Below are 72,089 nucleotides of genomic sequence, written 5' to 3'. Positions count from 1 at the left end.
CCTTCTCTTTGTATCAAGCAAGGTGGTATTTGCTTGGTTTGGTGGATTTCTTTGGAGGCTTGACAACTGTGAAACTATCCTCCTTCATCCTTAATCAAATATTCAAGCTTTGAGTAGGTATAAAGTCTAACTCTCCTCCATGTTTCGTATTCCATTGATTCTTGCATATATGTTACATGCATATTAGTTTTTCATCAATTTCTTAACCATATTCTTTCACTTTTATTAATCATAATATAGCAATATTCAATGAATCTAGTTGATCCAAAGTACCAAATCCAATCCAAATGACAATAATAATGTGTACTAAATAAAAATTCATAATATATCCCAATCATAATAATAATCATAATCATAAATGAATAAAAATCCTATGAGTCCATTCACTGCTGCTTCATCACTGACTAATTGCCTCACCACTGTCATCTGTATGTCTCTCACAAACAAAGTGAATGGAAGAAAGTGACTAAAAAACACAAAATAAGCAAGAATGATTTATCCTACAAATAATCAATTATTTATCCCTTTTCTTTTCTAACAAGGATTTTTTATTTATTCAATCTTAAGATTGATCAGATCTTAATTGAAGAAAAGGAAATCTCAATACCGACTCTAGTGACAAATCTCTAAAGCTATTTAGTCTAGGTTGTCCTATCTCTTTCCCAATTGATAGACTATATAAGTCTTGGAAAGTCTTAAGCTAACCGATAAACACACAGTCTTGACAATTTTCTTTCTATCTAAGGATACCAATCAATAGACAATACCTAATCCATGTGCGTGCTTAAGTCATAGATACTCCCTCTGGTCAACCCATAATCTTATAAATCTATGTTCTGTAATCTTTATTGATACCTAATCACTTAGAACTTTCTCGAACATCAACCTAGCCTACTTTATCTTTATCTGGGTTCATCGATCATCTTTATATACCTAATACTTATTTTTAACTCTAAGACTTGGCATCTCAACAGGCCTTAATTCTTAATAAAAAAATCATTAGAAATCCATACGTGTATGATCATTCATAATTAGGTCATGGTGTACATTTTCCTTTATGTTTGGTCATGCACTCAATCATCTGCGGGCATACTTCATCAAAATGCATGCATGCTCAGGTTCAAAGCTTAACAAACATACATGCTTTATTCTTCTATGTATAAGCATAACCGCTGCAAGTGTACACCCATGTATCCTATAGTTACTATTCATTTCCTTCTTCGAAAACTCTAAGGCTCTAGCTTAATTCACCACTATTCACAATAGTACACCTATGTATGTACAGGTGTACATGACATTATATGTTCATTCATTGGTGATTAATTTCTTGAGAAAAGATGTAAGAATATATGCTTAATAACATATAGGTGTTCAACCCTTTAAATTATACTACTCATTTGTCAATGTATAGTCATGTGACACTTATAGATACGTCTCAAAGGCAATATAGTCATTTTTTGTATGATCAAATGCATGTATGATTGATTGAATGTGAAATAAAAATTAAAATGTGGATTTTCAGTGACGCACAACCATGCATAGAGAAGCTGTGCTTGTGTGTTGGTTGTCAGGTTAGCTAGATAAGATGAGTGTTGCATAATATTTGAATTAAATGATATACGACTTTGTGTGGTGAAGCACACACCCATGTATGGAATTGTGCAAAAAGATTATTCCTTACTTAGTTTCCACACAAGCAGAGTTTGGAACCAGCTCTTCTTTTTTTCTTGGTTACCAAGAATCTTAACTTTCAGTAGGACTTTTCACTCTAGTGGTTAGATGACTCACCTTTCTCATGGATTATCTTTTTTCTGTTTCAATCGAATATGAGGCAAAATTAGGGTTTATGAATTTAATTTAGATTTATATTTCTTCTAGAAATCCTTCATCTAACATTTAGTCTTTAAATAAGACTTCTCTATATAACTTAACGTACAACCATACATCCCCTAACTTTGTTCGAGTGACATTTCAAATGGTCTATCCATGTGCCAACTAATGTATGGCATGCATTTGCCATGCATGGTTGTACCTTATGCCAAATCAAAATTCTAGTTTCAATTCCAGCCTTATTTCGATTTGAATATGTAAGCAAGTCTAAAAAAAGGATAAAAATGCCCTTGAAATATATTTGAGAGTGTTCTAATCTCAAAGTCAACCCTAAAGTACAACTAAACACAAACGATTAGTGGACATCGACTAAGTAACTCTTCAACCTGAAACTAAATGTTCAGTGTAACCCAATCTAAGGCCTAAACGTTTAGTTAAGTGAGTACACATCTTCAATTCTATAGTTCATAAAGAAGAAAGTTATTTGGTGGTTATAGTTATATCAAAAGAGGAACCCAACGATATTCAATGGTATAATGCCTTTGTAAAGGTCATCTACCAAGATTTCATTCATTTAGGAATAACTCCCTCTTATTTAAATTCAAATCATATATTAAGGTCCTAAATTAAAATAATTTCAAATTTATTTTCTCTCTTAAAAAATTAAACATAAAAAGGAAGCAAATAGAAGAAATATAAGGGGTAAAAAGAGATAACACTTCATATTGTAAGGAATTTGTGGCCTTCGAGTAGTAGAACAATAATTGAAAATTTTAATAATAAACAATCATATCATAGACATGTTATTTACACTCATAGGGTGTTTATTGAATATACTTGTGTAGACGACTCCTTTGAATTTTATTGATGACAATAAGGTATGAAATTGCTCCTAGAACCAATTGAAGGCCTGAACCCCAGTATCCATATAAAGCATGAACTGGAACAGAGGCTAAAACCATACTCAAAGTCTGCTAGAACTTGAGGATGATTTATATGATTTGCATGAAACTCATGGTAAGGTGAGAAAATCATGCAATAGGCAACTAAGGTTTTTCCTTTGTTTTAAGCACACAAAGTGTGTGCTCTTTTCTTCCTTGAGAATTTTACACTATATGCACTTGAAAAGGTGCTCTTTTCTTCCTTGAGAAAATCATGCAATAGGCCCTACTTATGAATTTCACTTGAAATTCACAAGTATATATATTATTATATATATGTTTTAAATTTTATTTATTTTATTATTAAACTTCTTGTCCACATGGAATTATGAATTGAGCTTGGATTTATCCAAATAAATCCAATCCAACTTTATACTTTCTCACATATAACCTTAGCCACTCAAGCTTATTTCGCTTTAGTCCTTAAGTATTATAAAATATACTTGTGCATCTAAAGACTTTTCTAAGACTCCAAAACTTCAATCTGAAATGCAATCGGATTCAACTTAAAAAAATCCTATGCCTCTAGAGTTCAATCAATACATTTTGTGTGTGACCTATAGACTCTCTGCTAAGTCAATAATGATAAAATTTGTGTAAGGCTTTCAACCTAGTATCCATCCGAACATAAAGCAAAATTGGTCTCAAGCAAGATATCATGGCCACCCGACTAGTAGAGGTTCAACATATGACTTTTTAACCTACCACTGATACAATTACTGTACAATTTAATCATTTTATTATAGATATCTCATCAAAGCTAAGGTACAAATAAAATGTCTCCCTTAAGACTCCTCAAAATACATATATTGATTTTTGTCAATAAATGAACAATATTGAATTAAGAATCAACTCAGTTCTATTGTGGTCACAGATTTAATTGGTTATTAACATTTGTCAATAGGCTCTAACTAAGATATCAACTTCTGTGCTCAAGAGTAATGAATATTTTATTAATCCACTATACTCTTTATATAGATCATGATATGACTAATCACCACCTTTCTAATAATCCTTAAATCAAACTAAGTTAGGTTGGTGTCAAATCAAACCAAGCCAATCCTTGTATAAGACAGTCTGGTAACCTCAAGTCTAAGGATTATATGTATCTTCGTTCACTAAGAGGATATGTTTTATAGACATTAGAGCAACCATCCATATAGAATCCTATTGGTCAATCAGTCTGGTGAATACATCTATAATGTGCACTAATTTGTTACGCCAAGTCATCAGCAAACAACTTTAACATAAGAAAACTGTCATCATTTATCAATAATATCATTCAACACTATGATAACTCTATAACTGTTACATATGCCCATGGTCATAGTGATATTAGAGTTACAAATGTTTTAAGAACATCTATCTATTATGCAATTAGAATTCTAACGATCAGATGCCATGTATCGATCCCCTCGTCATGATTAAACTATTATTAAAACATTTGTCTAAGAATATATTAATATGTATAACAGACAAAGATAGCCATAGGAAATTACAAATATGACCATTATTAATGAACTTGTATCATTATGAGATTGGCTCTATGACACCAACTCTAACAATATAAAATGCAATATATAATATCATTGATTATTCTTATACTATACACAAAGTGATAACCCCATGGATGTAGCTATTTCAATCATTAGCCAAACAAAGTAAAAATTCACTTGGTTTGTCTTTTCTTTTAATTATCTCAATCTATTCTCTCATACACTTGTAGCAGACTGTAACACCCCCCTTCAGAAACACTACCCTCTAGAGAAAAGCATTACCATAATTGGTCATAAGAGCTTCAATTTAAATGAATAGATATAATAAAACAAAATCTAATGAAGTAAAACTTACTGAAGAAAAGATGAAATAGCTCTTTGTAAAAATAATGTGGAAAACATGCAAAGGATGTCATGATTACTATATATATAAAACAAGATATTTACAAACAGTTTTTTAACAATCCAATCCATGTTTCCTTGAAAACATAAATACATGAAACATAAAAATGACATAAATATCATTGCTACTCACGTTTATCATGACCTTGTATCACATCAATCACTCAATTCTTTCTCCTACAAGACAAACAAAATAGGACATGGTAGGTGATAAACACTTAATAAGTAGGAATACGGAATAAACTTTACTAAATTCCTATTTTTCCCTCAAACTTAGTTCACACTATACTGGTCATAAGGAGTAATTATTTACCCTATCTGGATGGCATGAACTCTTACTTGACTATCTAAATCTCAAGATCTAATGGGTCCTTTAAAACTGCCTTACCACGAGTCCTCATATAACATAGCCATTAATCCCTCAGGATTTTATTTATACTTGGCACATTACAAGCGAAAGCCCACTTACTTTCAACTAAACTGTAACTATCTTACCAATCAGACTGAGTTAAAATAAGGATTTTACACCTTGGCCTCATAAGTATCGTAATTATATAGTCCAGTCCTTATACCACTATTGGACTATGGTTTATCTTAAGCCTACTATGACTTTTCACACCTTACTATGGGTGATTAGGTTATACTATGAACCAATTATCTAACTATGGGCGATGCCAAAAGTATCTCTCAAATGCCCCCTTGTAATAACCCTTAAGTCATACTGCTAATTATGGTATGGTCATACTATACATGCACGATAACCCGAGCTACCTAACTATGAGCATGTAACCCTTTTACCTTTGATGTTCTACATCTTAGACATTTGAGGTAGTATCCAATTTTATAAACCCATTATTATAGCATTAGAGTTCTCAAGATTCATGACTTAACTCATTATTTTGAATATTGCATTGCCCACAATTGTTCATATTTGACAACCAATCATTCATTACTTAGGGGTGATGAATAAGCATGCATGGTCTAGTGAACGTACATTCATCTCTCCTTCAATTAACGACCATTCTAATTCTCCATAGTCGTTCATAAGTCCTAAGGGTTACTCTAGTCATTCTACGTTATGCACAGTTGTTCATGTTTGTCAAATAGTCATTTGTGACAAAGATGAATGATGAGCAGTGCGTATGCATGTTTGTCAAACCTCATTCAAAAAATTACAAAACATGAATGAGTGTTCACTATCGCACGAATAAGCATTCCCAACGTGGAAAAATTTCATTCCAAGCATGGACAGCCATCCGTCTTAAATTAATGACTATTCATTATGTTAAAAACCTAGAAGGATAAAACTCAAACCCTAATCACACCTTTAAGTATTCACAACACACATACCATTAACCTCATCAAATCACCACCAAAATCATTTGAAGAACTTAATAAATGTACATGTGGCTTGTTGCAATTGCTGCAATGAAAAAGGTTAATCACAAAATCATAATCATACATATATTATCCACACTATCTAACCATAACTCATCATCATATGTCAAAATTAATGTGAGAATGAAAAAGCATCACCCTAAGTAACACAAAACATCATATAAACAGGCATACAAACTTTCTAGATAAGCAAAGAAACAATTCCTACTTGATCAACTAGGAGAAAATTGATTGCATGTCTCTCTCTACCATTTTCTCTAAATAACACTCAATGAAAAATGTCACCTATGGCCAGAAATTGCAAAGTCAATCTCTCGCTCTTTCAAGCGCTCCCTTAAATTGGATGAGATTGTGTTCGTGCATTTTGGTGTAAATCCTTAATATCATGGTAACGCGTTGTATTTAAACATAATTTCTGTAACTGAATGAACAAGCATTCATCTTATGAAATGGTCATTCATTATGTTTAAATTTGTGGATGTGGCTCTAATCCGTCTTACTGATGTGGAAGTTTATGAACGATCATCTATAGGCTCATGGATGGTTGTTGACAGACTAAAATTAAATATTCTTATTTAATTTTCGCTTATTTTGGTCCAGAGTCAACATAGGTCAACTTAGAACACATAAAATCACTATCTTACCCTTATTCTTACTTGTGGGTGTCACACAAACTTACTCGAGTCTTCTCATATTTTAATCACTGCTAGTCCAAACTCATCTTGTGTAAGGTTTCGGTTGCATGTATCGGTTGGTGATGAGAAATCTCATCAATATCAAATAATTTCTCTTCTCTTGGATATGTTAACTCTAGGTGGCCATGGTCACCGGGTAATCTTCTGAGATCCGCACAAAGCTCTTGTCAGGTCTTGATAAGTGTTAAAATCAGTTTTAAAGGAGCTATGGGCAGCATATTTAGTCATGTAAATTCAATTTATGGGCAGTATATTTAGGTGGCCATTTACACTTATGGTGAAGATAAAGTCGGGTGATGGGTCCAGGTTGAGATTTGATAAAGAGTGGGTGGGCATCATTACGTTGGAATATCTTCTTGTGGCTGTAAGATTAGGTAAATTGTCTCAGCCCCGTAGGTACAACTATATTGAAGAGGCATAATTATTTGTTTTGTTATGTAATTGTAAGGGTTGGACAATAGTATATGTTGAGCAAACTGACGAAAAGATTAGATTGCTCAGCAATTGGCGGACAACTGGGACCGCCATCAATTTGTTCTTGTGAACACTTTGCCTGTATCACGCTTCCATCGATTGCTATTATATTATGTATGTCCTATTTTACTTTTCACCAATTTTGATGTTCCTCGCTCTGTAGCATCACCCTTTCATTTTGATCCAAATGACCGCGCATGTGGGGCTTGGTCCGAACTGCTAGGAATTAGATAACATTAAAACATAATCTCTCTTTCTTTCATTAATTATTTGTTTTATGGATGTGGATCAAAGGGTTTAAGGATAGATTCAAATTAAGTTAAATTAAATTTAAATAAGAATTAATTTGAATTCAATTTAAATATAAAATAATTAATTTGAGTTCAAGTTTGGTTCATCTAAATCATCGAATAAAAAAAATTTCAAAAAAGAAGAAAAAGATTTGTTAATAAGGTAGTGTGTCAATATCAATGCGACAATAGAGTTCGAGTGACTTTGAGTTGAAAAATTTTAAACTTAAACTCATATCTTTTGAGTTGACTATAAATCTAAACCCAAGCATCTTAGAATACATCCCTAGGTGTAAGTTAAAGTGTCTTTCTTTTATGGCTTCATAATATGCTTATGTTATACGGACTCAATGTGTTTGTACGGAACATTGTTTTGAAGACGTGAAAATAGAAGCAATTGAATTGAGGCTTAAATTTAAGTCTTATTTAAAAGAGCAAAAAGTAAAAATATTTATAGGGAAAAGAAGAAGTAAACAAGCGAAATTTTAATGGAATTGGTATTTGACATTTTTCAACGACTAAAATATGTAAATAGAGTTTTGAGTGCATACATAAACATCATCAGATTTTTCTATTTAGACTTTACATAAAAAAATATTTTTTGGGTTTTTATTTTAACAAATGTGGTCAATTCTTCTTAGTATACAAAGTATTTTTTATCAGGATAATTTGTAGGGTAATTTTTTATTTTTATAACAAGAAATCACGTTACAGTTAAATTGTTATATTGGGTCAGAATTATATATATTAAACATAATAAATCTCTAATCTAATAATCGATCTCACAATTAATAAATCAGATATGTCTAAATTTAATTTTGATATATTAATACAAAAAACTTAAACTCATACTTTTTATATATAAAATATTTTTTTTATTACTCAAATTATCGTTACGGGTGTTGGCAGGACAGTTTGGAAATCAGTTAGGGAAGAATAATTGAAATGTAAGTCTTAAAAGAAAACGTCTAAATTTCAACAACCCACCTGGCAAGACAAAGAGCTGAGCATAACTTTTTGACTTTGTGTGTTGTAGATAGCCCACATCATGTATCTGCCGGAATCTGGAGTGAATGACTATGAATGTGATTTCATTTGGTTTGCCATTTGGCAAGCCAAACCCACTTTATCTTTATGCATTTCCCAAGCTAATCAAATTATTTGCTTTTCGTGGTACTGACTACATAAAATGCAAGTGTTGAAAAGAGTTCAAGTGAAAACAACTATCAAGTAATCTTGTTGTGTCAATATGAGAGTTAATTCTTCTTTTCCTTTTTTTTTTTTCGAGAAATAACCAATTTTACGCGTTGTATGAAATAACCAACTCTTTTAAGTACTAAACTTTATAAACAAACAATTTAATTAAATATAATTTCGCTCTCATCTCTAACCATAACAAAAACCCTAAAATTTATCAACCTAAATTGTCATTTCTTCTAATTCGAAAACTTATATAAAAAACACGAATTCAAGCTTAAAAAAAAAAAAAAAACATTAAATTCACATGTTGGAAAAACATGTCAAATTCAATTATGTAAATTCTAGTGAATTGAACAGTAAATAAAATGCATACTCAAATTTCTATTTTATTCGACACATAATGAAAATGATCTACAAGGTATTAGTTATTTCCATAACACAATTTGCCTCTTATGTACTTTGCTTGGATTTTGTAATTTGGGAGTCTATTTTCTGTAGTTGGTATTTGGGAGGCTTCTATAATTTGTTTGCATATTATTCTCTGGCTTTTGCGTTAACTTTTAGGGGGCGTTTGGTTTGGGTAATGTTTGATTACTAAAATAGAAAGATTACCTTGAAGATAGATTACTTATAAGATTACTGGGTATAAATGATTACTATATTTGATAAAATTTGATAGGTATAAATAATTATTGTGTTTGGTTAAAAGTAATAAAAGATTACTAGTAAATTATTTTACTTAAATGCCCTTGAATATAATTATTTTTAAATATTTTTTATATTATTTGTCATATTAATTAAAAATAAATTTATTTTTATCTCAAAAAATTAATAAATAATAATTTTTCTATAATAAACTCAAGATTACCGCAGTAATCTTTAAATACCTAAGGTGAATGTGGTAATCAGATTACCACCTATATTACCTGCCACGTCAGCATTGGTAATAGAAAATTACTGTAATCTTTTATTACTGACAAACCAAATAAGGGAATAAAAGATAGATTACCAAGGTAATAATAAATTCTCCCAACCAAATGCACCCTTAGAGGGAATGCAGTTTTGGACATTATATATATATAAGTCCTACTGCCAAGCCAATTTCCCTCCAATTGCCTATTGATAGTTAATGCAATCAAGTCGGGTTTACCTATCATAGGTGGATCTAAACCTAATATCTTCCACTCACACATGATGAGAGATCTGAACCAAATACTTAGACACAAACGTCTCATACAATAGCATATTCAATAGTTGCAAATGTGTCATGCAACCTTACGAGCAACCTATACTTGGAAGCTTAGCATATTCAATACTTGCAAATGTGTCATGCGACTTTACAAGCAATCTGTACTTTGAAGCGTATTACGATGTATCTGTGAGAAATAACATAGTCGTTTCAATTAGAATAAAAATATAATAAATTGTTAGTCTTTTGTACCTTAGACTTACTTGATAACACCAACTCTCTTTAATCCTTTAAATATTATTGTGTTATTTCCTATGTATCTATAATAAAGTCATATCTCTCATATAAGCGATAAGATCGACCGGCTAATGTATACAGGTAATATATAAGTCTTCATTTTCTATTCGAAAATCTCAATTTAAACATAGCTACTTTCTAGTCATGTTTTATAGACTGAATGATGTGTGGTCATAGGTGTCAAGCTAAGATGCAAACACTAAGAATAAATATCAAATAACACTAAAAAATCTAAGGGTACCAATTGAGGTAAACTTTATAAAGTTTCACATAGTGAGAATATTCACTCACTACTTCTATTGGTTGACTTATGCAAACGTGGTGTGAAGCATCTGCTATAGTGTATATGTAACATCCTTCCCCAGAAGTGTTATCTTCCGAAGGAAAAATGTTACGAATTAGTATCTAAAGCGTTTATTTTAAAACAAATTTTAAAATGAACTTATCGCTAAAAGCATTTTGAAATTATTTTGAGAAAATTAAAAATCTAGAAGCGAACAAAAGATGTATATATCTCATATAAAAACTCATCTGAAAATATTTGAGATCATAAAGTAATCATATACATGCCCCTAGATATAATTATACAACTATATGAATAGGGCCAAAAATCAACAATATCATATGCATGTAACAAAAACCATAGATAACCTACCCCACCCTAGATTTATCTTTATTGACCTGACCCTGCCTCGCAGGTACCTCGATCACTTGTACCTATAAAACGGAAAAAATTAAGTAAACTATCTCCCTTCTTGTTTTAAATCACCTTCAAGACTCAATCTCATATCATAACCTCCTCAAGGAATCGAGGGGATAATCTAATTCATCTTTTACTATTTGGGTCACACTTTGTCCCATTTGATATCCATTTGATACTTTTGGAAGCTGATTACAGGGATTTGACACTTTTTCTAAACTCGAGCTCTCTTCTTTTCTCTTACTACACCATTTCTGAATCTGAATTATATTCTACTATGAGTATGCTCTATTGTGAGCAGACCCTACTGCGAGTCTATATTTTACTACGGACGTGTCCTACTGCAGACATGTCTTACTACAAGTGGTATAGTGTAAAGTACCCCCTCATAGTTTGTAGCATGCATGTGTGTGTTATCTCTTATTAATCTTGCTTCCATCTAAAACTATCCATAACCACCAGACCATACTTTTGGGACGACCCTTGACTCTTGAGCCCCAAATTCCTTTTCTTGTTTTTCTTTCTTTTCTTTTTATTTTTCTTTTCTTTTCTTTTTCTTTCCTTTCCTTTCTTTCTTTTCTTCTCTTTTTCTCCTCATTTTCTTCTTTTCTTTTTTTTCCAAAAATTGTAAACTACTGTCCATTGGACTGTTTATTTGGGTAGGACAGTCTTTTTATTCATGCAATTTAACAATCCAAACAGTCTCTATTTCAAACAAGTTATATATCATTAAAAAGAGGATTCAAAGAGCTTTCCAAAACCCTATAATTGCACTAATAATTCATCAGATAAGGCAGTCAAAACGTGAGACGAAATCAGTAGCAAAAAATTATATTTACTATTTATTAGTAAGATAGTCTTTTTGTTCATGCAACTTAACAGTCTAAACGATCTCTAATTCATATAAACTATATATCACTAAAAAAAGGATTCAAGGAGCTTTCCAACAAGCTACAATAGCACTCATGATTCGTCAGATAAGGTAGTCAAAACATGGGATGAAATCAATGGTAAAACTCTAAATATTATCCAACTCTCTATCACAAACAAAATCACACACATAGATACCCCAAATGGCAAAACAACATTTCTCAACTTCAAAATCATCATTTATAACATAGAGTCAAAGAATCAAAAGCATAAAACATGAAACATACAAAAAATAATTCCACTTACCTTGTTTAAGCCAATCTTTGTTAAATTGGTTTCCTCCTTTTTGTCTTCCTTCTTTGATCAAAAAAAGTACCTTAAATCAACACCAAAACACACTAACATCTTCATATAACATGCAGCTAATATATATAAACATAGGTAAAAGGAAATGAAAGAGATCTTTTGGTTACCAAGACTCCCAAAGTGTTTCCTCTTTTTTTCTTTTCTTACTTTTCTTTCAAAACCCTTCAAATCATTTACTTTCCTTCCAAAATCAAAGAAAAAGCATGAAGAAGGTTTCTTTCTTCTGGAAAAGACAGGAGAAGATGATGGAAAAAGGCGTAAGTTCTCCTTTTTTTGACTTTTCTCTCTTTATATATGTCCATACATTTTAATATATATATGTATATATATATATATATATATATATATATATATATATATACCTTTGTTTCTTTTGTAATTGTTTTGTGTGTATATATATATATATATATACCTTTGTTTCTTTTGTAATTGTTTTGTGTATATATATATATATATACATATATACATTTGAACATACATATTTAAAACTAGAAATGTCTCAAAATAGGGTCAAAAGACATAAATATTCCTGAAATGTACTTAAGGGTATTATAGTATATTCTCCATAAATGTCATTATATTAACACTATACAGATATTAGTTTTGTCGCTACACTTAGCACCTAACTTGAGTTCTTAAACATCTCTAAACTTGTAGGTATTTATTAAGTATTCATATATGGTATTCACTAGTTATTTGGATGTGGAGAATCGAACCAGTCATTGTCAAATACATCTATCCACGACTTCATTTTGATTAATCATCTTTCTATCAAGAAATATGTCTCTCATTTGCATGCTCTCTTAGCGCCACCTTTCTCAACAAATATGTCTCATCTTTACACATTCTTTCAATACCAAAAGTGATTGCTCATATGAGTAAGCCAATTTCAAACTTGTGTAATATTATAATCTTGTTAAGCTTTCAAACAAAACGATGTGTATACAGTGAAAACCCAAAAACTTTGGCATGTAAGTTCAACACAAATGAACTTGAATTCATGATTTTTGACATTGTGTCACTAGTACAATATATAAGCTCAACAACTTATCAATCACAATCTATGCAATCCAAAGAATTTAACATATACAAGATAAACATCTTTTGGAATAAGGTAGGTCAAAGGATTAGTGACCATATGATACGTAGCAATATATTGTACACTCATTTCCTCCATGAAAATGATGTCTTTTACAAAATTGTGTTTAGTGTCAATATGTTTGATTCTTTTATAAAATTTGGGATCTTTTGTACAAGCTATATCAGCTTCTTGCTCCAATAATATTGTCCTATGTACCCAAATTTATAAAGAATCTTCTTAATCAAATAGTTCGTTGCACAATCACTAGATAGGCTATAAACTCAGCCTTCATTATGGATTAGACTATACATTTCTATTTCTTACTACTTCAAGATATAGTGCCCTATCGAAGTAAGAATGCATAATAAGAGATTGATTTGCGTTTGTCTAAATCATCCCCCCGACTGGCATCTTAATAACCAATCAGATACAAATTCAATCCTTGATAATACAAACAATAATCCACAGTGCCTTTTAGATATCTCAATATCCTGTTGACAACCTTCTAATGTTTTTTTTTAGGATTTGACTAATATCGACTAACCAGCCCAACAATAGAGGCAAATGTCTGGGCTTATATACATCATAGCATACATAAGACATCCAATGACATTTGAATAAGGAACTTTTGGCATCTCTATTCTTTCATCTTAAGTTTTAAGACACATTTCAATACTCATAATTCACCATTGACATATAGTATCAACGAGTTTGCAATTTATCATATTGTGATAGAATCTTTTGAATATAATGCTCTTGTGAAAGAGTCAAAAGTTTCTTTGAACGATCCATTTTATTTCCTAATATGTAATCTACCTCATCCTTATTCTTTATGTCAAACAAAATTCATAGATAACTAACCTTTAATGTCATCATATACTTCAAATCATTTCTAGTTATTAACACATCATCTACGTATAGAGATAGAATTGTTGATTTTTCATTTAAGTATTTCACATAAACTTGTCATTTGACTATTTCACATAAACATAGTGGTCTTGATCAATCATTTTAAAGTCATAAGATATTATAGCCTTATGAAACTTCAACTACCACTATTAGATGATTGTTTTAGGTCATATAATGATTTTTGAAACTTGAACACTTTGCGCTTCTAACCCATAATAACGAAACCTATTGGTTGATTCATATAGATTTCTTTGTCAAACTTTCCACTAAGAAAAGTTATCTTGAAATTCATCCAATGCAACTTTAAATCTAGATATGCCATTATAGCTAGAATCAAACTAACTAAAGTAAATTTTACAAATGGCAAAAATGTCTCTTCATAATTTATACCTTCTTATTAAGTATAATTTTCACCACAAGGCAAGCTTTGTATCTATATGGTGAGTCATCCGCATTACGTTTAATTTTGAGAATCCACTTGATTCCCAATGGGTTTTTAACCTGATCGTAAGTCAATCAAACTTTGGACTTGGTTTATTTTCATGAATTTCATCTCTTCTTCCAATGCATCTTACCATTTTTTTATGAGGACATAAGAGGGCTTCTTTTATACTTTTAGGTTCTTTATCACCTTAAGGAGTGGTAATGAAAACCTTGTTTTGAATTTCAAAATGTCACTTATATGCCTTTGGACGACTATTCTTACACAATTGAGGATCATTGCTCCTACTATACAAAATAAGTTGAAGCTCTATCTCATTTGCTCTCACTTTGTTGAGATGGATGAGGCAAAAATTGAAGATCATTACTCTCACTATCCAAAATTGATTGAAGCTCAATCTTATTTGCTTTCACTATCTAGAACAAGTAAAGGTACTACTTTTTAAGACTCAACTAATGAACGATAAGATATACCTATTGCCTTTTTTTTTTTTTTTTTTTGTATTCATCTAATACAAATAAAGACCTTTATCAATATCACCCCTATTAGAAAAAATATCCTCTATGAATATAACATCTTTTGATACAATTTCAGTTAATCTTCTAGTAGAAACCTCTCAATAAACTCATACCTTTTATAATGTTCAAAGTTTAGAGTACCTTGTAAAGATACATTTCTTTCCTTTTGGTCCTAGTTTTTTAAATTTATGGGAAGAGTCATAGATAAACACTACTAACTTCTATGGTTGCAATTAATTTAAGTTAGGTTTTTTATCTATCCATAACTCATTGGAAGTGGAAGTAACTAATTTATAAGGCACTCATTTAGGTATATAAGCAACAATTAATACCATATCACCACAAAAATGCATTAGAAGATTTGCTTGTGCCATTATTGACCTAACCATTTATAATGGAGTTCGATTTCTCCTCTCCGCTACACGATTTAGTTACAGAGTTCTTAGAATTGTTAGTAGCCTTATGATTCCTTCTCATTACATAATTCCTTGAATTTTTCAGACATATACTCATGACTTCAGTCAATTTTTAAGGTTTTTATCCTTTTGTCTATTTGATTCTTAACTTATTTATATAAAGTCTAAAACAATCTATTTCTTCTTACATATAAAAGATCAAGTAGATATAACTAAACCAAGTAAACTCATCTATAAAAGTAATAAAATATGAGATAACATATCTAACTTTACATTAATAAGATCACAAATGTCTGAGTATATAAGTTTCAAAGGAAGTTTAACTCTTAGAGCTTTTTCAAATGGTTTTTATCCTTTTGTCTATTTGATTCTTAACTTATTTATATAAAGTCTAAAACAATCTATTTCTTCTAGTAGTTTTTCTAGCCAGGCAATAGTCACATGTATATAGCTCAAGTTATGTGAAAGTTCCTAATGAACCTTCACATGGCAATCTATTCATTCTATCTTAGCCAGAGTTTCATAATGTAGCATGACATGTATTTGCATCTAAATTATACTATTGGAAGTAGCAACTAATGAAAAACTAGCATTATCATTATCATAATAAAAGGTGTCCAACACCATAAAACATTCAATAATTAACCAAACCCAGAGAAATCAATACCATTATACATTTTAACAGAGTTCCCAGAGAAATTCAAATTATATCCTAGTTTAAGTAGAATAAGAACTAAGACCAAAGTTTGTCGAATGTCTAGAGCATATAGGACTTCATATAGGTACAGGATTCGACCACCTCTCAAAACTAATTTGCATGTATCTATCCCCCTTACTTCAATACTTCTGTTGTTGCTAATATAAATCCATAACATCTCCTTTAGAATTCGACAAAATTCTAAGAAGGCTCCTCTTTCATAAGTTGCATAGTTTATAGTTCCTGAATTTATAGTCCATATAAGATGAGATTCAATTAATAGTATAATACTACAAATAAAAGTTTCATAACTCTTGATCATGCCTTCACAAGCAAAATGACCATTATTGCTATAATTGTAACATGTCAACTTAATTTTATCACTTTTTCCAACACGTTTGCTTGTCTTTTATTTTAATCGTTTGTTCTTGTTCTTTGAGCCTTGTACAATCTCCTCCCCCTTCTTAGACTTATAACACTTGCATTTGAAGTTAGAGAACCTTTTGCAGCTTGATTGAAAAACCCTTGTAAAATGGAAAAATGAACCTAGATAAGGGTAAATAAAATCTTTAACAAAACTAATGCATATAATTAAGTAATGTCTAGATGCTCAAATAAGATAGTACAGTTTAGAGTGGTTCAAAGTTTTCTCTTACAAGCCTCCTACGTCCACTTCTCAAAGCAAATCATCTTAGAGTTTCACTATCAATTTAAGATTCTTTACATTTAGTGTCATCTGGATTTTGCCCACAAGCAATAGTTAATAAGAGATTTCACCCACAAGATTTTGAGTTTAGTTTTTGAGTGTATAATTGCTTCTCAAAAACTAGAAATACAATTTATGTACACTAAATCTCTCAAGGATATGAGTATAAGCTTAGTAAGAGAATGTATATAAGAGCAGTGAGAAGAATTGGCTTAAGATTAACAAATGAGCTTTTTTTTATCCTTTTCACTTGAAACTTGCTTAATTTATAGGAAAAATATGGCTTTAGTCACAATAGTTCCGTTGGAATTGAGATTATAATTATTGACATTTGAATGTTATAGACTTCTCTCTAGAATGGTTGATACCACCAATTTTGGCTTAAGGTCAACCTCAATAAGTGTTTCCAACAATCAACTTTAATTGTTGCTACCACTTGATACTAATCAATACACTTCTATATACTAATCATTCATCCCTTTAATCTTTTAGTTTCCAGAAATATAGAATTGTGAATAAGATGCATAGCGACTTAGTAAGCAACCTTCATACTGAGTAAATTTTTCATTACGGATAATCTAGATGCATGTATGAATGGTCTGTACAAAAATGTTGACTTTGTTTGCTTGTGCTTGACTTTTTCCATGTTGACTTGATAAGAATGAGTCTTGTACTGAGCATTCTTTTCATTTCGTGCATATAATAAGTATGCAATGAACGATGCAAAATTAGTACCAATTGTTCCAACCCAATTGGAATTATTCCAAAAGTCTAGAAGTGCTAACAATCTTACGAACGAGCGATGAACAACTTGCTTATCGATTGAAAATTTGACTTGTATTGATCATTCATCCTTAACTACTAATAGTTCCTCATTCAATTCCTTCATTTTCACATTTTGTCCAATTTATGATTTGTCTAATTTATGATGCTTTAACACATTCTATGGACTCGTTAACATTTTTAACTTACGTTTTTATCATCATCAAAATACCTAGGTGTTCAATAATCTCTCATTTTTTTATTGATGACAAAAATTAAGTTAAGATAAAAGAGTTTATCAAAATTATTTCTAAGTCAAATTTGAAAAATGCTTTATCAATTTTGAAGAAGCTATATGTATCTCCCTCTTTCTAAAAGCTTATGAGCTTCCTCTTTCTTTTATACTTAATTACCAATATGAATTTTTAACAAAAAAATTTTGACTCAGTTCCCTTTGTTTTACCTCATTCTCTCCCTTTTTGTTAACAATCAAAAAAACAATATCCATTAAAAAGTCATCAAAATTTTCATTATCAAAGCATCAAAATATCAACAAATATCCATCAAATATATGCAACACTCAAGGTATCAAGGTTTAACATTCATGAAAGTTTAAACTAAAATCTAATATCCACAAATGTAAACAAAAAGGCTAAACCAAGCACAACATCCATCAAAGTTAGACAAAATTTGACTACAAGTATGTTAGTCATGAAAAGGAAAATGATGAAGTGTGATGAAAACAAGATTAATGATATTTCTCCATCCATTCCCAAAGCTCTTGTTGAAGACGAATTTGTTCTTCTATGATCTGGTCCTACTTTATAAAATCTAATTTTACCTTTGGTAGATTTCCTCTTGTTGTTGAAGAGACATTGAGTGATAAACATCCATAGCAATAACTATACTACATATACCATTCAACCTCTTTTCTTATCTATAAAGCCTTGTATGAATCTCTTTCATGCTAAGATGAAGTGCCTAAAATCCCTTACTTGTAAGGCTCATCATGTTTGAAAGTTGGCTTTGAATAGTACCTTCTAAATCATCATCTAATCTCTACATCTTTTCGGGTTTGAAATTAGGTTTTAGATCTTTACATGTTGAAACTTGAGAAACCTCAACTTAGTTTTCATATTCTTATGTTGGAGGAGGTTCTTTAAAAAAATTAATGCACACAATAAAATAGATAATCAATCAATGACTAAATGCTCAAATAACATAATAGAGTTTATAAAGTCTCAGTTTAGAGTGGTTCAGAGCTTTCTCTTGAAAGCCTCTTATGTCCACTTCTCCAAGTAAATCATCTTAGAGTTCACTATCAATTTGAGATTCTTTACACTTAGTTTCACTAGATTTCACCCACAAGGTTTTTAGTACATTTTTTGAGTGTATAATTGCCTCTTAAAGGATAGAAATACAAAATCTCTTAAGATAGGAGTTTGAGCTTAGTGAGAGAATGTATATAAGAGAATTGAGAAGAATTTGCTTAGGATTAGCACAATGAGCTTTTCTGACCCTTCTTCACTTGAAACTTGCTCAATTTATAGGAAAAATATGGCTTTGGTCGCAATAGTGTCGTTGGAATTGACATTATAGTTGTTGACATTTAAAAGAGATATTTTTTTCTAAAAACTACTGGTGAACAGTCTAGACTTCTCTCTAAAGTAGTCAATATCGCTAATTTTAGCTAAAGGTCACCTCAGTCAAAATTCCCAATAGTCGACTTTAAATACTTCCACCACCTAGTTCTGATCGATATGTTTTTATGTACCAATCATTCGTCTATTTCATCTTTTAGTTTTTGGAAATACATAACCATGAATGAGATGTGTAACGACTTAGTAAGTGACCTTCATACTAAATAACTTTTTCATTACAAATGGTTTAGACACTTATATGAACAATTTGTACAAAAATGTTGACTTTGTTTGCTTGGCTTTTGACGTTGACTATGTTGACTTGATGAGATCGAGTCCTGTACTAAACATTCTTTACATTCCATGCATACAATTGGCACCAAACAAATGATACAAAATTAGTATCGGTCATTCCATCCCAATTGGAATTGTTCCAAAATTCCAAAAGCATTACTAACCTTATGAATAAGTGATGAAAGAGTTGTTATCGATTAAAAATTTGCCTTGTATCAATCCTTCATCCTTGACTACTGATCATTTCTTATTCAATTCTTGTATTTTTCACATTTTGTCCAATTTGTAGTACTTTAACACATTTTATGGACTCATCAACAATTTTAAAATATGTTTTTATTATCACCAAAACACCTAAGGGTCCAACATCGACTCTGTAACGTATGCATGAGCACCTAGTCCAACTGCCTCAAAGCACTCATTCTAGCTAAATGTGGCAAGTAATATCAACAAAAGAAAATCTTTATTTTTTCATTGTGGGTCATATTTACTCTCATATACTCCCAATTATTGAGAAGAGATCATATTACTACATGAACATGTTGTTCATCTATTAGATTTTGCTTAGTTGACTTTAACTCTATAATCATATTTGGCATGTACCTCAGATGATGTTTCATTGACTTGTTAGAGACCTTCTTATGTTTGTCAAATTTGATGGTCAACTACCTCAGTTTAGGGATTGCAGTTCCACCAAACTTTTCTTTCAAAACCATCATTATATAATGTACAGTTGGGTATTATCGATACTCTTATGACCATTATTCATGAGGTTGATTAAGATACCACATACGACCTATTACTCTTTGAGGACGTAATGTATCTTTAAATGTCAGTTGCTATAATTGTCTTTATTCAGTTTCTCACCCTTATTCAAATTAGCTATTATATTATTTGATGTCAAGATTAATTAGACTATAGAGATGTATCAGACACAATATTAACTATTACAATTAAATACATATCAATTGTCATAATCATGCATCAAAATTTAAAATATCTCACATAAGGTATATAATCAAAAATTCACTATGTTCCTAATTATTTTCTATGGATCAAATATTTGATATTTTAAAATTCAATCCAATTGCGTCAATATTAATTATAGATGAGAATTTCATTAAATCATATCAATCTTATAATTCTCACATTTAACATTTATAATATATGATACAACAAATACATCACTACTATGACTAGGACTATGTCATTATCCCTTATAATTTTTTGAGTCACTTTATCCATGATAAAGTACTTATATTGTTTGTGATAGGCCACATATCCCACACTTCATTGATTTGGGAAAAACGATAAAATAATGGATTTTCTTACATTCATTACTATGCGTCGCTTTTGAACAAGTTGTAATGCATCCACATATCCTAAAAATTCTTCTTACTTTTATCTCGAACAAGATATTTATTATAGGAGTCTAATGGTTAGACATAGACATAAGTGTACCATGTATCATCTTTTTTCCAATTAAAAGTATGTAACTTGTTTTTAAGTCTAAAAATTTATTTTATATGTCGCCTAACATATACCATTAGACAATCAAATGGTCACATCTTATACTTCATGTAATAGTCTTTAGTCATCAAATTTGCATGATTGCAAAGCATGTGTTTTGAAACATTGTTATAGTTTTGCATGAGCCAGAATAAGGAATTACACATATCTATGTGTCGTAAGACCTATTGAATTTCTTTCAAATGTTGATTCAAGCATCAATAAGCTATCACACATTGGTTTGAGAGTTTCATATGCTCTCATACACTAGAAACAAAGTCTAATGCACTTGCACGCACCGAAATAATGTCACATGCACCTTCACATATCAGGGTAATGTCCTTACTCACCTTCACATACTAGAACAACACCACACACGCCAAAACTATTTCTCACACACTGCTAATATCAAGAAAAAAAGTCTCACTTGCCTTCACACTCTTCCACACACCAATAGGGATTGGTTGTTGATCGATATTGACCAAGGCTAATGCTACTCAATCAACCCGTTAGACATTGACTGGTTCGAGTCGTTTTGATTGACTCATTGATCAAACAAGTTAGACAATTGGGTCTCAACTCGATTGTGTAAGGAACCCTAATTCTCAGTTGTCATCAATTCACCATCTTCTAGCTATCGATTGGGTACGAAATTATAGGGTTTTAAAGCTCTCTCACTAATGGTCATCCCTGTACCAATGACTAACGTCAATTTCATTGGAATTTAGCAAAATGACGACTTGAACACCACAACATGGATATTGATTTTAGCCTCTGATTTCGATGATTTAGGGTAGTTTTTATACAATTTTCAATTCAAAACATGTAAAATATATCCAAGCTTCATTCTACCATGTTTCTAATCATCATTTTCATGAAATTCAACTTAAAATAATTCAAACACAAAATTCAAATTTTCAAGCAATTTAACAAAAAAAAATTCATGGTTCATAAAATCTAGAAACTATACAAACACAAGATTATTGGCATGACCATCACATCAACCTAGCTCTAATACCAATGTTGGAAAGCCATGCCAAATCCAATTTTGTAAATTTCAGTAAATTGAACAGTAAATAAAATGCATACTCGGATTTCAATTTTGTTTGACGCGTATTAAAAACAATCCATAGCATATTAATTATTTCCACAACATAATTTAACTTTTATGTACTTTGCTTAGATTTTGTAATTTGGGAGACTATTTTCTATATTTGGTATTTGGGAGGCTTTTAGAATTTCTTTACATATTGCTCTCTAGCTTTTAGAACTTCCAAAGGGATTGTAGTTTTGGACATTATATATAAAAGTCAAATTGTCAAGCGAACTACCCATTGGTAGTTAATGCAATCGAGTCAGGTCGGTCATCAGTGAACCCAAACTCAATGCCATACAAGAAGATCAATATTTACATTTTTCATGTATTAATTTGATGGATTGTTGTGTTGTTAGAAATATACTTTCTTACTTACCAAAAACAAAAACAAAAAAGAAATATTAACAAGATTATTGGATTTTGATCAACGCATTTTCCAAAATCTTAGTGTACACTAAACATTCAGCATGAAATGCAAAACATTAATTTAAGGGGTAAGTGTAATTTTTAAAACTATGGGGGCTTAAGATGTTTTTAGTAGCGTTTTCAAGGGTACATGTTCAAAATTTAGAAGCTAAATATTTTCATGAAGTTCACCATTGACTCTAAACTTTATAACAGAAAACTTAAACATCGATTTGGGGAGGTAAGTGTAAGATTTAATAATAGAAATGCTAAATTTCAAAATTTTCACTAAAGTTTTAGAGTTGTATCTACAAAAAATTAAATAGCTAAAAATTATCCAAAAGTTTAGAATGCATACTAAAGTTTGTACTAGAACGCTAAATTTCTATATCAAAGTTAGTGGGGTTTATGTATGATTGTATGGGGTAAATATAAGATTTATAACTTTGGGGCTGAATAAAGTTTTGCAAAGTTTAGTTTTTTTTTTTTTTCTCTTACTACGCTAATAGTGTGAAGTCTCAAATATTATTTTGAGTCTAACTATATAAAGGGTTAGTTTACTATAACACCTCATCCCAAAAATCTTATCGCTTAGGGTAAACTGCTACTAAATTAATATCACACATGTATAACCATCTCAATGTACATCAAGTAATCTAAGTCAACATACACAAAATCAGATATCTGAATAACATCGAATATTATTAATCATATAATATCCAACAAGTCTAAATAATTAATCAAATCCCAAGCATTAAAAATCATATCCAATGATAAATCAAATATTTACTAAATGGAATCCTTAATCTCTTAAATCAAGTCATAAATCAAAATCATAACATGAAACCCTATGAGTCCACCAGCCACATGTCATTCCATCACTAACCAACCGTCTTGCCATCATCACTTCTATGTATGTCACCTATAAAATAAAAATGAAAGGAATGAGTAAAAAAACACTCAATAAATAGGAATGGTCTATTATACAAGCTACATCCTATCAATCAAATCTATCATTTTCCTTCTCTAACCCAGGTTATCTATATTCTAATCTAAGGTTGTCAAATCTCAAATGAATAAAGGGAATATTCGAACCCACTCTAATGACCAATCTCTAAGGTTCTCTAGTCTTGATTATCCCATCTTTTTACTAATCAACAAACTTGTTCTCCTAGCATATCAATCTTTCAACCCTAATCATCAAACTCTCTAGGTCATGGTAAGTCCTAACCAATCGACAAGCACGTTGTCATGATAATTTCTCTTGCTATCTAAAGACACTAATCAATGGACTATACCACTATCTACAAGTATGCCTAGGTCACAAGTACTCCCTCAGGTCAGTTGATAATCTCACATTCTATATCTTGTAGGTATTGACCCATCTCAATTCTTTGGAGATAATTAAATCCCTATCAATACCTAATCACTCGGAGCTCTCTTAGACATCAATCTTACTCCATTCTATCTCTATCTAGGTTTCTTAATCATATCTAGGTATCCACTCATGTCCCTACCTCTCGAACACGTCTAGACATCTCAGTGGTCCTTAAATCATAATAAAAATCAATCAAATTCTTATTTTTGTATGACTTGTACCATACCAAGTCATTGGCTTACCTTTTCTTTTATGTACGATTGTATGCTTGGTAATGTATAGGTGTACATGGTGTAATAGATGTACAATCACCCTATGAAGTCATGGGCATACATATTAATTTAGCATGTATAGTCACTCCCAACATCTCACAGGCATACATGCATGAAGAGGCACTTACGTGTATGGATTTTGTGGTCTTTAATAGCAAAATAAAAAATTAAAATTTTAATTGATAACACAAACACTATGTAAAACCCCCTTTTGTATCATTCTTATAGTGTGATTAATTCACAAACATGAAAAACAAATATAAGGTGTTTATTCAATATACTTGTGTTGGCGACTCCTTCGTTTTTCTTTGATAGTGAGAGGTTGCAAAGTCTTACTTTCAGAACCAAGTGTAAGCCTACTCTTTGTATCCACACGAAGTAGTAACAGTTAAGGCTTACTAGAACCCAAGGACAACTTTATGGTGAGAAGGAAGGGAAATGATGCATAAATGGTACAAAGAAACTATGGGAGAAGTAGAACTTTGTAGGTCTAGCGTAAACTGGGAACAGAAAAATGGTATCATTTGCACTACTAATAATGCAGTGGTTCGTGGAGGAGCTGAAATGGTTGTGAGGAATTGTCAATTCATTATGTCACGACCTAAACATTTTATTCATCTATCAACAAACTTTTCGAAAAAAGGCAACAACTTCTTGCCACCTTGAAAGAAAAGTCAAAAGTGGCAAAAGTGAGAAAGGCAAAGACGATTGGTGGTGTCGTCTATTTCTGATGAATTGACTTAATTATCAATGAAAAGCCAAGTGTAACTAAATTTTTGAAAATTTGGTCAATCTTTTGTGAAAGAAAAGTAGGACTCAATTTTTCACCATAGATTGATTAAATTTTTTATTTTAAAAAGTTCATAGCACGAGAAGCTGAAAACATGGATCAATTATTTTTGCTAAACTTCAATATATGTGTGTGTGTGTGTGTGTATAGGCGTATTTTTATCAAGCTATAATTTGTTGGTTATACAAATGTTTAATTCTTAAGGAGTTAGTTATTTTCATATATGTCTCTCAAAATATAGTCATCTCAATTAATAAACCAAATACTTATTAAATTTAAGAATGATAAATCCTAATATTTTTAGCAGCCAAAAGACTATATCCCATCTAAAGTTCGTTGAAATGAAAAATTATCACCCTTTTAGTTTTGAAAAGCCAAATTTTCACCCATCATCTGTGAAGTTTTACACCTTTGTAGGCAACAAAATCATCATTTAAAAATTTTACAAACAAACGCATACCATAAAACCCTTGCTTAGGATTTCACTCGTAGGACATTGATTCACAACATATATTCAAACATCCATAGGTTTTTAGAATTTTATCCCTATATTTGGAGACTTATTCATCTTTCACAGTCACTAAAAGACATCAAAGTCACTCTCGATCCAAAGATAAGATCGCACCCTAGTATCCACACGAAGTACAAATTAATAGGAGGTTAGAAACATCCACCATAATCTACTAGAATGTGATGCATAGGTGGGGTTATTTTATGCATGGGAGTGCATGTGAGTATATGAACGGTGATTGTGAAAATCAGGTGAATATTTATAAATGCCATATACAGTCGTTCATCAATGATACATACTCGTACATCGTACTTCCAATTTTATGTAATCTCTAATATAAAATCATCTAATTATATGTTAACTTGTTTGTTTATTTGTACTTATTAGTCACTAATTGTGTATGCATGAAATATTAGTGTTAGAAGTATCATTTCAATTACTCAATACCAAAATAAAACACCAAATTAAATATTAAAATTGTTTCCTCTCAACCAGGCTTCTGTACTACTTTATAGAAAATAGAGATTCTCCCAAATAAGTGAGAGGAGAGACTAAAAATCTTCACAAGCGAGAACCACATTTCCTTTAATTCACCTTCATCTCAAACAAAATAAAACTCAACAACAAAGCCAATAATTGCTTCAATAGCAACAACCACATTTGCCTGTCATTCCTCTTAATTAAAACCCTCCCTTACATCACTTGCACTTCTTCTTCACTTCAGTTGAACATGTCATTAGTTCCTCTAAAGTCTAAACTCGCACAAACCACTCTCCCATGATACCAACACAAAATTAATAAAAATGAAAACGTTAGGGACGAATTCAATGGGCCATAAGCAGCTCTTTATCCCATGAATGGTATGTGGCAAGGATGGCAACCTCAAGCTGCAAAACCATCTACCTACACGTGTTATCCACGATATTGTCAATGCCAAGCCACGAAATCCCAAAAATAAAAAGAATAATCAATAGTGATGTTGGTGCTAAGAGTGTGAAGAAGAATAGGGCGGGGGGATTGGTAAGAGTTATTTACCTAGGTGTAAGGAGAGGTTTTGCTCATCATCACTGCAGTAAGGATGGGGCAAAAGCAGGAATGACTTTCTTTAAAAATATTCAGAAATGACAAATCCTCTTCATCTCTGAACGAAAACGATTCGTTTTTGTCTCGACGAAAACGTATCATCTTCGTTGACGATGATACCTAGGCAGGGAAGATGTTGCACAATCGAAAAGAGGAGACACCAAAAAGGAAGAGACGTCGCCTAGAAATCGTTGATAGTTATCGAAAAATTCAATCTAAAAGTTTAGAAACCTTAGGGGGGAAAATGTTATTTTTGAAAACATAGGTTAGAGAAAAATTGTTAGTTGTTAGGGTTTGGGAGTAAAAAATAAATTAAATTTAAGTTTATTTTTAATATACAAATAAAATAATGATTTTATCTTTTAATCTATTAATCTGATATTTTTTTAATAGTTTATAGATAGGTAAATAGGTTTTTTAAAGTTAACGATGAAAATTCACAGAAAACGCATAACTTGGGTAGGAAATAGTCCTTTGGCCTATTATAACGTTAGTACTGATCCCCTAAAAACGTGTCAACTTGCGCGCACCTTAATCGCAGCGCATCAGCCGCGCATTATATCCTCAGTCCTCACCTCCACTCTATTTACCTGTTGAACTTGTCTTTAATTATTATTTATGTCTACTTACCATTATTATTAATATTGAAAAATGGATTAATATTTACTAATTTCCCTTATATTTATTATCATTATTATATATCACATTTAAAAAACAATGAAATTCTCTCGCTTCATGCTTTTCTCTTTCGAACGAACCAAGCCAAGCCTCTCTCTCTCAATTCAGATCCTCCTTTCAGCTCTCTTTTCTCTTCAATTCCCACCAATCTCTTCTTATTAATCTCCCAAACTTCTCTTCTTTTATTTCTTCTTTCCAGATCATCACTACTCAAACATCAGGTCTCTCTCTTAAAATCAATCTTCTTCATGGGTTGTCGCCGCAATTTTATTATTATTTCTTTCTTCGTTTTTCTCTTCTGGGTATCTTGTTAGTTTCGTTTTGAGTTTGATGTGTTGGTTGGGTGGGTGTGTGATAATGTGAACGTAAATCTTGTGATTCGTAAGTTTCATGTGTGCTATTTTTGTAACGTGGGGGATTTTGATGAACATGCAGGAAGTGGTGTGGACACGTGTGTTGTTGTGTTGAGAGAAATGGCGAACAATCTGGTGGTGAAAGTGAAGCGAGAAACAATTGTAGCATGCATGACTTGTCCTTTGTGTAATAAGCTTCTCAGAGATGCCACCACCATCACCGAGTGCCTTCATTCCTGTAAGTCTCATTCGAAATCTGCTTCTTTTTAATTTGTTTCTGTTTCTTAACTATCCGTTTTCTGATTGTAATTTTCGGCTTTCGAATTCTCTAATTTTTTCTTCTCTTTCTTCGTTTTCTCTCCGCTTTGCATCTTTTACGATCTGGGTTCGGCTTCTTTTGAGTTTCTTCTAATCTGGGTTTCGTTTCATCTGTTTGGTCTTTCAAAGAAAATTCTAATGCTAGTTGACACTGAAACAATCTCACCTTTGGGAAAAAAAGTATCCAAAATTGGAGAGTTGTCTTATTTTTACATATTACTTTGTGATTTTGGATATATGGCTCACCATGATTTTGCCCATTTGGTCATGGATGTAAACGAAGCAACAGCTATGGCGAGCTTTGAACTTTAATTGAACGAGTCGTGAATGCAGCCAAACTTTCGATAGTCTAGATGATGTGTGTTTGAGTTCTCGAGTCTGTGTTTCATGTTACATAATTTTGACATTTTTTCTTTTGTATGGATATCTGCTGTATATTTGACATGCATAATTTTTTCTGAGTTCTCCTTGAGGTATTGAGTTAATTGAGATTTGCTGAAAAATTTAATTTTTAGAACTCTTTTTGCAGTTTGCAGAAAGTGCATAAATAAGAAATTTGTGGATGAGGAGATGGAATGCTGTCCAGTATGCGAAATCCCTTTGGGTGCTGTTCCTTCTGAAAAATTGAGGTAAGATCCTTCTGCCGACCCAATAGGTTTTGCTTCTTTGATATTCTCTCACAATGGACTTTTTTTTTTTCATGGAGGTCATTTGTTTCATGTATAGCACGAGTGTCGCTGACTTTTGAAAGGAATTTTTCTCTTTGATTTGATCAGCTGTTCTGAAATTTTGATTGGTGTTGTTTTACTGATTTCTGAGTGAAGAGAAATAGCAATTGTTGGATTTTAACTGAGTCATTATCTTGTTGGAATGGTGGCAGAGATCTATTCATATGTATGTGTAAACACAACGATGTCCTCTGCTTTATTCATTTGCATTAGTTTAATTATACAGTTGATGATGTTGAATTTCTCTCTTACATGCCCTCTGGATGTGTTTCAGCATGTGCTTTTGTGTGCCAATGGTTGGGGGAGGGATTATTAAGCTGCACGACACTGAGATGCACATTGCCATAAAGTACCTATGGTCATTGGCCCTCTAGAAATTCTTATATCTATATACCTTTCAAATGAAACAATAATAATGTTTATTTAGCATGCATACACCTCGATTTTGTAGACTAAACTTTCATTTGATTAAAGCTATAGTTATTAACTTCTGAGATTCCCTTGTGCATTGATGTACATCTATTGTTTTCATAAACAGGCAAGACCATAGTTTGCAAGATGTGAGGGCCAAGATCTTTCCTCTCAAAAGAAGAAAAGTCAGCACACCTGAAGCTGTGCCCTCAGTTTCTTTACCAGTTAGAAGAAAGGAAAGGTCACTCTCATCATTGGTTGTCAGTGCACCCAGAGTATCAGCACAGACTACTATGACCAGGAGAAGAACAAATACTGTTGCAAGAAAGGCTGCTGCTTTACGGGGTTCAAGTATTTCCATGGAGAAACCCTTTAAAAAGGAGGAAGATTCCATGGAGGATAATCAGGATTGGTCAAGCTCGCCTGAAACTCTTAATAAGCTATCTCAGAATGGAAGACAGGTAAAGAGCACAATATGTATATTTGGTCTTACATTCTGCAATATGGTTTTCTAATTGTGAGATTTTTTTCAACTTAGTAATATTTTTTATGCTTACAAATTTAATTGATTCAGAGTTCTTCCTCTGCTCATCCTGGCCAATCCGTACCTGATAAAGAAACAGAATACGATGCTGAACAATGTGACGCAAAATCTGATCTCTGGAAACCTTTAAACTTTTTGGTGGAAGTTGCAAGTAGAACCAGGTCATTCAAGTGTAATTCACAAGGATCCGATGCTAAATTAGAATCTGCAGATGTTCATGACAAAGAAATTCAAGGGCATAAAACCAAAAATAAGGAAGACAAACTGAAATCAAAAATTGAGGATAAAACAAATAGCACTGATCCTACCTCCTCAGAAACTGGAAATCCTAAAAAGTTGCGAAGAATCCGTCGAAAAACAGCAGTTGCTTTTGGGGATTCAAATATTTCACCCCAATCTGTGTTGGAAGCCAATGGTGCAAAGTATGAGAGAAGAAGTGGTCCAATTTGGTTCTCTCTAGTAGCTTCTGAAGTCCAGTGAGGATCAATTTAACTTTAAAACTTGAAAATTTGATATTAAATATAGTTAATATCTTCGGCAACTATTCACATTACCGACTTAATGTTAATCCTTTCAGGGGAGGAGGCCTGCCCTTGCCACAAATTCCAGCTAGTTATTTAAGAATAAGGTGAGTTAGTTTCTTTTCACTTCATTGCATGCTTATAGGTGCCATGCATTATGCTTGCTGAATTAAAGAATTCTTATCAGTTCAAGTTCATCCCCTTTATTTTCAATCTTAAGAATACATGTTTAACTAAAAAAATTAAGCATGAGTTGGATGTAATTTTTTCTTAGGCATATGCATTTTTCTGTTCTGAATGCTCTTGAATTTCATCATGTTTAGCTAAGTGGTTCTTCCCCTTTCTAAACATAAAATATTGTGGACATATCATGCATGGAAAGGTATTAGCTACTCCCCTACATTTTTTATTACCAGGATTATAGCTAAACAAAGTAAATAACTGTAACTAAACTTAACTGGGGAAAATCAACAACCAAAGGATCAGAACGTGACTTTTTTTACAAGACATTTATTGCTATGTTCATGCTCCAATGTGCGTCTGCATTGTCAAAATTCAGATATCCAAGAGGAAAGGATTGACTTATAGGTTTCCTGCAAAAGTGGAGCAGGATCGATGGTCTAACAGAGTGATTTTGGAGTATTTCATGATCAACACATACAAAGTTAAATAAAGCAGAACTTTATTTGATATGATTTGGGTATTTGATCGGCCACTAGTAACTGCACAAAATTTGGATAATTATTAGCAGGTTAGCAAATGCCTGTGGTTGAAATTTAGAGACAATTAGACCATATCCTTGATATTGTTTAGTTTAGAGCTTTGGGAACAAGGAAAAGGCTCAATGTGTTTGAGATAAGAGAGTCAACTATTGAAAGTTGCATTACTGCCTTTCGTCTTTAGTTTGCAATGAGATGGGTTTGGCTGGGATGAGATGAACTTGAAGCATTTAATTTTCAAAGGTAGCCTGCAATCAACCATACACATATCTAATAATTTGTTTTATAAATTTGGATCATTCAGTAAGTACATTTCTTATTCCAGAACAAGTAGGACTATTGATGGGCTTATCTTATGAATCCTATCAAATAGTCATGTATGTCTCCTGCAGTAGTGGCAGGAACTCCGTAATTCCAGTCCAAGTTTGAAGAGAAGCCTTCTTTACAGTACTTGACACTGTGAAGCCACAACTTTTTAGGTTGTTATATGACAATTTTTTTCAGTTGAAATCACTGTGGTTTGGTGGTTTGTAATTGCTTTTTTAGAAGTTGCCAAAGTAATGGCCAACTGGAGATGAGATGCTAGTAGTAGTTTTTCAGAGTCTGATCACAAATCCTGTTTGATGAGCATGGTTTCACTGAAGTCACTTAGCAGCTATTGATCATCTTAATTTCATTGCTGAAAGAAGTATAATATTGTCAAATCATCTCCCATATTACTATGCCACTCTGCTGTATATTGAGATGGTTTAGTGCATGTCTTGTATGAATGTAACAATCCAAAATCTATAACCCCAACATTTTTCTTCATTTAACATAAAGCCCTCAATTTGACTTCGTTGGTCTTTCAATTATGTCTATTATCACTAGCTGAATCATCTGAGCCTTTCAACTTAGATAAGTCATACAGTGGATTATTTCACTATTGTATTAATGAGTCCTGCACTGAAAGTCATATTTCTGGTTGGCCGTGTGAGATGGCAGCCATTTTTGCAACAAGATTTGAGTCAGATCATAAATTTCTGATACTAAAACATTTTATTTTAGGAAACATTTATGTATCATTTTTTTTTCTGTGGCAGGGATGGAAAAGTACCAGTTTCTTTTATCCAGAAGTACTTGATGAAGAAACTAAATCTCATTAATGAATCTGAGGTGAGTGAATCTGTCCATGACTTCTCAGTAAAAGGATTCCAATGTTTTCTTCAGCCTTCAGCTCCATTCGAACTTGGACATTGCCAAAGATGTCTTGATCTCATGTGCATATAACTAAGTCTTGAAAGCATTTTTTTCATGTCAAAGGTTCATCCTCTATATGTTTTTTTCATTGAAACTAAATCATTTTCAAGGGGTGGGGGGGGGGGGGGGGAGGTTGGGGTGTGGGCGCGGGGGAGGGGAGAGGGGAGGGGTGTTCATTTAGCCTTTCAATTTTTCTTTACTTGTCAAAGTTTGAATTTATATATTTTCTAGTCAATACTGATATGAGTCAGTATTACTTATGTTAATTAATTCATATTTGAAATGGATAATATCCACTCCCGTTCTGTATGGATAAAGCATCAGAGAACTGTAGCAATGAGTTGGGACATTCTGGTAAAGCGTAAATTCAGAAACAATCAAGAAGTGAATTTTGCTGCACTTGGTTTTTTGCTTATGAATGTTACTGAAATGAAAGCGAATGTTTGAGTTAAAATTCAGTGCAAGTTGCTCAATATTTTTTGCAGGTTGAAATCAAATGCATGGGACAATCATTGATCCCCACTTTGGAACTGTATAATTTAGTTGATTTGTGGCTGCAAACAGCATCAACACCAGAAAAAGTAGCAGCAAAAATAGGTTCCTCTGCGAAAGATTTTGTAATGGTACTCACATATGCTCGAAAGGTCCACAGTGGCTTCCATTAAGGCCTAATTTCATTGTGGCCAGTACATCTTTATGATCTTATATTATTATTTGCATTTATCATTTATATTACCAGGAATTGTTCCTTACAATAATTGTATTGCAGTCACTTACAAGCTGCAACAATGAAGGTGAACATATGTCTACTGAAAAGAGCCTCTTGCTTCTTAGCGATATAATTCCGACAGTCTTTTGTTTTCATGGATTTTTTTATCTCCTTAATTAATGAATTGTTTTCGGGACAAGTTTAGGGGTAAATGATGCACATACGTACATACTTTTTATATACAATTTGAGTATACATATAATGTATTATTATGTAATTGATATTTAAGTACACATATGATGTATCATTATGTAGTTTGACGGTTTTGAATTAAAGTTAACTCACTTCCCATTATTAAACTGCGATTTCAGGGCAATCCATCACCAAAATATATTCACCATTACGCTGAGGTGAATATATATGAGAGTGATTTTACAAAATCTTGCAGTATTTATATGCTTCAGGCATCAAACTTGAAGAAGTCTTAAATAATTTATCCACTCATCTTATTCACATAACTTTTGGAACAATAATTAAAAAGAAAAGAAAAAAAGAAAGAGAGAAGAAAAGAATTATGGTATATAAATGATTAAATAATTTTAAATTAAAAATAAAATAATATTTTATTATATGATAATATATCATATGTATTTAAAAATAAATACATATAATATTACTCTTACGGACAAGATAGATTACACCTCTCCAATCTGCAAAATTCTAAGGTAACAGCCTAGAATATACCAATAACACTACTCTTCTGTTGGCATGTCAGCACGTTACTATCCCGTTAATATTCATCCTTAGTACACAAAATATTACCGGGATTATAATTGTCAAAATGATCAAAAAAGGTTTTTCCTGTCCTTCTCCCTTGTTAATGAGCACTACATAGCAACGACCCACCCTTTTCTCAACCATCCTATCAACAAAATGTTACCAGAATATGGCTGAATTATATTTCCTTTGCTATTTTCTTGCACAACATTTGCCTGCCTTCCCATGATGTGAGAGTTGATGCTTTATCGATTACATCGGGAAATCACAACATCACTATTGGTCAAACCTATTTTCACTGGAGATAGATTGAATGTCCAGAATATAAGAAAGATGATGAAGATAGCTAAATAGCTTGTCCATCAATTCATTCAATTAAGAAACCCAAGAAAGTTGTGAAGCTGAAATTGCCAACAAATGTAATTTCAGTAATATGACAAGATGTGAAGCACATGCCAGACTAAGTCATGCCCAACAATTCAGTCATGCTTATCCCAGATTATCGTAGAATACATATCCAGTTCATTGTTGCACAATAAAAATGAAGATCAATCAGAATTCCAGCTGCATGGAAATTTGGCTACAAAGTGCCAATGATCTATGATTATTAATAAGAAATCTCTCACCGCTATGCTGTAATAATATATTTTTCCCAGCAGACATTTTACTAAGATGCCATTTACGTACATCACAGAAACATATCCAGTAACATACACAACAGCTTAATTTTGATTTTAAGTATGCAAAGCATATTTGTGAAATAAAACATAAAATGTGGTCACTTGAACTATAAGCATGAACAACTGGGTATTATATGAGAACAGCGCATAGTCATCAACATTCAGAAGCTAGTTGCCAACCTTCATTATTCCCTTTTAAGGACCTTACGGGATCCCACAATTACACACCCAACAAAGCATGACACCAACAAAAAAGTATCCTAGAAGGGATCAATGCATTTATCAGCTTTTAAGTGTTAAATCTTCTAAAAGGACTTAGGGCACTGGCCATAGCATTTCACTGTGACACCAATAATTCTTGCATTTTCAATCACACTTTTCTTTCACAAAAGCTTATTCATTTGCTAAATTACACTAGAGAAAAGTTTTTCTTATGCTCACTCCACATGAAATGTCCTAACAAATGACATTGGGAACATTCGGAAAATCTCATTATCCAACCTATACAGGTGAATCCAAGCCTAACTTTCAGTTAGCAGCCATAGCCATATTCCACAATAGCAAAAGGTTTGGTAACATCAACATAGTTTAACTCTACTGATAGCAAAAATATAACTTAAATGGAATCAACAAAAAGAAAGCATAATTCAACTAATACAGGATTGACTCAGGCATATCAAAATTTCTGCTGAAAATATTCTTGATCCTAAAATGGACAAATCAATATACAAACACAATAAGGGACACACTTGCATCAAAAATAAAAATTCACATTAAAAGTGAATTGCCTCACTTGAATCACTATGACATCTAATTATTCAATTTTTCATTTATAAAGAGAAACCTACATAAACATTTACAACCAAAAATTTAATGTAACCAAATAAATAGAACTTCAAAAAAGAATTTAGAAAAGAAAAAAAAAAAAGCTCTAACCAACCACCTCGAATTGATCAAAATGAACTAAACACGGCTGTAGCCAACTCTGATGGGGGGGCTCCCCACGACAGAAAACAAACCATTATCAGCACCGTCACCTTCATCGTAATACAAATCGTCAATCCCTCGAAATGCCGCGTGTAGACACACCAGAAACGCCCCAATCAAGAGCGAAACCAAAACATTCAACCACACGTGCGTGAAAACCAAGGACAAAATGGTCACCACAGAAAGAACTCCCAGCACCAGGCGATCGTCCACCTGACGGTTGAAAATGACCAACGGCTCATCCCGGGAGAAGTAAAGAAAAAACCACGCAACGAAGACGATTAAAAAGATGATCATCGAAATGGGGTGCCATAAGAGACTGACGAAGAGAATTACGAGAACAACCATGGTGTAATTAACACGGAAGTAGGAAAGGTTTCGTTTGAGGCGGATGGTGGCTTCGCCGACGGAGTAGGGGCGGCTGAGGGAGTGGAGTTCCAAGAATTGCGGCCATGGGCGGCGGGTGGTGGCTCGAGCGCGTGCGAGGAAGGCGGCGGTGGAGGAGGGTGGGGAGGAGGTGGAAGGGAGGGAACCGTAGTGAGGTGGGGATTGGGTGGTCATTTCAAGAGAAGAATGGAAGAATTGGAGGAATTAGAAACCCTAATTTGAAGAAGAAGAAGAAGATTGAATGTTAGAAGTCATGGGAGAGTGTGAACTGGGAAATGTGACTGAGACTGAAAGCTGTAAAGCTGTGAGGATTTGCTCTGATAGTTGCTGAAGGGGCATTGCCAAAAATAGGGCTGTGTCCGAACCAATCTGATTTGATATTGGAAGTCTACTTAGTTTGATTCGATTCATTTGAAATAAGTTTACATGTGAAAAATAAATTTGAATTTTAAATCAAACCAAACACAAGTATGAAAGTTATTTAGTTACTTCAGTTTGAATTTAATTATAGTATTTGCCAAATTAACTTGATTGTGTCAATAAACTTTAAAACAATATAATAAATATAAATTTATAAACAAATAAAATTTATATATAAATAAAAATAATATTATTATATGATTGAATAATATTTTATTATTAATTTAATAATATTTAATTATACCATAAAATATCATTATTTATATATAAATTTATATTTATTATATATATATATATATATATATATATATATATATATATATATATATATATATTGCAAAAGTTATGTTTCAAAGTTTAGGTTAATTCTATCAATTCTTTTAATTGCAAAAAATTGTAGAAATCTAAATCCAAACAATATCTTAACCTAATCTCTAGCAACAATTTGGAAAAGACCAAAGGGCTATTTTTTATCTAAATTTTGATACGTTTTCAGAGTCTTATTTATAAGTTAATTATCATTAAAAATTTTTATTAGAAACAAAAATAAAATTATCATTTTACTAAAAATATTATAAACATATAAAATTTTTATATTTTTCTCCTTAATTTTTAAAAAGTAACAATTTCATCCCTACTTTTGTAATAGCTAATTTGAACATAAAGGAGGGGGGAGGTGAATAGGTTCCAAAAAGAAATTTTTTTTGAGCAACTAAAATTATGCAGAGCAATAATAAATAGCAAAGTAGCAATAAATATTTGAGTAAAACTCTACAGAACACTGCAGCAATAAATAATAATAACAAAGTAATCAATGCAAAACAACTTAAGCGAATCAACAAACAAACAACAAGAGTTAAAGAGTTGAGTTTTAGAAAAGTTCAATTTTAGAGTGGTTCAAAATTTTCTCTTACAACTCTCTTACGTCTACTTTTCTAAACAAACTGTCTTAGAGTTCTAGTATCTCTTAAAAATTTTCTATATATAATATATTCGATATTGTGCCAAAAATGTTTGATTACAAAGAGGTAAATGTATTGAATGTCTCTATAAGGCATAAATACAAGCTGATTGCACTGGGACTTTCAATGAATAAAATAAAAGCTTGGTGAGAGTTACAGAGAAACAAAATCTTCTAGTTTTTTTTCTTTCCTTTTTCATGTGCAAAAAAAATGTCAAACCTTTTGTTCTTCAATCGAATCTCAATTTATTGAGCTAGGTTACTTTTCATTGGGATTGAATTGTCATCGAAAACCAACTAAAAAATTCGATGAAGAAGGCCTCGATCAAAGTTGCAACGGATAGTGTAAAATGCACTTAGCACGGGCTGCAGATCTATGTCACGAGCAACTTGCTTCGTTTCTATGTTTAGTATAAAAAATCCAAAAGCTTAAACAAGCATATGTCAACTTGCATACAACTAAAGTACAGGTTTGATTTTACACAAAATAAAGAGGTGTAGACTGGACTAGAGTGCGACACAACTGAATGGTTTTGAAAAATTGCATGGTCGAGAGGATTTTACACGTGTCACAATTTGACTTAATTACGTGTCATGGTTGGGAGTTTTTTGGAAACTGCATGGTAGGGACAAATTTAGATGTGCCACACCTAGACTGGCATTTTATGTCACGACTGGGACAATTTTTAGTGTTACGGCTGGAACACATTTGGCATGGTTGTGACAAGTTCTTAAGGCAGCAACCAATCATAGCTAGACACATGACGAGCTGGAGAGCAACAGTAAAACATGTGGCTTGGACACGTGTCATGGCATGGCTGGAGAGGAAAGTGTCACGACTGGGATACTTTTTAAGTGTCACAGCTGAGACATTTAAGGGCTTAGACAATAATGCGCGACTTGGACACATGGCAGGAATGCATGGCTTATACACACATGCTTGGACACATGACAGTAATGCAAAATCTTAGACAAACTTGCTTAGAGACGTGACAACGATGCATGAGGAGAAAGTGTCACGGCTTGGACATTTAAGGGCAGCCTATGACTTGGACACATGGCATGAGGACAGGATATTTGAGTGACAGACTGGACATTTTTACACATGGCAAGGCTTGACAATTCACACGTGCCCTCTGATGTCATGTTTGGAACACTATTAAAACATCATGATTGGACTTTTATTCTTTTCAAGTAATTTTTATTTTCAAAACATTAAACGGTTAAAGCACGGTTTAATCAGGAGAGAAGTACGATCATGTTTTCTTACTTTAGATTTATCTGTAAATTTCACATTTTATCCATCTTATAATGCTTTTATACATTTTTTTGATATATTAACAAATTAAACTTATATTTTTATCATCATCAAAACATTAAGGTACAATAGTCTTCTAACTTTAAAAAACCATATTTTCCTCTTCAAACCTTGGGTTTTTTTCTTCACCCTTCTGCCACCATCTCTAGTGTCAACAATCTTTCTTCTCCACCATAAACCTTTGGTCAATGTATGAGAAGAGATTTGGAGACACTAGCGATTGGAGATCTCGTCAGAGACGAAGAGATCCAGATCTCTTTCTCTCTTCATCAGAATCAATCTCTTCGTCTCCAATGAAGAGATCTTGAGATCCTTTTGTTGGAGAAGAGATCTCCAATTGTCAGTGTCTCTAAATCTTTTCTCGTACATTGACCAATGGTTTAGGGAAAAGAGAGGAGGTCGTTAGCGCTGAAGATGGTGGCCGAATGGGAGAAAAAAAAACCTTAAGTTTGAAGGAGAAAATATGAGTTTTCAAAGTTATAAAAACTTTAAGTATGAATAAAATTGTTAGTTTTTAAAATTTAGATAGGAAAAATAATGAATTTATATTTTTAATATTATTAGTAAAATAAAGATTTTGCTCTTATCTCTACCAGAAAATTCAAAATACAATTGACTCATAAATGAAATTTTGAGTTTTTCAAATTTTACGGGGGTGAGTTTTAAAATGAATCAAAACTTGTGTAAGAATAAGTCCTTTGGCCTTTGGAAAACGAGTAGATTGCCTTTTTCTAATCTTTACAAAATGCATTTCAAATCATACCTAAGTTTTCGACTGATTAAGGGAGGAAGTTTGGGCTGCTCATATATCAAAGGGTATTATAGTCTTTGAAAATGTGAAAAGGATATTTCTTGAGAGACAATTTTATTTTATTTTATTTTTTATACTAGATTTCATTTCAGTTCCTAAATTAGGGACATTGCATACAATTTTTTTTTTTTAAAATCAAAACAAATAATAAGATCAGTTCTAAGATTTACATATTATTTGAATTTTTCTAAACAATTGTATGGAAGTCTGAACTATAATAAAAAAAAATTAAAAAGGAAAATAAAAGAAAAAATTGTTTAATTATAAAATGGTATTCAATATTAGGTATGATTTAAAAAAAAAAAAAATTACACATGAATGTAATATCTTAATAATAGGGTATACTTATAAATTGCATAGAGTTGGAAATCATTTCCCCTTTCTCTCAGACTTTTTCCAGAAACCAATAAAACAAGTAGTATAAATATGTAATAGAACTAAGTATATACATATTTGATACATATAAATATATAGATATATGATAATACCATTGAAGACTTTTGAATTAATGATATATATATATATATATATATATATATATATATATATAAGTGTATATATATAATATTACTCATAAATATAATATACCAGTTACATGTTACTACGATACTACGTTATCATTAAAATATCTTGAATAAATATTTTGTTTTTTTAACTATGAAGGTTTTTTTTGCAAACAACCCAGGAAAATCCTGTTGAAATTATTTGAAATTTCCATAAAACCTCCCAAAGTTATTATTAGTCAAATAACAAACTCATTTCCTATGAGATAAGCTAATTTTGCAGTAATCTATCATGTTAAGGCGAAGCTAACAAAATAAACTAGTTTACATACGTGCTTTCCATTAAGATCTACTGCCTGCTTGACAAAATAATTTAGAGTTCCCAATTTATCAACCTCAAATCTTACATGTCATGAAAGAACTTGTATGTCTTGATGTCTTCTATGATAAATCTTACTGCACCAATGCAACCCAATATTGCAACAACTGAGAACCAGGCAGCAATCATGCAGTTCAGGAACTGTATCGGGCACTGGAGTTTTCTGTCTTTAGCCATTCTTCCTGCCTTCAGATATGCTATAGCGGGGAAAACAAAGTCAAGCGGTGTGAACCCGATGGCACCACAGATGGACACAAAATCCCCAAAAAATGGCATGGCTGCAGCAACAAGGCTAATGACAACGATGTAAATTGAGGTATAAGTAAGACGGATGAAGCAATTTCTCAAGGGAATTTGGTTAATTGACTTGTTGGACAGCACTGTTTCCTCAAAGTAGGCATAAGTTGGTCTGCAGTATATCTAAACAAAGATCAAATTATCAGGAGAAAAAACTCATTTTATGAATGACATTATTGGGCAAAATTTCAATCCATGATGGAACTAGTTGAACAAAACTCAGGAAGTCGCCAGTGCTGCAAAAATTTTACCAGAATGGGATCTCAGAACCCCTGATACTGCCTATGGTAAGTTATAAAATATTGCATATTCTAAGAAAAAAGGGCAAAGAACTAAATATATTCCACAGGTTCAGTACTTGTAGTCTTGTAGTGAGAACCTATAATTAAAGTCTTACAAACTATAGATGATGAAGCATTATACAGTACACTACCTGATAGCACCCTGATATTTGTATCACTGCAAAGAGATTTGCCATGACAATTGTCCATTTCGGAATAGTTAGAGAAGCCAAGATATAAGGTTGGACTTCTGATCCAAATGCCCAGTATCCACAGAAGGCCAGTTGCCAATAAGTCAAGACTATCACACCATACGCTGCTGACACTCCTTTATACATATTCTTCTTTGCAGGTTCCCTCACTGTATTCTGGCACCGGAATGGTCATTGATGATTATTAAAATGATGAAAGTTTTGATAATTATCTATAACTATCAGTAGAGAACAGAATTCCAAACCTGGATTTCCGGAAGCATGGCATCTCCAAATGAGAAGGCAATTGCCCCAAGAGCATTGAATGCTGTAAAAATCTTAGAGGAGGAGCTTCCACGCAAGCTATAACTGATTGATTCTCTGTCTATATTTCTCCCTACAAGGACAATTTGTAGTGGAAGTGAATATGTCTAATGTACTAACATAACCTATAAATCAATAAACAAAAAACTGTTTATAAACAATTTGAAGATTTACCATTATAAATTGTCAAACCAATAGTTGTACCAGCAAAGCCAATGGTGCTCAAAGTGCACAATGCATTAAACCATCTTAGTGAATGTATATTAGGGAGTTGAGAGAGGAAAAGTTCAAAGGCTCCAAAGAAAATAATGAAATGCTGCAAGGTTAAGTTGCCATCACTGTGGTAGTATTTGTAAACTGCCTGCAATGTATTAAATGTAACAACCCACCAGCAGAATAAGTTAAAATGAAGAAATTCTACGTATAATTCATCCAATCAACCAAAGAAAATTTGGAAAGATTGTCAAACCTTCAGGCTGCTGCCAGCAGCTATTTGAATGGCAATATTATTGCCTAACGAAGCAACCTGCTGAAAAAATGCAATAGACCAGTAACCCCAGAATCCTTCAAGAATCAGAAAAGAATGTTTCAGTCAAGCATGCTGCATACAGTTGAAATTAAGTGCATGGACAGCATGCTGGGTTTAATTTAGGATTAAATTCTCGGGTTATCTTTAGAGAAGATCAGGAGTTTACTCTGGCTCCATGCTATGCTATAGTGTACAGATAAGACAAAGTGTTGTGAATAGTAATATTTTGATCTCATGGAATACAAGCTACAGAGATTTAAATCAAAAGTAAAAATTGATAAAGAGTTTCTGCAACTTACAATATGAAGTTAACAATTTAAAAACAAAAAAAAAAAAAAAACAAAAAATACTGCTAATATAATCTGGAGTGATTATGTTTTTTATGTGAAAGAACCTTAAATTCTTATTCAAATAGAGCACATGTATTTTCTTTAAAAAAGTATATCTATCCGAATTATGGAGTACTGATGAGTTGCTTAATTCTGATTCTGTATTAATACATCTATCACAGGAACTTCAACAGCGTGAAAACCATGTAATGTGAATCCTCTTTTGTCTTATCTTTGGCTTATGTATCACTAATTAATATGAGAATCAATTTGCTTTCTTGTTTTTTATTTATACTATTTCAAGATCAAACCAACAGGGGAAGGGTTTTCCATTAAGAAGATAACTGTATAGCCATCAGCTTTTGCTATGTGTCTCAGTTGTAATGTTTCCAAGTGTTAATTTTGAATCCTATTTGAATAATTCTGAGCTTGTTAAGATTTACTTGGAGTCGCAAAAGGGATTTAACTTGTTTGGCAGAAACAATTTTGAGCGTCTAGTTACTGGTATCACAATAAATTAATCTAAGCAATCAAATCAACATATAATCTGTAATTAGCAAGTAATCACCAACCGAAAATGCTCTCTGCAAGATTCCTGTAAGTAATCTGCTTCTTCCCATTCCATCTCCATAAAGATGCAATCAACAAACTGGAATACCATGTTGCCATAGTTCCAACCACCAAACTACTTACACCTTTACTCAACATAACATTCAATCACAAATCAAAAAATTCATAAATCTTAAACAAATGGGCCTTTGAAGGAGAATAGTTGAATTACCGAGGGGCCAACCGAGAGAAGCGAGAGCAAAAGGCAAAGGAGCATAAGCAGCTGGTGTAGCAATCGTTGTGGCCACATGGAAAGCCGCGTGCGTCCACTTTCCTTTGCCCGCATCTCCTCCTCCTTCTTCTGTTGTTGCTGTGATAGTTGAGGGTACCTCCTCTAGTGAAATTGCCATTTCTGGTTTGACTTCCGTTGTTGTAAGACTGGAGATAAGAGACGTCCATTAGTAGCAACTTCAAATTGCTTGCAAAATTTTCTTTTCTTTTGACTTTTAAGGTTGCGGAGTTATCAAGTATCAACAATTGGATACTTTGAAGTTCATTCATGAAAAACTATTCGGTTGAAAGCAAAGGATTGAGCTAAAACGACATCGTCACGCTTTATGGGCTCATTTGGACGTTCAATCTGACATGGCAGAACTTTATTGGCTGGTAAATCAACCTGCAAAATTTGCTTGACCGCATGTAATTGTAATCTGTAAAGCCGCATCCATCCAAAGCTAAAACCTCAATATTGGGTCCACTTATGATAGATTACCCAATATATCAATTGTCATAGGTAGAGATGCCCATGGGCTGGATTGGAGTGGCTTCGGCTCTACACATCGGGCTATGGATTATATTGAGCCTCGCTTTAGTCCTATATAGTGATGGGCTTTGGCCCAACGCTTACCTTATATATATAGCATTGGACCTTAATCAAATCACCCTATTTAAATAAACTGTTTAAAAAAAATTAATTAAAAAATTTAAGTACAAATTATTTTTTGATTATTAAAATTGAGTATAGTGCCTCAAACATTTTATTTATAATTTTTCACTTCTAGCAAAAAAATTGTATTTTGACTAATAAACTGCTTACCTTTAACAAGAGCGACCATATGCTTGATTTTTTTTGCCTAAACTACTAGAACTTACTTCTAACATAGAATTTTATCCAATCTTTCCATATTTTTGTTCATAAATAATATGCATTTCAAGTAAAAAATCTTAAACATATTCAATAAAATTAACATTGTTATTAAATGACAATTTTTCATAAATAACATCAAATAAATTTTATAATTCATTAGTTTTTGTCCTAGGATCTAAAACAATAGCTGCAAAGTAATGTAAAAGAATTTCACTCCAATATTTTTTAAATTTTTGTTTCATTCGCCTATATATATTCTGAAAAGTATAATAAGAATTATGAGACCCATGTTCTTTTAAAAAATCACTTATTTCTATCATACCATATATTATTAAACAAGTAATTGGATAACACACACTTGAGCAATGGTTGGGTACTGATATGGGTCTAACATGTTCATTAAAACTATAACTATTTCTCAATCTTGATTTGTTAAAAAAAAAAGATTTGCCGAATCTTTTGGTTGGATATTGAAGTACTGTGTTATAGGAACTTCATATCCTTCATATGTTTTTAACATGAGATATGTTAAATTCTATCTAATTTTAATATTTATTTTTAATTTTTTTCGTCTTAACCCTATTAATTAACATAATTGATGATATGTTTGTACCTATGATGAGGATGATTAAATGTATGCAATGACATGTCTAATTATTTGTATAGCCAGGTTCAAGCCTTTTTAAGCTATTAAATTACTAGCATGACATATACATGTAATATGAAATAATTTTTCATTAAATAGGGCAGATAAATGATTATACATATATTCAATAACTTTATTATTATTTTTGACAGTATTAAAAATAATTAAAAAATAAAATTATTAATTTTATATTCTTAAAAAATATTTGACAATGCACGATAAATCGTAATACCATTATACAGATATTCTAAATTTTTAAATGCAATAATTTTTTTCATAACTGTCAATCAAAATAAATATAATTGGCAGTTGCATATAGGTACCATATATTTTAATTTGTAGCTATCCATAAATAAGAAATTATTGAAATAACACCATTAAAATTATTTAATTCTCCAATAACTTTTAATTTCATTAATTCATCATTTCTTAGGATGTCTGACCTAAAAGTTGATGTAAGAATTCTTTTAAATGTTAGTTGAACACTATTTTGTATCATCCATTCTAAAATTTCATCTTTTTCATAACAAATAGGTTGATTAGAAGCAATTACATATTTGACCACGTAGTCTTGTATCTTCATTTGATCATATGTGAAAGTTGACAGTTTTCTCATGTGTCTAGAACCATTTAAACCTCATGTTGAACTAGCTTCGGGACTAACGAATCTTGATCAGATGAATGCAATTTGTTTTTGTCTTTTGAGCTCGTGTGAAATTTTTTATAATAATCAATCATGTGTCAGTGAAGATGTCCCGTGCCACTCGTACTTGTATATTTCAAATAAGAACCACAATGTTTATATATCACTCGGTGAATTAATTTTCTTTTGATTGTTTCCTCTATTTTATTGAAGTGCTCCCACACCATTGATATTTGTTTTCTTTTTCTCTCTATCGAATGCGAAACTGTGCTTGTACCATTTTTGCCTAATGGTGTTTCACCTATTCCACCTTATGCATCATCAATAATATCATCAGCGTTAGCATGATAATGTTCAAATGACTTAAATTCATTTGTAATATTTTGTAATAATAAAATTGAAATTATAAACACAAAAAATTGTTGTTTGCGAATTTAGACAATTTATGAAGAGAGTTTATGAGAGAAAATGAGATTGATAATATAATGAAATAATTAAGATTGAGAGATTTGTAAATAAAACTAGAAAATGAAGAAGATTTGGGTTGTTTATAAAGAAAAAAATTTAAAAAAATTAAAACAATGGCTACTGATTGTGTGGTAGAAGTAACTATTGATTTTTTTTTTATTTCAACAGTAATGGGCAAGTCAGGTCGGCCTATAGGCCTAACATATAGGCTTACAACCTAGTTTGGAAGGCCCATAGGTCAAACTTGACATGTTACAATGTTGCACCGGATCGAGCCTTATTTTCAAGCTTTGGACGAGGCCTCTATTTGGCTTAGCCCAATTGAGCAGTTAGGGTCGGTAGTTGAAGGGTAGTTGGGGAGAGTTATTGTTGGCAATTGGACACCTCTTTATATGTTCAAAAACTGCCTCCCAAAACCTAATGTAAAATAAAAAACAAAAGCGTATTTTTTCTGTTTTTCTTCTTCTCCTAAGAACCAAAAGATATAGAAACCATATCTCCCTTATATACAAAATATTGGCAGTGCAGAAATACAAATGGGTTCGTGAAAATGACTAACATCAACACCTTATGTCGTATTTAGATTACTTTTGTCATAAACTTGAAACCAGGTAGCAATTCATTTTTACAGAATTTCAGATTTTATATAATGGTAGACATAATATTTTCCAACATTGATATCAAAGCATCAAGTTGATGGATGCCTATAATTTTGTATATTATTATTTTGAATTTTAGGATTTTATATTAATTTTTTTTGTTGAATTCGAATTTTGGACAAATTGAATTTGGCCAAATTGCATGAAATTGAAATGTGTAAATGTATTCGAATGATTGTTGGATACATATTACATGCATTGTATTGAAACTCATATTAAAATAACATCGAAATCGACCAAATACCAAAAGCTTAAATTGCAATGTTCAAGTCGTCGTTTCATTGGATTTCAATGATGTTGATGCTGGAAGTTGATGTGAGAAGAATCAATGACATAAGAGCTTTAAAAGCCCAATGGTGTCATTGTTGATCGATGGCTAGAATAAGCAAATTGAATAGAGGAATAATTAGGGTTTTTCACGACAAAATGGGTTATAATAAGGTTGGGAAAACCAAATTACATGATACGTTTGGCCAACGAGTTGCCCAAACTCCTTGGTCATCTGGTCAACCTATAGAGTCAATCCGAAACCTGAACCAGTCAATTGACTAGTCAATGATGACCAATCATCGGTCAATGAAAAACCTTTCTAGGTGGGTGAGGGAGCTCTCTTTTGGTGCGTGCTAGTTTTATTATGCTCGGATTAGCACGTGGAATAAATTCTATGGGTCCTACAATGCTTTAAGGCATGTAATACCTCATTCTGGTCAATAAAACACGTATCGGTATTTTAAAAACACATATTTCTAATTCATGCAAGCTTGTTAACTAAGGACTATCATAGATAGTATAAGATATGATCATTAGATGATTTAATGGTGCATGTTAGGACTATATATATAATATAAAGATTTAGATTTTAAAGTAAGTCACATTCTTTTAATTTGAAAAAAGATGATATATAGTTCAATAATATATATGCATGACCATTAGACTCTTGTAATAAATGATCTTTCTGGGGAAAAGATTGTGAAAATTTTGAGATTATGTGGATACATTACAACTTACTAACAAGTGACACATAATAATGAATGTGAGAAAATCTCGTTTTATTGTTAATCTCAAATTAACAAAATATGAGGCACTTGACTCATCTTAAATTACATAGAGACTTTATTATGGATAAACTAACTGTAAGAATAATACGAGTTAATGAAATGGTTCTAGTCATAGTAGTGATGCATTTGTTGTATCATATTTTATAATTGTCAAATGTGAGAATTTTAAGATTGGTAGGATTTAGCGAAATTATCATCTAGAATTAATATGTGGCACAATTGGATTGAATTTTAAAATATCAAACATTTGAGTTATAGAAGATGATCAGAAACATAGTGAACTTTTGATTATGTACTTATGTGAGATATTTTAAATTATAATATGCAATTACGACAATTGATGTGTGTTTAATTGCATTAGTTGATGTTGTGTTTGATATGTCTTTGTGATCTTATTAACTAAGGCAATCATAGAATATTATGGTTGATTTGAATTAGGATGAGAAACTGAATAGGGATAATTACAAGGTATGACATTTAAAGATGCACTATATCTTAGATGCGCAAAAGGCTTTGAAAGTTACAAATCAGGTTATGATAGAGGTTACAAATATGATGTAAACGCATAACACACATGTAAAAATTAAAACTCACTTCGTGTGATATCTTGACCAGTTCCATGAATAACGATATGATATATAATTACTAGTAATGCTCAATTGTGTATGTCTTAAGTAAGGTTTTGATAAAAAAATTTGGAGGAACTATAGTGCCCAAACAAAAGTAGTTGACTATCAAATGTGACACATAAAAAAAGGTCCCCAACAAGTCAATAAAATAGCATTTCAGAGACATATCAAATATGATTATGGAATTAAAGTTAGCTAGACACATTTTGAAAAATGAACAATAGGTTCACGCAGTAGAACAATCTCTTTTTGAAAATAGGAGCGTATGAAGGTGCATATGACCCACAGTGAAAATATAAGGACTCTTGTTAATAATTCTCATCATATTGAGCTGGAGGACAAGCACCCTTGAGGCAGCTAGACCAAGTACTCATGCATATGTTGTAAAGTCAATTTCCAAAAGTTATTTATGACTTCAAATGTAAGTGGCTTAAGTTCGAGTAAGGGAATGAGGTCATACAAAGCTCAAAGAATAAGAACAACAACAAGAATTTAAAATGAAAGAATGGCAAAAGTACTAGAAGAAGAGATAGAAATAGGATGATTTGTTGTGATTGCAACAACAAGGGTTATTTTATTCGTGAATGCATAGAGCTAAAACTGATATTGTCTTATTCTATATAAAGTGATGAAACTTTAGTTTATAATACTGTGCTATTAGTTGAGTCTTATCTTATGTGAATTATGGATTTAGAAGCCACTGACCAAGTAGCATATAATAGAGAAGCTTTAGTGTATTTTTAAGTAGCTTATGATAGAGGAGCTTTAGTGGATTTTTGTGAAATTTTAAAGGAGATGAGTTAGATTTATGTAGGTAACAACATAAGGGTTGAAGTAAAAGGGATAGACACGAGCAAATAAGTTTTGCGAGATAGTCGGATCCTATACCTACATGAAGTCCAATATGTTCTAAATATTTGATAAATCTTGGCCATTTGCTTGTTCTTCTTAAACTAGGACATAATTTAAATTTCTCTTAGTGCTTTGTCAAAATTTAATAGAAAAGACTTTTATGGATTTGGTTTGGTGTTTAATGGTTATATGGTGTTAGTTACCTTTCATTATGATAATGTTAGTTTTGGATTATTTATTACTCCCAAAAGTATGAATGTGAATATACATATATGATATGCTAGATTAGGAAAAATTAGCTAAGATAGAATAAATAGGTTGGCCTATGAAAGTTTATTGGAAATTTTCACATAACTTAAAACTGCCTAAATAAGAGCATTGTCTACCAAAAAAAAAACTACTAGAAAACCATTTGACAAAGTTGTAATAGCTTAAATTCTTTTGCATTTTATATACTCAAGTATATGTGCTCCTATGAATGTAAAGTTAGATATAATGTCTCATACTTCATTACGTTTATAAAAGACTATACTCGATTTGGTCTTGTTTACTTGATCTCTATGAGTCAGAAGCAATAGACTACTTTAGACACTATATAAATAAAGTTGAGAATCAATTAGACCAAACGATACAAGCTTTATGATTTAATCAAAGTCTTGAGTATTTGTTTGAAAAGTTCAAGGAATTGCATAATGAAAAAGGAATAGTATACAATGAATAATTCCAAGAACTTTATAACAAAATTGTGTAGTAGAGAAGAGAATTTTAACTCTATTGGAAACGATTAGGTTAATGATGACATAGACAAATCTTCGACATCAATTTGTAATGATGTAACGTTAACTACTACCTATATACTTACCGAGTGCCTACTAAATCAATTGTTTCCACTTCTTATTAGTTATGAACATGTAAAAAACCTAAGTTAATTGATTGCAAACTTAGTGGTTAGTAGTATTTATCCATAAGTTTTCTTATAAGTTTGGAAAATTGGGACCAAGAGGAAAGAAATTTATTTTTATAAGATATGTTGGACAATTCAAAGGGTTTGTTATGTTCATCAGAGAGGATTTTGATGGAAGATTAACTAAAATTATATTAAAAGATACTACATTCATAGAGGGATGATAGTGATAAAGGTTTCATATGTATGAGATAAAAGAAGAATAAGGATAGGTACATTTCAATGACCACTAGTTAAGTCCTAAAAGATAAAACATATACTTGTTTTAGATAGTGGGAGCAAATGAGATTGAACTCTAACATATTTCAGTTAATAGAAGTAATGATCTTTAATTATGTAAGAGTGGATGTCCAAAAGTTGTTAGGGTAGGTGTTCTAGAGCCAATCAAATTTGGCATTTGTGGATATAATTTAATATTAATAATTGATTAAAGATTTATTATTATTCAATTCATATGTTGTTTATTTATATGATTGTATGAATAACATGCCTTTAGAATGATATAACTGTGACAAGAAGATCAGATGACTGATTTTAGGAACTCTATGTACAATTTTAGTGGCCATTCTAGAAACGTTCGTAATCTTGATATTACAATGAATAAGAGCATATGTAATGATGATGAAATTACCATAGTGTTAAGTGACCTTACCAAAAGTGACGACAATTGTCACATGTCACAGTTGTCACATGTCAAAGTTGTTGTAGACAGCTTGGTATAACACATGGGTGTACATTTAAGACATATTCATCGAACTAACCTAACTAGAGGATATCCATATATATATATGGTCACTCCAATGTCTATGGAATAAATCCTTTGAACACTATAGATGCATGTGATCCTTTGACTTGAGGTCGCTAGACCATCTTATGTAAAGATTGATATAGTTTGATGCTATCTAATGTGCCACTATAATTAGGGTACCTATAAAGGTAGTAATCGCCCATATCGTGAGATATATGAAGGCTGTGGTTGATTGATAAATAATTCATCACTTTTGAGCACAAGAGAAGATATCTCACATGAGAATATTGAAAGACATCTATGACTATTTGAATCTGTGACCACAATGGGATGAGGTTGTAGCCTAATCCATGTTAGTCATTAATGCATATTAGTTCATGTCAGAGAACTACTAAGATAGACACATTTCTATGTCTTAGCCTTAAGAGATATTGGTTGATGAAAAGATTAAATTGCACATAATGTGATGTTGTAAAAACTTAATAGATGTTAGCTGATACTCTGTCGTTTGGGTGGTTATGATGTTGTACTAGAGGTCAATCTTGGTCTATGTCTGAATTTGATCTGAATCTAGATACTACTGGTTCAATAGAAAGTTTATGAGTTACACACATATATAAGTTGATTCAAAATTAGAGGTAAGGATTATTCGGTGATAATCTTGATATTGAGGGAGAGAGAATGAAATCTTAGAAATACTGGGTTTGCCTATTTGGGTTGTAGAACCTAGTTGACCATGCTTTGACTAAGATGGTTGCACCATGAGAAATAAAAGGCATGACATAATTAGACAAAACATTGTCCACTCGTGCAAGCCTTAAAGCAATGTCGAACGACACACTTATGGTGCCATTCGTGCAAGGCTTGAAACATGACAATTGTGCATGCTTATATGTTAGTCATGCATATATGTGTTAAAGGTGTTGAGTTGGTTCAAATTCTTATTAGAGCTTGGACACCTACGCATATTTATTAAGTATGCATTAAAACCAAGAAGATATTTACACATATAGATATAAAACCCTAGGTGTATGTTTTCTAGTTTTTCATTCTTTCTTCTATGAACACATAATTCTAGTCAAAGAGTACTAGCAGCTTCTTCTCCTGGATTGGCTCTCTCGTGTTTGAGCTTTGTATGGATGCCATAGAATGTAAAACACCCTATGTGTGTTTTGCATGTTCTTGAATGTATGTCTAAAATGGGTATCTTGGTTAGGGTTTTTGGGATTGTTTAATTTGAAAATTTTAAATTTTGCTGGATTGCTAGTTATTGGCACCCTAAAAGTCTTACAAAAGTACCATAGTGATGTTTTAAAATTGAAACAGGTTTTCATTACCAATCCCTAAGATGATAAATAACCTAAAAGCATAAATGAAATTGTCTCATTCCCCTAATAAGGAAAAATGACAAGATACATTGGAAAAAGATATGAAATCTATGGAAATAAACAAAGTCTAGAGTTTGGTTGACTTACCATTGGGTCAAAAACCCACTGAGAAAAAATGGATTCTCTAAATGAATCGTAAGATGGATGACTCAATAGATAAATACAATTTCACCTTGAGGCAAAGAACTATACTTAACTAGAAGGTATTAAGTTACCAAGAAAACATTCTTACTAGTGAACAAATTCACTTCAATTTGTTTAGATTTAGAATTGCATCAGATAAATGTTAAGACAACTTTCCTTAGTGGATAACTTGACAAAGAAATCTATGTGAAACAACATATAAATCTCATTGTTAAAGTTAATAAGCACAAAATGTACAAGCTTCAAAGATTGATATATGACCTAAAACAGTCATTTAGATAGTGGTACTTGAATTTTTCATAAGACTATGATGTCCAATGACTTCAAGATGATTAATCAAGACCACTATATCTATATGACAAAGTCTGATAACAAATTTACAAATTCTATTTCTATATGTGATGATGTGTTGATAGTTGGAAATGATTTGGAGTAAGTGATGACCATTAAAGGATGGTTGTCTATGTTTTTGACCTGAAGTGACAAATTATGTATTAGTAATTAAGATCCAAAGGAATTGATCAAATAAACTTTTGACTGTATGACAAAAGTATTATATTCAAAAGATTCTAAAATAATTCAATATGATAAATTGCAAATCCATTGATACTCCTATATTAAATGATGAATTATTGAGCCAAAAGACGTGTCTCAAAACTCAAGATGAAAGAAGAGAAATGTCAAAAGTATGCTATGGTTCTTACATACCAAGACATTCGTTTTTGTTGTCAGGTTAGTTAGCTGATATTGGTCAAATCTTGGAAAAAAACACTAAAAGGTTGTCAAAAGGATATTGATATACTAAAAGGCACTATGGATTATTGTTTATGTTATGAAGGATCGAATTTGCATTTGATTGGCTATTTAGACCAATGCAAATCCATTTTTGGCTATGTTTTCTTACTCCAAAAAGGCCCATATCTTAGAACAATAAGAAATAGACATGCGTAGCCTTATCCATAATGAAGGCCATGTATATAGTCTGTTAAGTGATTATACAAAATATTGTTTGGTTAAGAAGATTATTTATGAATTTGGGTAAACATGACGATATTGTTAAAACAATAGTTATCTATTGTTATAAATAAGATGGGATAACTTTCATAACCAAACATTTTGACACTGGACATAATGTTTAAGAGACATCATTTTTAAGAGGGAAGTGAACATACAATATATTTCTACGCATCATATGACCAATGATCCTTTGACTAAACTTGTTCCAAAAAATATATATCTTGTATATGTTAAATCTCTTGACTACGTAGATTGTGATTAATAAGTTGTGAGCTTATATGTTGTACCAGTGACACAATATCAAAAACCATGAATTCAAAATATATAAAAACCATGTCTCCTCTATATACAAAATACTGGTAGTGCAAGAATGCAAATGGGTTGTGGAAATGATTAACGTCAACACCTTATGCAATGTTTGGATTGCTTTTGTCACAAACTCAAAATTGGGTATCCAATTCGTTTTTACAGAATTTCATAATTTATAGAATGTAAACATAATATTTTCCAACACCCAACAATTCATAATTGATTTTGCCAATTTTCTGATTCTTCGATCATAATGATGGTTTAAATGACTTCCTGGGACGAGTTCATTGAATGAACGGTGCAATTGTACAAAGCCAATCCCTAATCTGTATGTCTGTTTTATTATTTTCTTCAATTGTTTTCTTTCCCGCAAAATGTAAATCAATGGAAAAGTAGCAGAGAAATTCGATATGTTTTTGTTTAATGCTTTATTTTCTTACGAAATGATGAAAAGCCATTGTCAGTAGGTCAAGATTTTGTTTTAATTTCTGACAAATCGGTTGAATTGCATGATGATTTAAGTTCTGCTTGATTGATAATGCTAGCAGTGGTTATATTTAATTTCATGTTTTGTGATTTTTTGGATGAAATTGTGGATGTAGACGAAGTATTGCATGAAGTATCCACATTGTGAGGGTAAATTCATTTTGAAGGTCACTGATGATGACAAGGAGGCACAAGCTAGATTCATTTTGTCATTTATTTTGTTGAATTGAATCCCTATATTTATTAGCTTTGTCTATATACTGTACTGTAATTCCTATGTCTAATGATTTTGTTAACCATTGAAGATTGACCTGCTAGCTTATGAATTTGATTGATTTTTTTGCATAATGTATCTATGGAAATAACAATGCCTTCAGGTTTTTAACTTGATGGGAACATCATTTTAGTTTTTATTGTTTTAGAAATATATTTTCTGGAAATAACTTCGTTAATGCATATTGAAACTTATTATGGTAAGATGCAGAGCTAGGTGGCATTTGGATAACCTTTTGCTACATGAATAAAAGGCAAAGAAAATAAGCATGCTCTATTGTCATTGTCTTAATTTTACCGTAAAAAAATTTTTGTTTATCCTTCCTTTATTTTCAATCGCTACCGTGTGACTGAGGTGGTTGAGTACAACAGAGTTTTAATTTGTTGTGTCCAGTTTTCTATGTATATTTAGAAAGAGATTTATGATGAAGTACTTAGTCATGTTAACTCTTTTGTGAAACTAAGATTGGTAATCCCATCTATCAACATAGATGAGAAAAGCCAATTCCATTAGAATGTAGAATCCTTAATTATTTCAATATTGGATTATGAACCCTTATTCATGGTTATGTCAGTGTCTTTAAATCAAACCCTAAAGCTAATAGAGTCCAATGGTAGCTGAAAGTAATGGTTGTTGGAAGAGAAAAGTTGGGATTTATGTTTGTCCTGTGTTTCTTAAGAGCAATGAATTACATGTTTTCATCAGAGAAATACAATCCTGGGACCAAGAAATTGGCTTTGGTGATTATTGTGAAGGTAATTTTTACCTCGGAAAAGGTTGATGGAGATTAATTTGAATACTTGTTTAAAAAGGGAATCTTTTATGTTGGAATTTTAAGCTGCCTGTGAGGAAGGAAACATAAGTTCAATTTCACTGTCATTTTGTTAGATCTCTAATCATCAAGACCTATTAGAGAAAGGGAAAGGTGGGAATTTCCTCTCCAATAGTTCATATTTCATCAGTTGGAGATAAATATCATCCAAATAATTATCACACAAGCAATAGAGCATATCAAGATAACCCAGAAAATTTGGATAAAACACATCATTAATAGGATAATTTGGATATAAAAGGGAGGCAATGTTGGAGAGAACAATATCAAGGGAAAACATAAACCATTAATTAGGGGTTTAGGAGCTTAGGCCTAGAGTGTATTGTTTCAGTAGAACCAACGTATTTGTTATTTGGTTTTCTGGTTTTATCAATAAGCAAGTGCAATTTGCACATTATCATTCAATAAAACAATCTTTATTCATTTATATTTATTTCGTCCATTACAATTGTTACTAAACCAACATTGCACAACTTTTACAAACACAAAACATGTACACATTCATATCTCTAGTTCAGGCATCCTACAGTTGAAAACATCTCTAGAGTCGGCATAACAACTTGCAAAAGCACCATTTTTGGTTTAGGTATGCATTAAAAGTGGTATCAGAGAAAAGGAGTATTCAGGGAATAGTAAGTACAAAAATAGAGACAAGGGTAAAACAAATGGAGAAAGAAATCAAGAGAAGATTCATAGGCCTAAAAATTGAAGTTGGGTCTGTAAATGAGGAATTGAAGGGCATCCAAATGGAGTTGCGGGAGGTTCACTTAATGAGAAGAAAGTTGACAAAGATCAAAGACATATTGGTTGTGATTTGCCAAAAAGAGATTAAAGGCAAGTCCATGGCCAAATAATAGGAAGTGTAGGAAAACATTGGAATATTGGAAAACACCAAACATAACAACGAAGAACAAAAGGGGGATAATGGTAGGGAGGCAAGACCAATACACCTAAAAAGAGGATAGGTCACGAGTAACAAGGGAACTAGAGGTAGAGACATTTATCCACATTGAATCCATATACCAATGTTTGACAGTGACAATCTAGTTGGCTGGATTTTTAGGGCAGAAAAATATTTCTTTATTAATTGCATTAGATCAGAAGATAGGGTTTAAGTGGTTGAAGCTTGCATGAAGGGACCAATCTTGACATGGTTTAAATGGTAAGAGGCTAGAAGTGTGTTTAACAATTAGGAAGGGTTCAAGGATGCACTAATTGAAAGAGTCCGACTGATTTAGGATTGGATGATGTATGGAGAACTTCTCTCTCTCTTACAATGAGGTTTGGTCGCCAACTACCAGTGCCGCTTTGAAAAATCTTTAGCCTCTTTATTGGATTTGTCTAATGGAGCATTGAAAAAGGCATTTGTAAATGGGTTAAGAGATGACATTCAAGCCGAGATCCAAGTAATGGTACCCGCCAACTTATGCTAGGCTATGGATGTAGCCTAATAGATTGAAGACTATAATGTAGTACTAGACCAAATGAAGGATTTAAGCAACCGGTCCAATAGAAATAACTCAAACACTTTTGATTCATTTCAGCTTTAGGTGCCCAACAGGTCCAACTCGAGCCCAACCTAATGATAGCCACCCTTCGCCCAATACAATAGTATCAACTAGCCTATGCACAATAATGGTCTAACAACCCAATACATCTCATTCACAAAGCCAAACTCAATGGTTATAACTTGTGACCCTTTCAATGTGGTAAACAATCAACTCCTAGCAAACCCTAATAGCTTACCCACTGATTCATCTAGGCAACCACTGACTAAGGCTCCAGACCATGACAGTAGCATGTGTCACCTCCTTTTATGGCAAATATCATAGACTGAACAATAGGAAAAATATCTGAAAGGGTTGTGTTTCCACTACAATAAGCTATTTGGTCCTGAACACTGATGTCGATAAAAGACTTTCTAAGTACTAATCTTGGGCAATGACGAAGATGCTAGAGAAGTTCTAGAATTTGGTGAGATGACTATTGTAGAAGCAACAATAGTAGAGATTGTCTAGAAGACATTTTTGAGGAACTTATTAAATATATTATTGGAATCAATCCATATCAAATGTTCAAAGTCGTCAAAGAAATCTTGGGCCATGAGGTACGCGTTCTACAAGGGGACCCTATATTTACTAAGTTGGAAATTTCTTTAGAAACTTACCCAATTGAACTATTAAACGACATTAGCAACCTTCTATAAGAATTCCATCAATTGTTTGAAGTTTTCAACAATTTACCACCACAACGACCTAATGATTATGCCATGAGACTAATTCCCAAAGTACTACCACTGAATATTCGTCCATACCATTACCCACATACCAGAAAAAATAGATGAAAAAAATAGTCCAACAGATCTTAGACCCAGGGATCAGGCCAAAAAACAATCCTTATTCCAGCCCAATTTTGCTAGTCAAGAGAAAAAAGATGGGGGATGACAATTTTTGTGTTGATTATAGAGCCTTTAACAACATTATTGTTTTAGACAAGTTTCCAATATGAGCCATTGATGAACATTTTGATGAATTAGGAGAAGTTACCATCTTTTCCAAAATGGACTTGAAATCTAGATATCATTAGATTCAAGTGGTTGAAGAGGACATTGAGAAAACAATTATCTAAACTCATAATAAGCATTGCAAATTTTTGGTCATGCCATTCGAACTATCCAACGCACTAGCTACTTTTCAAGCCTTGATAAACAATATTTTCTGGCCCTATCTATGCAAATTCATTATAGTTTTTTTTTTTATGACATTTTAATCTAGAAACTTGATAGGAAGACTCACTTGACTTATCTCTGGACAATTTTTCAAGTATTAGACCAACACTAATTGATAGCTAATAAGAAGAAATGCTTATTTGGGTGTGCACAAATTGAATATTTAAGGTATATCATTTTTGCTACAATAGTAACCATTGACCCAGCAAAGGCTGAAGACACGTTAGCTTGGCCACCACCTAAGGATGTTAAGGGTTTACATGGATTTTTGGGGCTCACAGGGTATTACTAAAGATTTGTGAAAGGATATGGAAAGACAACGAACTGTTAACTTGACTACTGAAAAAAGACAATTTTGAATGGGATAAAACTACTCAAAAGGCCTTCAACAACCTCAAAACTTTTATTCTAGAAACAAATGCTTCAAGTGTAAGGGTAGACGTAGTACTCATATAAGAAGGAAGACTAATAGCTTTTATCAGTTGAGCAATTCACCGAGGAGTAGGTTAAAATTAGTCTATGAGAGAAAACCAATGGCCATAGTATTTGTGATCTAGGAATGGGTAATTAAACTACTGGGGTAATTAAACTACTAGGGTATGATTTTGAAATATAATATAGATCGAAGTGAGAATCGATCAACCAACACGTTATCCAAACAATGAAAGCTTTTAACCATTTTTACTGTTCAAGCTATCTATATTGATGGGCTAATAGAGGAGATTGCAAATGACCTACACTTAAAAAAAATAGTACAAGATCTCATTTAAAATCCTATATCTCATATAGGTTACAAAGTAAAAAAAAGAGCTTTATTTTATAAAGATCATCTAATGGTACCTTGTCATTTTCAACTTATGCCCCAAGTACTTCATAAGTTGTATTCCTCACCAGGTGGTGAGCACTCATGTTTCTTTAGAAATTCGTTACCTCTTGTGAAAGTTGTTAGCATAGCAAATATGAAGCTTTTAAACTAGCAAGGCTCCTATAACCTCTTCCCATCCTTACTCAAGTCTGGAAAGACATTACCATGGATTTCATCAAAAGACTATCAAAATCTGGAGGGTATGATACCATTATGGTTATAGTTGATTGTTTCATCAAATACAATCATTTTCTACCACTCATTCGTGTGTACACTACAAGACAAGTCATCATACTTTTTGTTTGACTCTATGGATATCTGTATACCATTATGTCCAATCAAAATAAAATATTTAGGCTAAAAGACTTATTCCTACCTAAGGTTTAGTGAAATCTCAAAATTCCACCTGTTAACTTTTAAAAACCCAAATACTCATCATTCTGTTAAAATTCATTGTTAGAGTTAAGGGTAAAAATGTTATTTAGGAAAAATATTTTTAAAAACTAAAAATTTATCATATTTCCCTTCTAGGTTTAAACATCTAATAATTTTCTCCCACTCAAATTTTGAAAAGTGATCATTTTCCCTTAGGATTTTTGTTTCTTTTTTTCTATGACAATTTCATCTACTTACAATCGACCTTCCTACCCATCCTCTTCTCTGACTGACAACCAATGAACCTAAACAAATTGAAGTGCTGAGACAACAATCCATAAAGCATGACAATGATGACCTATGAAACGCGACGATGACAAAGATCAGGAGACACCAAATAAAGATTAAGAGGCCTTTGGTATCGACATCTTCATCCAAAGAAAAATCTTTGTCATGCTTTTGAGTAATGACGCTTCATCTGGGTGTCTCCTAATAGGTGTTTTGGTTCTTTGGGCATCTCTCGATGGATTAATCTTCTTTGGTTTCTTCAATTCATCTAGAATCACCAGTTGTTGGCTGAAGAAAATGATGGGTAGGAAGGTCAACTGTTAGCCAATGAAGTTGTCCTAGAGAAGAACAAAAACCCTATGGTAAAATAGTCATTTTTCAAACTTTGGGTATGAAAATTGTTAGATTTTTAAACTTAGGGAAGAAAATGTGATAAATTTTTAATTTTTTAAATATTTTTATTAAATAACATTTTTACCTTTAACCCTAATAGTGAATTTTAATAGAATAGTGGGTCTATAAATTTTTGAAAGTTAACGGATGAGACTTTAGGATTTTAGTAAACCTTGGGTGGGAAAGTCTTTTGGTCTAATATTTATGAGGACATTTTGGATTGAACTTTTTTGTCTTATAGTTATTGCCTATCACCTAAAGACAGATGAGTAGATAAAAGTAGTCAACCGAAGCCTTGAGCCCTACATCCACTATTTTTCTAGTTCCAAACCATCTTAATAGGCAAAATGGCTTGCATAGACATAATTCTAGTAAAATAACACCTACCATGGGTCGATAAGCATAATACCTTTCAAAGCTTTATATGGTTAAGACTCATTAATCCTCTTCTGATTCATCGATGAAAAATCACTAGTTGAAGATGTTCAAGTCCAAATAAAAGAAAGGAATTTGATTCTAGATGAGCTCAATGAAAACTTAACAAAGGCCTATAACCAAATGAAGAAGTATGCTAACTTATCTTACCAAGAAGTTTAATATCAGCTAGGTGGTTGCGTTTTTCCAAAATTACAACTTACCACCTTCGATCCCTTGCTGCATGACCTAATGAGAAACTTAACCCATGTTACTATAAGCCTTACTGGGTTTTGGAAAAGGTTAGTAGAGTCGCTTACAAGCTAACACTTCTACCATATGCCAAAATTTATCCATTCTTCTTTCATGTATCACATTTGAAGAAAGTTATTGGGTCCTAGGTCTCAAGTCAACCATAGCCCCTATGCCTTACTAAAGACGTGGAGTTTAATGTTTGTCCCTAAGAAGTCTTAGCCGTCTATGGAAGCTTTCTTGATGTGTTATAAGTCTTTATCCGTTTGGATAACCTACCCTTAGGTGAAAGTTACCATCATCTTCAGTGTAACATGTGATCAAATTATAAACGCAACTCAAAGGTAACGTGTTTAAACATATATAAAATTTTTATTCTGTTTAACATTTTATAAATTTTGATTATAAAGTTCTCATATTATTTATTACCTTGTAGATTACAGGTGCATATTGGAAAGCCATAAAATCATATACAAAGGTAAATTTTGAGGCTATGATGTGATCTCTTGATATGATGAATCTTCAAGCTAGGGCTTACCTACGTGAGATGAGATTTCAACGATAGAATAGGGAATATTTTTTAGAGCATCAGTGTAACATAATAACAACTAATATTACAGACTCATTTAATGCCCTTGTCAGACATGCACGAGGTCTACCTATCATAGTAGAAGATGAAATGGTCATAGTTGTTGTCGTTTCACCTTTGGTTTGATTGGATTTATATATAGGGTGTGAATAAGCAGACTTTTTCGGATGACCCAATCATGTGTAGTACGAACCATCTGAAAAAATATACAACTATTAATTCAATATTTAATCTTAAGTAACAATTATGATTTAATCGATTAATGTTACTTTATCAATGTATGCTAGAAGAGGTTTGGCAGGGGAATCCTCTATTGTAGTCAAGTCAGCCGTCTGTACCCCCTCGATGGACTGCAAAAGTAATTTTATTTGTCAATGATCAGTATATATGAATATATACTAATTATAATGGGCATACCTTATCCTGGTTTCTATAAAAAATATCCTCCTGTAAGCCCTCACCTTGTGAACTAATATCCATGACCCTTTTGCTGGAGTAGAGGATATCAACAAGTAACCACAACCGCTCATCTTGAAAAGGATGCAAAATATTTTAAATAAACATAATAATTTGAAAGACAAATTGACCAATGACATTTCATAAAAAAATACACAACCTTTATGGACGTGAAAGGTGTATGGGAAAACTCTCGATTGAAAATGTCTCATGGCTAGTACCCTATACAAATGAAGAAAACAAATTGGTCAATGATATTTTATATAAAATATAACAACTACAATAATTTTCATACCTCAGGTGTGGGATTTGAAGCAACCAAAGGACCAACCGAAACACCCTCATAACTATGACCTTATACGAATATATAAAAGGAATTAATTAATGACAGTTAATTAAAAAATATAAAAACAATGACAAATGACAAACCTCAGAGCAGAGAGATGATGTAACAAAAAGGTTAACTATGACCCCCTCATAGTGACTACCCTGGGGGATTAACAATAATAATTTGATTAGTGACATTTCATATAAAATATAATAATAAAATTTTATATTAAATATCATCAGAAATTAAATATAGACCTCATGTGGGTGACAGGATATAATCGACCTATCAATGGGGGAGCTCATCCTAATACCGGCATGCGTACCCTACATAAAGTTAACATAGATATTAGAGTAAGAACCAATTACAATATATATAAGGAATAAATGAGATATGGCTTTATGACCTAATCGATTGGAATTGGGCATGTACACGTGACGATTTCCTCGAAACGAGTCAAACAATCTTCTAATCTAGTCATCTGAGATGATACTTGTTGTGTAAACAAGAGATCTCACATAATATCATAGTGCCTTATTGTGTCAAAACAACATCTACTGTGGATGGAATGGATGATGTAGGAAGGGGACACTCTTGTGTGATAGGAAGGGTAGCACGATCCTAAACTTCAAGAAGGTGTGCGATCTCGATGGCTGAGGTCTAAACAGTAGGGGGACATGAAGGCTGCTCAATAACAAGAGGTTGAATAGGCTCCTCATGTGTCCTAAGACTATTGGTCGGTATATATACAAGTGGCATTGCTAGAGAAACTTTATCTTCTGTCGGGAGGGCACCGAAGACAATAAGGAAGAATGAAAATCTGACATACTCATGTATAGAAGAATGTCTGCATACCATGGTCTAGCCTCTTCAATCGGTGATGAACGGAGTGAAAAAGTGTCATCATCCTCTTCATTTAGATATATAATTCAACATATTTGCAATAATCAAAGTATCAATTAACTCATTAATTAACAATTACATACCTAATCAATAGTGAAAATAGTGCTTATATGACTCCAAGTACGAACGTCTCGCGTACGCCACTAGAAAATTTGTGAAGACGCATGGATATCAACTATATACACCCAATCATATAGGATGTCTATCATCTCATATATCCGATATTGCAATATAAACATTAATGGTTAAATTAAAGCAATTTTTGTTTTTGCCAATTAATATAGATAATAAAGAAATATAAACTGCCTTGAAAAGCAAAAGGAAATTCATAAAGCTCATATTTATGCATTTCAAGCATTTGGCCGAAACAAACTCTATCACTTATTTAGTACATCGACTCATACGTCATCTATCACACTGGAATGCCCCAGGGATAAGAATTAAACTCATCCAAATGATTAACAAACTGAAGGTACTTTACATATACCTTTTTTCATCAATCATGCCCTAACAACACCATATAAAGGCAATACAATAAGACCATCTTAACAGCAAAGATATCATCATCCCTCTATGACCTAGCCAAGAAACCACGATCGATATCATGATACTGCACTTTTTGACTGCCTTGAAAATAGGTATCTCTAAAACGATGTTCAGATGAGTGAGGAATATTCGATGAAAGTGTAGTGAGTTAGTTGAATGGAAGCCCCGTCATTAGAGTAAACTTGAATGGGTTGAATCTCACATCAACCCCATTAACCCTAAACCAGAACTTATCTCTACCTAAGCCCCGATGTAGCTGTTATAGCAAAAATGAGTGTACCAATACTCTAGAGAATTTGAGATATCTAATAGTTGAAGAAGATACTCGAAACACATCCTCTTGAACAATCGAAGCTGCTCTAGAGTTAGTGTTAACCTAATTTTTGACATGGCATTGCGCTGGATGCGACATATCACCTCTGCTCAGAAATGTCCTGACTCATCGGGGATTCATAACTTGTCTTCGACACGTTTTCTTTTATGAGAAGTATCTTGAAAAAAATTTTGAAAGGTTGTAAGAATTTCATTAAAAACATATACATAAACATATATAGAAATGGCAAATATAAAACAAAAAAATAGAGGTAAAATACAAAAACTACATTTGAAAATACCATAGAAAGATGAAAACTGAAAAAACGAAAAAACAAAACTGAAATTTGAAATCTACACGTTGAAATACCTTCAAAACCAAAAAAATCGCTCGAAAATCTAAAAATACTACTCAACATATCCTAAGCTAACAAATATTGAAAAACGGAACTGAAATTCGAATTTTATATGTTGAAATACCCTAAAATGTCAACAATAAAAAAATCACTTAAAAATCTGAAAAGTAAGAGTCGATATATCCTAAAATGACATAAAATTAAAAAAAAAGAGATTTGAATTTTGAAAACTAAACATTGAAATAGCTTAGAAATGGGAAAACCGAAATATCAAACTAAAATTAAGAAATTACATAAGAAAATCCTAGTAGAAAGCACAAAAATAATGAAACAGACATGAAATTCGAAATTGACAAGTCCAAGAATCTTAAATCAAGAAAAACAGACATGAAATTCGAAAATAAATGTTAAATTAGCTTAGTATGACAAAATACAAAAAATTTATTTGAAATTTCATAATTACATCATAAAACGTGCGAATAAAAGCACAAAAATCAAGAAATGGACATCAAATTCAAAAACTACATATTGAAAAACTCTAAAACAGGAAAAACGGGTATGAAATTTGAAAACTACAAGTAGAAAAACCATAGGTGTGAAAAATATCAATTTACCCCCTTATAAATTGTTTACTCTTAAACAAGTCCAATATTTTTTCTTTACCCCCTTATAAATTTTCTAATCTCTTACAGGCCCTATATATTAAAATAAGACAATTTCCCCCAACCCCCGAATTCCCCGTCTTTCATAGATCTACCCATGATTTTGTGTAAAATTTCCCACAAACCCTCGTGGATTGCCCTTTCTTCTCCCTGACCCTAATATTTTGAAAAAGCTAAATTTTCCTCCCATTCCACGGGCTATCCTTTCTACCTGTGAGGGATTTAATTCGGTCCATGGGATCCAATGTTCCCCCGGACCCGATCACTGACCAATCTAACCCATTTTCTACTCAAAAATCGTCATTTTAGCCTCTAATTTCGACACAAAGCAAATCTACACATTCTATAACACAAAACCTCTGAAGAATTTCAAGCAAAACAACCAATAATCAAAATATTTTATGTATTGTTCAAAATCGGAACCCTACAAATTTAAACCTCAAGATCTCCCTCAAATCTTAATAATCTTAACAATAAATTGATTCAAACAAGAATAGGGATGATGTACTAACCTTCTTTGCCATTTTCGATTGTCGAAAAATACAAAAAATCGATGGAAAAGATGAAAGATTCTACGCCCGTGGAAGACCTACGGGAGACCGGTGTTTTCTTTGAATTTCAAGTGTGAATCCGTGGGAAATGTGAGGAGGAATATGTAAAATTTTTGGTTTATATATAGGGGCAGTTTGGTCATTTCATAAAAAGGACATTTTCACTTAATATTTAAAGTTTTGGGCAATGTCCTTTTGCCCCCTTTATTTTGAGGTATTTAATGTAATTTCCCTTAAAAAAATACTCACCTGAGGACAAGGTATTTTTTCAAAAAGAGAAAAATATTAAGATTAAAACACTTGTCCTCACTCAAATGGGTAGTTTTTATTATAAAAATGATGCCTCGGGTTTAAATGCGGGGAAGAAAAAAGATTACGGTTTCTGATATTGAGGGCAGCCACTTGCATATTTGTCTCGTAAGGCAGATGATGGACTACAAGTTACAATAGCCTTGGGCATTGGTGAAGTTTGCTTGATAGCAATTGCCCTTACAAGAGTGTGGTTGATAATTTGGTGATTTCGTGTTGACACTAATGTCCATGTTCTTTTAATTTCCCCTTCACCATTTTAAGAATATTTTAACAAGCTATAATAAATAAGATTTCAACTTCAAATTTAATGTCCCATAGGACAATTTCATTACATATATGAAGGTTATCAGGTTGAGCCAATTAGATGCATATTTTCCCCTCATGTCATTAATCTTTGGTTGATTTATATTTGAAGTAAAACCAAATTACGTGCATACATACAAGGATGTATGCCTGAACACTCTGACTTGCACGTATTTTGGGGTGTATGTTTTTAGAAATTGATGATGTATAGCTGGATATCTTTGTGTCTGAATTTTAATCTCTTACAGTTCTGAGTTTTCCTTTGGTCAGTGTCTCAAGTTTAAGACCGACCAAGCACAGGATGCCAACAATATGGAGAAACTGAACAATATATTTTTGCTTTGATGGCCCGGGGACCAGACGGTATCATCTTTCTCTAAACCTTTCCATGGAAACAGAATTATGTATTGCTGGTTTCAAGGACAGAAAAGTGATTCAAAATTGGATTATTATTAAAGAGTGCACTTAGATGAAAGCAAAACAAGTAGTGTTTAAGCATATGTTAACAAAGTGAAACCAGTGGAACAGATCTGTTTCGAAATTTCTGCTTAATCATGCTAATGCATTTGTAAATTCTCTAAAATGGTTCCAAAAGGACTTGATATCTCAATCGCGGCATGTTTTCAGCATATATTACTTTCCGTTTTGGATCTTGAGATGGTCAAGCTGCTGTAATTAGTTTCCCATCCTTTTTCCTGCAGTAGATATCTCAGAAGTTACCGGGAAAGAGAAGATCGAAGTTCAGCCAGCAAAGAAAGAAAGGGGAAGGAAACAATGACTTACTTGGTCTCTAGGTGAATAGGTCTTGAAAAAGTTACATTATTTTGGGTGATATGATGATTTTTTGCAACATCAGTACTAAATAATACTCCATTGAAGTGACTTTCAGTGGAATGATCATTCCTGTGTTCCGTTTTTTCATTTTAGGCTAGCTTTATCGTTACAATTTATGAGGTTAAAATGTGGGCTATAAAGAATATGATCCATGATACAAATATTTTTGCAGATCAAGAACCCCTTTACTGAAGAAAGCTGCAAAAGCATTGATTGAACTAGTTGAAAAGGGAATATGTTCTTGGTGAAGGAATTATTGAAAACTGGTAATATTGTTGAGTGCGCAGGATACCTGAGACATTATTTTGCCAAATTGCATAAGTTGTGGTAGAAGAGGGTAACAATGTCAGCAGCTTTTCTGGAATCAGGTGCAAGCTCTGTACGAACTGGATGCTAAAATTATTCCTTTTTTCTTCTTGTGACATGAATGAATGTCGTTTAACATGGCGTCTGCAAGTTTTGGACCGCACTTATTGTTAATTATTAGTTCTTAGAAAGTAAAAATAAAAAAGAAAATTCTGATCTTAAATTCTTTGTCCAATAAAAAGTTTAAGGAAGCCAATGCAAGTATCACGTGTAGGGCATAATCAATAGGAAAAGGTGGTTAAACAAACACATTAATGTGTGAGAAGATCCTAATGATGTATTATGATTGTGATTGGACTCCTGTTAAAGAAAATTTGGGTGAGGCGAGACAGATAGAATTAGTAGGACCATCAGAAACAACAAAAACCAATACATCCATCCGATTTATTGAAATTGCCCTACCCACCTGTACAGGCAGCCAGTAGCACGCACGCATGAGCGCTAGGCCATGCCGTAAAGTTTGTTTATCCCATTCTAAACGACACTATCCAATTCCGTACTCCTCACACCCTCTTCATGTTTTTCTCCCTTCTTAACTCAGTTTTCTCCACATCTTTCAGATAAATAAGAGCCCAAAAACCAAGAATAAGTTTTTAAGACGTTCAATCATATTACTGCTCATTCCCCAGATAAAAATGTATTCCCTCGCATTTTCATGCTTTGCTTTGTTAAAGTTTCAAGTCCATTTGTAGTAAAAGCATCTCAAGTTCTCCCATTTCTACTTGTGATGTACTCGTATAGACCTATGTAGCTCTTGTGTGCATTGAGGTTGTTACACTTGAGGTGGAGGAAATTCCTCATTATGATTGACCATTTGTGATAGCACATTTGTTAGAATATGCCCTAAAAACCAATCGCTTTAATTGGTTTTAAGGGTTGTATATCTTGCATATACATTATTAATAAAAGAAAAATTATGTCATACTTAACATGTTTTCAATGTCACTTATATATATATATATATTGTAGTTATATATTACATCCATATTAACTACATGCATACGACATGTGAAAGGTCTCGATGAGTTTTAATAAACGTCATCAAATCGTTCTCTGCATAGGCAATCTGTTTGGGCAATAGTATTGCATAGTGGGTGTGTGCTATATCACCACAGTATATCAATGGATGACATTAGACATGATGGATATACACATGGGTAAACAATGGAACCATTTGATAGTTAGAGAACTGATCAAAGGTTATTATATTATATTGTTTATTGAACGTGACCGCTGAACGATAATCACATGGGCATTAATATGTAGTCAATGATACATCATAAATCATACTAGTGTATAAATCCTTTGACTTGAGATATCATAATTGTGCTTCGTTCCGGAATGTATGGTTCATACGGTGTATACCACGAGGCTAATCATGTCTCGTTCAGAAGCCGCTTTGATCATATGTTGCTTGAGCGAGATGACAAGTGATGATTATACAGGGATCCGTCAGCTTGAATGCTCCCGAGTTCTTATACGAATATCGAGAAACATAAAAATCTAATATACTGGCCAGTATAGATAAAAGACCACATGAAGAGAGTTTCGATGTGGCACGTTATGATGTATTACTTGATATTCGAAAAGATTAAATATTGGATTTTGACATTACGTGAATCCAAGTTTAATTGGGATGTAATGACAGAGAGATTGGACTACATGGTAAGTGTAAGTAAGAAAAGTTCATTTGACATTATATAAAGCTTGTATTTCATTGTGATGTAGGGGTCATGGGACATTGCTAGATGATACCACATGATCAGTGGGAGCTTCATTTTGTAGCGGAAAATGAAGTATATCGGTTAACGATAGTTTTAAGTTATATAGTGATATAATGAAACGTATCGTCCGATATGGGATCCACGGCTACGTCACTATGAATCTTAAAGGTTACACCTATATTTCAAGGAAGAAAATGGTGTTTTGAAGCTGAAAATATTTATCTATGGTTGGCTAGCACTTTCCGAGGATAAAAATTATGCTTTTCGAATAAGATTCAGAAAAGGGGCAAAATTGTCATTTTATACCTTTTAAATTGTTTAGAAAGTTAAAATGAATAATTTTGGGCACAAATTAATTAACATGTGTCAAATTCCAATTTCTCTTAATTGTCAACCAATGAGAATTAAGCACATGTTGTAACTTAATAAATATCAAGTTTTAATATAATAAATGTGAGGCAAAAATGAAGAAAAATATACATTTTCTTTTCTTCTTCTTCTTTTGCAGGAAATAGCTTCTCTTTTTTCCATTTTTCTTCCTTGAAGGGTGCAAGTCAAGAGATCACTTATTTTAGTGATTCAAGCTTCCAAACTTCAAATCAAATTACAAGGTACAAGGTAGTTTACATGTTTCTATGTTTTATTTCTTGAAACAACACGTAAATTTTATATTACCATTGTTACATATGATGTAAACATAAATTAAAAATTTTAATTTTCTTGCCAAAATCCTTCAACATCGTCCTGTCTAAAATTTGTGGTATCTTATAGTACACGAACTTCATCGAATTCGACCATTTTCCCATTAGTTCTGTTGAGAATGAATTATTTCTCAAAGAACATGTTAGTGCAAGTAACTAAGACTTTTTACTTCTCCGAGTGGAAGAAGTAATATCCCTCAGTAACCTTCAGGTACCCACAAAGATAAACTTCTTAGACTTAGCGCTTAGCTTGTTCGAAGTCAATTTCTTGATATAAGCTTTATAGCTTAAAATCCTCAAGCAATTCAGATTGGCCAACTCTTATGGAGTTTTATCCATAGACTTAGATGAGACACAATTTAGTGTATAAACAATAGTTTTTAGGGTAGATTGATAAAACTCATCATGGACTTGACTATTTCCATCAAGGTCATGTTTTTCCATTTAGAAGCACCATTATGTTATGGTGTACTAAGAGGAGTGAGTTGAGATGTTATCTTACTTTCCTTCAATTATTCTTTGAATTTAGCACTCAGGGATTCACTTCCTTAATCACTTTAGAGGACTTTAATTTATTTCCCAAGTTACTTTTCTACTTCGTTTTTGAATTTTTAGAATTTATCAAAGCATTCAGGCTTGTGTTTTATCAAAAACACATAGTCATATCTACTGAAGTCATCAATAAATGTGACAAAGTAAGGTTTCTTATATTTGCTATGTATTGTCATAGACCCACACACATCACTGTGTCCAATAAAGGGTGTTTTGGTCATCTTACCCAATAGACACAATTCACATTCACATATGACTAAAAGTCAAATAATTGTAAGAATGTTTGTTCAAGAAGTCTTGATATACATTTCGGTCCTATGTGGCCTAGATTAGAATGCACAGATATGTGGTATTCAAATCATCAGATTTTAATCGCTTATTATTTTGTACATTGAGAATTTCATTATCCTGTTTTAGAATATATAAACCATTATACAATTCAGTTATTTCATAAAAAATATTATTTAAGCTGATGGTTATAATATCACCAATAATTGAAAATAAATATTCCTCTTTGTCCAAAATAGACACAAAAAAAAAGTTTCTAGAATAAAAGGAACATGATAATAATTTTTTAATTCTAAAATTAGCCCAGTAGGTAACCTAAGATAATAAATCCCTTACAACTAATGTAGCAACACGTGCTCCTTTTTCAACACATAGGTTAACCTCTCATTTGACAAGAAATCTACTCTATCATAATCCTAAACACACATCTTTATGCCTAGAGCCTTGTTGACGCAAGGTTTCATCGTCGTGATCTAATTTCCAAGATCTGGTCGACAGAAGCCGTAGTAGCCTTCTTTTCATATCGCCTCCTATTTATGCTCTGTGTGAATACCAGGGTGCCACCTCAAAAGGGTTAGATGAGATAGCGATATTTACACAACCACGTGAAGTCTTAGAGGAGCCAACAACGCAGATATAATTTCTAAACACCATGTGTTTTTAACATATTCATAAATTTATGCATCAAAATAGGTATCCTAGATGGGTATTAGTATCCTTGATATATTTTTAAAAAAATTTTAATTCAGCTGCTTTATTAGTTAATGGTGTCCTAAAACCTTATAATGGTAGCAGAGCCATCGTTTAGGCATACTTTCATGAAAATATACCTACAAGTTTTGGTTATTTTTATATGTTATTGCATGTAATTGATAAATAATCAAAACACTAAAATTGGTAAAATAGATTTGCAACTGTGTTGTTGCACAATTTGTTAAGTTTAATAACAATGTAATAATGTGTTAAATTTATTGAATGATTATTCATAAAATGTTTTGAGTGTAATTATTAATACAAGATTAAATTCAAGGTTGATAGTCGATTTGTCACATAAGCGTGGTTTACGCACCACCGTTGTTTACACGATGATTAGCTTGCCTTTACATGATGGCTCTTAAATTTCTTGTCACTGAAAAGTCTAGAAATCAAGGCTAGAAACATCACCTTGCACGACTGGAACAAAAATTGAATTGAGTGGTGTTGCGCACAGTAAGGTTGCCCCACGTGACTAGGCAAAATCTATTTTATGGGTCCATAAGGGTGGCAGCTTCAGCTTCGACCATTTGGACATGGTAGGGTAGTTTATGCCTTATCCTGTTTTTGAGGTACTGGCTAGTGCATCATTGAATGACACTTGTCTGGCCAGTTTTGTCCAGGCTGTACACTACTATTGGTGCACTCGCTGCACCTTGATCTTGTGCATGGCTGGGCAATTTTTCTGCATGATTGTTTTTTATGCAAACCGCATACGATGGTCCTCTATCATTCCCTTAATGTGCCTTCCGAAATGCTTACATGCCTTTCAAGATTGTGAATTAGATTTTGGTTCAAATTTTGTTAAATTGGAACCAAAATGAAATTTCTTTGAGTCTTGGGGTTGAACAATTATTTTACAAAGTTTTAAGGATAAAAATGTAATTTAACACTTTGCTAATTAATAATTATAATTTAATTTTAATTGGATGTGTATGTATAGATATATGTATGCTTGGTGTCGAGTACACAACCAATGAACTGATGTGAATACTTTTATTTATTTATTTATTTTTTTTGGGTTGTAATTCTTAAATAGGGATAATGTGCCCTACCTTAATTCCCTTTCCTCTTTAGTTTAAGTTGTTATTTTATTTTCTTAAAATAATGTAACTAGAAAATAAAACCATGTAATTATTGAAGAGTGGAGGTGGAAAGGACAAGCGTAAAGACGAATTCACCTAAGTTGACAAGTCAGACCTCTCTTGGCTCGAAAAGTTTGACATTAGTTATAACTGTGTACTAACACGTTTTAATTTCACTTTGTTGGATGAATGTGAATAGTTATATCTTTTCAAATATCATCTAACATGGAATATAAAATCTAATGAGACCAGTTAATTAAAAACCCTCAATTTAAATATTGAGTCTAAG

At 32.3% G+C, this 72,089-nt stretch overlaps 3 protein-coding genes and 1 pseudogene across 6 annotated transcripts; 2 read left to right on the top strand and 2 right to left on the bottom strand.

Moving 5' to 3' along the window:
- Nucleotides 1–27,359: 27,359 nt before the first annotated feature.
- Nucleotides 27,360–33,117, top strand: LOC123223615 (E3 ubiquitin protein ligase DRIP2-like). 3 transcript variants are annotated; one of them, XM_044646864.1, is made up of 9 exons: nt 27,360–27,556; nt 27,771–27,926; nt 28,536–28,635; nt 29,009–29,083; nt 29,273–29,606; nt 29,720–30,165; nt 30,267–30,317; nt 32,012–32,084; nt 32,654–33,117. In XM_044646864.1, exons 2-9 carry the CDS (start codon nt 27,809–27,811, stop codon nt 32,831–32,833), a joined length of 1,377 nt encoding a protein of 458 aa, XP_044502799.1. In that variant the 5' UTR covers nt 27,360–27,556; nt 27,771–27,808; the 3' UTR covers nt 32,834–33,117. The 3 variants fall into 3 exon arrangements, with proteins under 3 accessions (XP_044502799.1, XP_044502798.1, XP_044502800.1); XM_044646863.1 differs by having other exon boundaries at nt 29,009–29,092; XM_044646865.1 differs by lacking the exon at nt 29,009–29,083 and having other exon boundaries at nt 27,361–27,556.
- A 1,971-nt stretch (nt 33,118–35,088) lies between these two features.
- LOC123223617 (PRA1 family protein F3-like) lies at nt 35,089–36,102 on the bottom strand. Its single transcript, XM_044646868.1, has one exon. It carries the CDS (start codon nt 35,880–35,882, stop codon nt 35,298–35,300), a length of 585 nt encoding a protein of 194 aa, XP_044502803.1. The 5' UTR covers nt 35,883–36,102; the 3' UTR covers nt 35,089–35,297.
- A 3,806-nt stretch (nt 36,103–39,908) lies between these two features.
- On the bottom strand, nt 39,909–43,112 carry LOC123223616 (GABA transporter 1-like). 2 transcript variants are annotated; one of them, XM_044646866.1, is made up of 7 exons: nt 42,833–43,112; nt 42,624–42,746; nt 41,663–41,757; nt 41,368–41,554; nt 41,136–41,266; nt 40,831–41,046; nt 39,909–40,520 (listed from the first exon to the last, which is right to left on the bottom strand). In XM_044646866.1, exons 1-7 carry the CDS (start codon nt 43,008–43,010, stop codon nt 40,125–40,127), a joined length of 1,326 nt encoding a protein of 441 aa, XP_044502801.1. In that variant the 5' UTR covers nt 43,011–43,112; the 3' UTR covers nt 39,909–40,124. The 2 variants fall into 2 exon arrangements, with proteins under 2 accessions (XP_044502801.1, XP_044502802.1); XM_044646867.1 differs by lacking the exon at nt 42,624–42,746.
- Nucleotides 43,113–53,528: 10,416 nt separating this feature from the next.
- Nucleotides 53,529–66,275, top strand: LOC123222464 (annotated as a pseudogene).
- The last annotated feature ends 5,814 nt before the right edge of the window (nt 66,276–72,089 follow it).

The sequence above is a fragment of the Mangifera indica genome, chromosome 8 (assembly GCF_011075055.1).
Source record: "Mangifera indica cultivar Alphonso chromosome 8, CATAS_Mindica_2.1, whole genome shotgun sequence".
In the NCBI taxonomy this organism is placed as follows: Eukaryota; Viridiplantae; Streptophyta; class Magnoliopsida; order Sapindales; family Anacardiaceae; genus Mangifera; species Mangifera indica.
This window is presented reverse-complemented; position numbering and strand designations above follow the sequence as displayed.

Bases quoted from the DNA above. Each gene is read 5' to 3' on its own strand.
- LOC123223615 (XM_044646863.1), top strand. From the start codon at position 27,809: ATGGCGAACAATCTGGTGGTGAAAGTGAAGCGAGAAACAATTGTAGCA. The intron at 28,636-29,008 runs GTAAGATCCTTC...GATGTGTTTCAG, and splicing joins GTTCCTTCTGAAAAATTGAG to CATGTGCTTTTGTGTGCCAA. The intron at 32,085-32,653 runs GTGAGTGAATCT...TATTTTTTGCAG, and splicing joins ATCTCATTAATGAATCTGAG to GTTGAAATCAAATGCATGGG.
- LOC123223616 (XM_044646866.1), bottom strand. From the start codon at position 43,010: ATGGCAATTTCACTAGAGGAGGTACCCTCAACTATCACAGCAACAACA. The intron at 41,047-41,135 runs GTTTGGAATTCT...TTCCGGTGCCAG, and splicing joins CCATGCTTCCGGAAATCCAG to AATACAGTGAGGGAACCTGC. The intron at 40,521-40,830 runs GTAGTGTACTGT...ATCTTTGTTTAG, and splicing joins AAATATCAGGGTGCTATCAG to ATATACTGCAGACCAACTTA.
- LOC123223617 (XM_044646868.1), bottom strand. From the start codon at position 35,882: ATGACCACCCAATCCCCACCTCACTACGGTTCCCTCCCTTCCACCTCC.